Genomic DNA, 59,785 nt, shown 5'->3' on the forward strand with positions numbered 1-59,785 from the left:
GTAAGGTAAGTTGTAAAAGTAAGTTAGCCAGCTTACATAACCGTTCACAGTTACCGTAATTGTGTATTTAGTAAGCTTGTTTAGGCTAATAATATCCACACACAAAAAAAGCTAAGGAATCGTATGACCAGAATTGTTAAAATAAACAAAGATCTTTTCAGAGCAAACATTGATAAATTATGTCCCAGCCATATTTGTCACTTTACGGTTCCCTTAAATATTTCTGATGTGGTCTGTGTTTTTGCAGCACATTTCTTTATTTGTTTGTATTGTGAGTATTTGCAGCAAGTGTTGTCAAACTGATGAAGATGTTTTCTTAATTTGCAGGTATTTTTGTCATTTGCAGCACGTTTAGCTCTTTCGGCCACCGGAGCAGGTCCTGTTGGGGTATGGGTGTGTTTGTTTTGGTGCTAAAGATTCGGGTCAGGGCAGACGCAGACTGAAGCACACTAATAATCTAACCATTACTCTGTACCCAACTTCTCACTACACGCTGTTCTCTTGTCAAACACACGACGATGGTGCTGCCACTGACATTTATGTTCTCTGTGTGTGTATGTGCTATGACTCTTGACCCCTGGGTCCTACGAGGAGCTGGTAGCTGCCTCAATTGTGCCTGTAGCAGTAACCATAGTGATCGTATACAGTTGCATCTCAAAAAATTTGAATGTCATGGAAAAGTTCTTTATTTTTTGTAATTTAATTTAAAAAAAGCTAACTTTCTTATATTCTAGATTCATTGCACACAGACTGAAATATTTCAAGAGTTTTTTGTTTTAATTCTGATGGTGACTTATAGCTTAGAAAAATCAAAAGTAGGAAACTTTTAAAGAAAAATATAAATCCAAAGTAGGTTTAATTATGCACTCAATACTTGGTTGAGCTTCAGTGTGGCGTGGCATGAAGGTGATCAGCCTGTGGCACTGCTGAGGGGTTTTGAAGCCCAGGTTGCTTTGATAGCGCCCTTCAGCTCCTCTGTATTGTTTGTCAGATGTTAATTATCTTCCTCTTCACAATACCCCATAGATTCTCTGTGAGGTTCAGGTCAGGTGAGTTGGCTGGCCAATTAAGCACAGTAATATCATGGTCAGCAAACCACTTGGAAGTGGTTTTGGCACTGTGGGCAGGGGCTAAAGTCCTGCTGGAAGAGCAGATGGAAGATGAAAGTGCTCCCAAAAATCTCCTGGTAGATGGCTGCATTGACCTTGAACTTGATAAAACATAATGGAGCAACACCAGCAGACATCATGGCTCCCCAAATCACCTCTGACTTTAGAAACTTCACATTGGGCTTTGGATTCTGTGCCACTCCAGTCTTCCTCCAGACTCCAGACATTGATTTCCAAATGAAATGCTAAATTTACTTTCATCTGAAAAGAGGACTGTGGACCACTGAGCAACAGTCCAGTTCATTTTCTCCTTACCCCAGGTGAAATGCTTCTGATGTTTTTTCTGGTTCAAGAGTTGCATGGTTCTAGGAATGTGACAGCTGTAGCTCTTTTCCTGAAGACGTTTGAGTGTAGTGACTCTTGATGCGCTGACCCTAGCTTCAGTCCACTCCTTGTGACACTCTTCCAAGTTCTTGAATCGGCTTTTCCTGATAATCTTCTCAAGGCTGTGATCATCCCTGTTGCTTGTGCACTTTTCCTACCACACCTTTTCCTTTTAATCCACTGTCTATGAATATATTTTGATACAGCACTCTGTGAACAGCAAGTCCTTTCAGCAATAACCTTCTGTGGCTTAACCTCCTTGTGGAGGGTGTTGATGATTGTCTTCTGGACAACTGTCAAGTCAATAGTCTTTCACATAAGTGTAGTTGCATGTTCTGAACTAGTCCAGGAGGTACCCTGTATTTATACTCAAAATTAATCAAACCATTCAAGCTCAAAATAGAATATTAAAATTTTTGAGATACAGAATTTTTCTTAAGCTGTAAGTCGTAACCATCAGAATTTAAACAAAAAAATATTGAAATATTTCAGTTTGTGTGCAATGAATCTAGAATATAAGAAAGTTTGCTTTTTTGAATTAAGTTACAAGACCTTTTCTATGATACTCAAATTTTTTGAGATGCAATTGTACGGTTGTTTATGACTGAGCTGGTGATTTTTCTGGACTGAATTTTTTTTTTACTGCTGAGCAGCTTGGTCCCCCCCAGTTAAAAAATCCCATCTGCGCCCCTGAACAGAGACGTATAGATTTATGTTTGATGAAAAGAGAAATGCTAAAATATGTAAAAAATTTGAAATATAGTTTTGTTGGTTTAAGTGATCATGCTGTGATGACAGTTAAGATGTGTGTTACAGGGGAGAAGAGGGGAGGGGGAGTGTGGTGTTTAAATTCAAATCTGTTAAATGAAAGCATTGTAAAATGTATAAAGTATTAAATGCAGAACCCGGTATATGAGGAAAATATATGTGAGTGGTGGGAGGAAATGAAAAGGAAAATAAAAAAAGAAGTATTAGATACTCAAAACAGAGGGATTTTATGAAGCGGAGTAAAGTAGAAGTATTGGAAAATGCATTAAAAGAAGAAGCTAAAAAAATAGAAAATAATCCTGAGTATGGTGAAGAGGGCTTTTTGAGGCTAAAAACAGAATTAGAGTATGAAAAGGAAAAAAGTCATGGAATAATAATAAGAAGCAGAGCTCAGTATGCTTTGGAGGGAGAGAGAAGTACAAAGTTTTTCCTCAATTTAGAAAATAAAAAGCAGAGGAGAAATCAGATCTTAGAGCTGGAAAATAAAAAAGGTGACAAAATAAATGATTTTGTGGGGATAACAGAAGAAGTGGAGAATTTTTATAGGGAGTTATTTAAGAGGGAGGGTGTAAAACAAGAGTGTGTGAATCAAGTCTTGAGTACCGTTAATGTGAAGCTAGATGAGCATGAGAAGAATATGTGCGAAAGAGATATAAGTATTGAAAAAATAAAGGATGCAATAAACCAGACAAAAAAGAATAAAAGCCCTGGCTCGGATGGCTTAACCCATGAGTTTTATAAGACGTTTATAGTGACCTTAGCGCCAATACTGTTAAAAGTGTATAAAGATATTGAGGAGAGAAAGGAAATGCCGACATCTATGGGCTTAGGAATAATAACCATATTATATAAAAATAAAAGGAATCCATTGAAGTTGGAAAATTATAGGCCTTTGAGTCTGCTAAATTCAGATTATAAAATTTTTACAAAAATTATAGCTAATAGAATTAAACAGGTAGTAGGGAGTATTGTCGCCAAGCCAGAGGGAGAGATATCGCGGATAACATCTGTACAATAAGGGACGTTGTTGAAAATGTGGGAAAAGACGGGAAAGGGGGATTGGTTTTATCTGTGGATTTGAATAAAGCCTTTGATAGGGTGGAACACAGTTTTATTGAGCAGACAATGGCAAGATATGGATTTGGAGATAGAATAAGAAAATGGATCAAATTAATATATGACAATGCTAGAAGCTGTGTTAAAATCAATGGGGTATTAACTGATCCCTTTCCATTAGAAAGGTCGTTCAGACAAGGGTGCCCACTATCTGCATTGTTATATTCAATAACAGCGAAACCGCTAGCATCTCTGATAAAAAATGATAACGAAATAAGAGGTATTCCAATTCCGTATGGGGGAGTAAGTGTAATCCACCAGTACGCAGACGACACAACTTTTAGTATCAGGGATATAGAGAGTGTCAAGAGAATAAGAATGCAGATGGGAATATACGGAAAAGCTTCGGGTGCAAAAATAAATGCTGATAAATTGGAAATAATGAGTGTAGGAGGAGTAGAGATAGAAGGGTTAGATGTGCCCTTTAAAATAGTGAAAGATCATTTAAAAATATTAGGAGTGAGTATAGGAGTAAATGTGAAGGAGGCTAGAGATGCCACATGGACTGGAGTTTTAAACAAAATCAAACAAGTATTAAATTTCTGGAGGCAAAGAGAATTAAGATTAAGAGGAAAGGTAGTTGTGGTTAATTCATTAATACTTACTAAATGCAACTATGTGATGGGAGCAATTAGCATAACAGACTGGGTATTGAACGAAATAAAAGAGATACTTTTGTGTGGGGAGGTAAAGGAATGAAAATTTCAACAAAAACATTGATAGCAGATTATGAGGAAGGGGGTCTGAGGTTGGTAGATTTAGAGGTTAAGAGCAAGGCAATAAGAGTTAAAACAATAAAAAAGTATTTATGTGACAAAGCAGAGTATGGGTGGAAGGGATATATGAAATCTTATTTAAATGAAAGGGGAGGATGTGGTGAGGAAGGATTGTTTATGGCTTTTAAAAAACCTATGACTGAAAAAAGTTTTATCGGGAAGTGTTTAGTGCTTGGGTTGAGTTTTTAGTTAATTTGAACTATGATTGTGATAACATTAATCAAGTGCTTAATCAACCATTATTTCTGAACCCAAAAATAAAGAGGAGAGAGAAAACTCTTTATAATAAATTGTTTATGAGAGCGGGAGTTAGAAAAGTGAAAGATATGGCATATGAGTATGTTGAAGGTTTTTTGCCAAATAGGGCTATATATGATTGTGTGGTGGGATGGGATGATAAAATTGAAATATCTAAAGTGGACTGTGAATGTGAAAATATCAAAACAAGCCTACCAGAAGGGTGGGCACAAAGGATTGAGAGAGAGACTGTGAAAGTAGGAGATTGGGGATTTCCTGAAATGTATGTTTTGGATAAAAAAGGAAAAAAGTTTTTTTTTGCATCAATTGAATGTTAAAACAATTTACTAGATTATGGTCAAAAAGGAAATCAAAACGCCTGCGTCTGTGGAGGTATGGCCAAGAGTATTCCCTGGAATAAAATGTAAAGATGATTTGGAATAACTTAAATGTGAAATACAATAGACTGGACTGTGAAAACCTGGATTTTAAATTAAGGCATAACAGAATATATACAAAGGTGGTGATTCATCAAATGAACAGAAATGTAAATCGAGAGTGTGATGTTTGTGAGACAGAGCCAGAAACAATGATGCACATTTTTTTTAATGTAAAGGGCTTAAAGCATTTCATGCTGCAGTAAAAGTGTTAGTGAAATAGGAATGGGGATAGATGTGGCAGGGGAGGAATGGAAAAAGTTGTTTTTGTTCGGGATAAATATGAATAAAAAGGATAGTAAAGTGAATTTATGGAACATGGTTTTAAGTAATGCAAGATATGCAATATGGGTGAGGAGGAACATGGCATATTATGATAGGAAAAAAGTGGATGTAATGGCAATGTTCAAAATGATCTTTAGGAAAAATGTGTATTTGATGTGGAAATATTTGCCTAATGAGGAATTCGAAAGAGCGTTTGTGGAAGGGAGTAAGTTGATTAGAATAGAAGGGAAAAAAGGGTTGTGAATAAAATTGAGGAAAAAAAAAAAGGTAATTACTTTGGGTAAATTTTGTTATTTTGTCCTGGCTCTGTGGGTAATCTTTGTTTTGTTTTATGTTTAATTTGAAGGATGCATATGTGGACCAATTATATAGCTTAAAGTGTAACTAAACCCCTGCTTAGAGCCTGACTCCACCCACTGACAATATTTGAAAAATGCTGAAAAGTGGGCAGATCACAGCGGAGATAGAGGGGACGAACCTAGGGCGGGGCTGAGCGAGTGCGGCGTGATCCTGAGACCCGCAGTGACGGATTGATTGACAGCTGCTGTCAGAGACGCTAAAATGGAGAGTGACTGTAATGACGCAAGTAGCTTTGCAACAGAGCGATCATTTGAAGTAGAGGACTTTTCTCCCCCACTTTCACCTGAAGTGGAGGTTGTCGAGGTGTCTGTTCATATCAATTCCAGCCGCTGGCTCAAACTGCGGTCTTAACTCCCTCACCGCGTTGCTTTTCAGCGCGAGCTGTGTGGAGAAGCCCATTTCCACCTCCATTGCGTTGGAGAAGCAATCCCGTGTAAAATGCAGTTTGCACACTCGAGCTCTAGGCGGGAACTTGCGGTCTTCAAGGCCAAGTGCATGCAACCACTGGCGCTTAATTTTAAAGTCTGCTGGTAAACTATGCAGTCCAGCAGTGCTGTCGCAACTAGCAACACACCTCCGTACCATCCTGACCACTGTACTAAATACAGATAAATCTACGCTAACTTGAAGATCTAAATAACTATATAATTGCTATGCTAAATAGATGCTATAATAGTCTATCCTGGTCGTTACCAATACTCGTAATTCCAGCTCCTGACTCACTACAGTGATTTTGATGGTTTTATAATGCCAAGGGCGTGGTAGCTCGTACCAAGGGGCGTGGTGAGCTGGAAACTGCTTACATCACCTGCCACCGCTTACGTCACTTGCCACCGCAACATCCAATAGGAAAAATCAACTGCAGTAGCCACTGTTCAACCTGAAGAGGGCAGCACTCACACGTTTTTACACCATATATTGTAGAATTAAAACACTTTATACTGAAATGTCAAAAAGGTTACTCGAATCAATGAACAGCACTAATAAAGCCCCATTCTTATAGATCATTAACTAAAAAAAGTTGGTTTAGGGTTTAGTTACTCTTTAAGTGCTAGATGCCTTGGTTGAAACATGATTCACGTTTGAAGATGTAAGGATGTGAAACTGAATTATTTATTTTATGTAAATATTAATTTTGTTCTTTTTGATAAAAAAAAAAGCACACCCGATCTCGCCTGGTTAGTACTTGGATGGGAGACCGCCTGGGAATACCAGGTGCTGTAAGGTGCTTTCTGCTTGCGGTGTGACAAAGGACAGCTAAGCCTCGTCATTCTTCCTTTCTCCTGCAGGAGGCGATAGACAGGCCTTTTCTCTGTCTCTACTACAAACTATTGAGCGTCGCGAGCTCTTTTGGAAATGACACTCCTCTCTTCAGCTTGAGACGGAGCTTTCCAAATTTGATTGTCATCCGAACCCCTTAGTGGTAAACTACACAGGAGATGTACCCTCTTAGATTTAAAGTTAATTTTTCAATAAATTAACAAAAAACACATTCTCATGTTCATTTTTCACTGATGTTGTTGTTCACCAAATTCACCCCAAATTACATTCAATTTAAAGTGCCTAACCGCAATATTTGTTCACTTTTATTTTTTATTTGGTTTGGTTTGGTTTTATTTGAGCCAGATGACATTCCTGATGATAAAGTTAAAAATACAAAAAAATAAATAAATCATTAAAGTCATCAGCAAATATTTATTCATTGTAGGAAAATATAGGCATGCCCTTTCTGTTTTAAAATCACTAAATTCACCCCAAATTATCTGCACTCAAAGTGCATCACCACAATATTTTAATTGGTTTGGTTTTATTTTAACCAGATGACATTTCTGATTTTAAATTTCAAAAATAGGCCCCCATTTACTTCCACTCAAAGTGCCTAAACGCAATATTGATTTTATTTATTGATATTAATTTTATTAATTCATTTAAACATTTTGTTTTAATTAAATTTAACCAGGTTTGAAATTTCTGTTTTTAAATCACCAAATTCACCCCAAATTACATTCAATTTAAAGTAACCGCAATATTTGTTTACTTATTTAATTTAATTTTAACCAGAAGACATTTCTGATTTTAAACTTGAGAAACAGGCCCCCATTACTTCCACACAAAGTGCGTCACCGCGACATTGATTTTTGTGAATGTATTTATTAAAATGCATATTTTTTTATTGTTACTTATTTCTTTCCCTTAATTAAGTTCATATTTAAAAAAGAGAGAATACTTTTAAAAGACTTGAAAACACTTTGAGTGGAAAAGGGTCTGTTTCTCTTTCGCCTGCCTGTGTGTCTTCTTTAAATAGCTCGCTCTTGACGGTTGTACTCGCTTATGGCCATACCACCCTGAGCACGCCCAAGAGGAAGCAGGAAGTGAGGTGGCAGCAGAAGGGAGAGAAAGGCTCTTCCAAACTTTTCTTTCATTTAAGTTTTGGTTGATAGATTAGCAAAGTTTGAGATTAAAAGTTTCTTGTTTTCGACGGTGCTGCCCTGAGCAGAAGTAGCTGCTCAGGGGAAGGCAAAATGAGCAACCTGCTCACAATGGACGGATATACCAATGTTGACAAGGACATGGCTAAAGACAAGGAACAAAGTCAAGGAATTGAGAAGGAGCAGCGGAGAGTGCAAAGAGGAGGATCAGGGAGAAGGGAGGAGAAGAATATGCAAGAGCGGGAAAAAGAGTATGCAAAGGAGGCAACAATGATTCTAAACGTGGCAGAGGTGGATGGGGGGAAAGCAGAAGATGTGATAGTCGCTTTGATTGCAAAGGTGTGAGTGACAAAAGTATTGGCTGTGAGGCCAAGATTGAATAAGTAATTTGAAATAACGTTGGAAAATTAGAGTTGCTGTGAAAGCCTAAAGGATGGTTTAATAATCAAAGGAACCCGGTGTGAGGTGAGAAGCTTAAGCACAAGAGAATGTGTCGTCTCCTTTATGCATCTACCATGTTACATAACGGATGAAGAGATCAAAAGTAAGCTGAATACGTGGGGCATCTCTGCGACATCGGAGATCAAAAGAAGTTTATATCCAGGTATGAGCATCACAGACGGGACTCGCTACGTCAGGGTTAAATTCCCTAGGGACGTCACCTCTCTCCCATATAGCACACGTTTTGAAACTGCGGAAGGGGCACAGTATTTCAGAGTGATACATGACAGACAGGTTAACATCTGTCGTCTATGTATGGGTCCGGGGCATGTAATGAAAGACTGTCCCGAGTTCAGGTGCCGTGACTGTGGCGAGCTAGGACACTTCGCCAGAGAGTGAGATGCCCCGACTGTAAGAAGGTGCTGGTGAAATGTGAGTGCTAGATGGGGGCTGAGGAGGACGAGGAAAACAACATGGAAACAGAGGAAACACAAAGTGAAGAGGAGGAAGAGGAGGAGCAAATGGAAAAAAGGGAGCAAGATGAAGGGGAACAAGCTGGAGGGACAGTGGGGAATGAAGGCAGAAAAGAACAAGAGGGTGAGAATCTGGCGGCTAAAGAAGAAGAACAGGATGCTGGAGAGCCAGGAGGAACAGGACGAAGAACAAAGCGGGGTCAATAAGCAAGTCGGAGAAAAGGGGACAACAAGAAGATGCCTGTTAAAGGTAGAACAAAACCATGAACAAGCCAAAAAAAGACATGTGATGGAAGAAAAATGGAAGAGGTTTGTAATAATTGGAGATTTTAATACGGCTTTTAGCAAGATGGATTTAGCAGAGGGAATGGTCTTTAAATCAGATGGAGGGAGGAAAGAGATGAAGAGTATATTGGAAGAAAATGATTTAGTGGATATATGGAGAGAAAGAAATGAAGGTATCAGAGAATTGTCAAGAGAACAAGTGTTTAAAATATGTATGTGTGCAATTAGAATATATTTTGCAATATGTAAAAATGATTTTATTAATGTGGTGGATAATATTTATTACAAAAAACGAAAGTGATCATAAAGTTGTATGGGTGCAGATTGATTTGAGTGGAATGAAGAGAGGGCCATGGTTATGGATTCTAAATACGGAATTTCTAAAGGAAATTAGTTTTAAAAAAAGGTGTAGAAGAAGTAATAAAGGAAGAACTGAAAGATCAATTGTACAAAGAAGATAAACTATTATGGTGGGATAATGTTAAATATAGAATTGGGAATTATGCAAAAAACTTTGGTAAAATGATGAAGAGGGCAAGGAATTTTGAAGAAAATAAAATAAGAAAGGAGTTGAAAGATATTCTGTATGAGGGAGGGGAAAATGGGGAAAGAATGTTAGTATTAGAAAAAAAGCTTAAGCAAATAGAAGACAGACATTTTAGAGGGGAGGTGATAAGAAGCAGGGCAAAATATGAAGTAGAAGGGGAAGTTTTTCTTTAATCTTGAAAAAAGTAGACAGAGAAAAGGAATCATTAAGGAGATCAAAAGAGAAAGTGGTTAGATGATAAAAGAAACAGAAGAGGTTTTAAAAGAAATAACAGAATTTTATAAGAAGCTGTTTAGCAAAGGAAAAATTGAAAAAACAGAAAAAGAATTTTTGATTGGAAAAATAAAGAAAAATAATTTTTGATTGGAAAAATAAAGAAAAAAATTAGATATAGATAATAAAAAAAATTAGTGATGAGGGGATAAAAAAGAAGAAATTGAATGCGCCATAACGCAATTGAATAATGGGAAAAGTCCTGGAAGAGATGGGCTGTCAGGGGAGTTCTACAAACATTTTAAGGAAGTGTTGACACCAATTTTAAAGGAAGTGTATGATGAGATATTTGAAAAGGAAGAAACAAGTCATTTGATGGGGATTGGGGTAATTAAATTATTTTTTAAGAAGAGGGGAGATAAGAATGATTTGAAAAACTATAGGCCAATAACCATGCTAAATACAGACTATAAATGTTTAGCAAAGTTATTAGCAAACCGTTTGAAGAAAATTTTACCAAACATTATTGAAACAAACCAGGCATATGCTATCAAAGGAATGGATATTATAGACACAGTGTGTAGTATAAGAGATGTAGTGAGCTATATGGTGGAGGGAAGGGAAAGGGATATGTTATAAGTCTAGATTTAGAAAAAGCCTTTGACAGAGTCGAGCATGAATTCATGTTTGCAATTCTTAAAAAAGTTTGATTTTGGGCAGAATTTCATAAAATGGTTGAAGATTTTATACAAGGGGACGAAAAGCCAAATAAAATGTAATGGGTTTTTAACTGGAGCATTCAGTGTTTTAAGGTCTATAAGACAGGGCTGTCCTTTGTCAGCCCAATTATATAGTTTAGTGGCAGAATCCCTGGGGCTAGCAATAATGGGGGAAAAGGAAATCAAAGGAGTGGTTTTAAGAGATAATGAAGAATTACAAAGAGTATATCAATACGCAGATGACACAACACTAATATTAAAGGATGTCAAAAGTGTTAAAAAAAAAGCAATGGAAATATTAGAAAGGTACTGAAAAGGATCTGGGGCCAAAATGAATATACAGAAAACAGTTTATATGAACATAGGAGATGGGGAGAACATTCAAAGCGTATTTCTTTTTAAAGAAGAAGGCGGCTTAAAGGTGTTAGGAGTCAGGATAGGAAAAAATGAAAGAGAAATGAGAGACATGATGTGGGACGATGTGATTGGAAGGATGGAAAGAGTTTTAAATTTCTGGAAAATGAGGGAAATGGAAGCGTAAGCGTAAATTCTACTAGGAAGACTAAATGGCACGTCACATTCCAATTAAGGTCTAAACCAATCGGATCTCAACACGAGGTATATAAAAACGCACTACTTGCATCTCATTGTGTCTGCAGATACTGCCGCTGTCGTTCCCCTCCATCCTCCCCACCACCACCAGGTCGGCCCTGTCCATGCGGGGGGTAGGCTCCGCCCTGCCTTCGTCTTTGGCAGGATTAGCTGGTATCTACAATCTTCAGTTCCACGCTACGGATGGGGCCTAGGCCAAATTAATTCTGTTTTTTGTATGTTTTGTAAATAAATACTTCAGTCTCGTCTACACCTCCTGAGTCTTTCTGGTAGAACTAACATTGAGGGGGAAGGTGTTAGTACTGAATGCCTTAATGTTATCGAAAATGTGGTATGTGTTGAGTGTTACACCGATGCCAAGATGGATAAGTAAAAGAATAAAAGCGGTTGTTTTGAAATTTCTATGGGATTCAAAACCATCAAAGATTGTGTATGAGACAATAATAGGAGATGTGAAAGACGGAGGGTTGGGTTTGCAGGATCCAGAATTAAAGAAAAATAGTTTTAGAGTTAAAATAGTGAGAACATTTTTGAGTGAAGAAAATCAGGCACAATGGCCAGAGTTAATGAAGTTGTTTTTAAACAAATGTGGAAATATGAATATGGGAGCAGATATTTTATGGATGAAACTGAAGCAAAATATGATGTTCGGAATCCCAGAATTTTATATAGAAGTATTGGAAGCATGGGGAGAATTCAAAATAAATGTGGGCATAAAGCCTAGAAGAAGAAAAGAAATGCTAAATCAACCATTGTTCTTAAATGATAATGTTTTATATAAAGGAAAAGAACTGTATTTTAAACAGTGGATTAAGGCTGGGTTTAAGAGAGTGAAAGGTGTTCTATATGAAGTAAAAGAAAGATTCTTTCCATTCCAAGCAATTGTGGATGAGGTGAAAGAGGTTGAGGATGATGTAAATGTGAAAATTTTGGAAAAACAATATGAACAAGTAAGGAAGCAATTCCTGGACAGTGGATGAGGAGGATTGAGGGAGAAAATGGAAATGAAGGGGATAAGATGAAGGTATTTATAAAAGAGAAGGGAGAAGAAATTTCTCTTAATCAAAGTTCAGTGAAAGAATTTTATGTGTTTTTTAGGAATTTAGTGTTTAAAGAGCCGGCGGCTGTTAAATTTTGGGAAAAAGTGTTTAACGAATTTGATAAGAGGATGTTATGGAAAAATCTGGGGAAATGGTACATGGATGTGAGAATGGAAAATTTAGAGTTTTGTATAAGACATAACATAATATTTTCAGAGTTAAAGCTGTACAAAATGGGATTAACCGAAAATGCCATGTGTAAAGTGTGTATGATAAAAGAGGAAGGAATTTTGCGTATATTTCTGTCATGTATGGAGTTACAAGCTTTTAAACTGAAAATGAAAAATGTGGTAAAATTGTGGGGGATAAAGGGGATGAAATTGAGAATGAACAGATTTGGAGTTGTATGTTCTTATTTGGAGTTAACATAGATTGTGAAAAACGGAATGTGATAAATATGTTCTTGACTGTTGGGAGGTTTATAATATGGCAGAGAAGGAATTTTGTAAGAAAGGAAAAAAAGAAGTTGGATTTGTGGACTAGTTTTAAAAGGAAATCGGAAGACTATATAAAGACATTAGAGGAGTACTTTAAGTGAGGGGAAGATGCAGATACTTAAATTGATAGGGAAAAATAATCCATTTATTAAAAATACATTGAATGGATTAGAATTGAATTTAGGAAAGAGGGGTGAGGTCTGATAAATATATGAAGGTTGACAAAAGGATATAATTGAATGCATGTCTGTATATGAATGGAAATATAATAAATAAAAAATTTTAAAAAAAGCACGCCCGATCTCGGAAGCTAAGCAGGGTTGGGCCTGGGTAGTACTTGGATGGGAGACCGCCTGGGAATACCAGGTGCTGTAAGCTTTTGCTTTTCCTTCAGCTAACACGCTTGTCCAAGGCTCAGCTTTCATTCTAGTTCCTTTACACTTTTAAACGGATTTGCTGCTGCTTCTTTTTTCTGTGTTTTCTCTTTCTCTGTGCCATCTTTCTGCTTGCGGTGTGACAAAGGACAGCTCAGCCTCGTCATTCTTCATTTCTCCTGCAGGAGGCGATAGACAGGCCTTTTCTCTGTCTCTACTACAAACTCTTGAGCGCTGCATGCTCTTTTGGAAATGACACTCCTCTCTTCAGCTTGAGACGGAGCTTCCCAAATTTGATTGTCATCCGAGCCCCTTAGTGGTAAACTACACAGGAGATGTACCCTCTTAGATTTAAAGTTAATTTTTCAATAAATTAACAAAAAACACATTCTCATGTTCATTTTTCACTGATGTTGGTGTGTGATCAAATGATTTGCAAGTAAACAAATTAGATATTTCACCTTTTTTGGTACTTTTTCAGTACTTGGAACAGGACAAGAGTTTTTCATCATCTAAAAAAAAAAAAAAATCATTAAACTCATCAGCAAATATTGTTTCATTGTAGGAAAATATAGGCATGCCCTTTCTGTTTTAAAATCACTAAATTCACCCCAAATTACCTGCACTCAAAGTGAATCACCACAATATTTTATTTTAATTGGTTTGGTTTTATTTTAACCAGATGACATTTCTGATTTTAAATTAAAAAAATAGGCCCCCATTTACTTCCATTCAAAGTGCCTCAACGCAATATTGATTGTATTTATTGATATTAATTTTATTAATTCATTTAAACATTATGTTTTAGTTTAAGTTAACCAGGTTTGAAATTTCTGTTTTTAAACCACCAAATTCACCCCAAATTACATTCAATTTAAAGTAACCGCAATATTTGTTTACTTTTATTTTTTATTGGGTTTGGTTTGGTTTTATTTGAACCAGATGACATTTCTGATGATAGTTAAAATTACAAAATAAAAAATAAAAAATCATTAAACTCGTCAGCAAATATTTATTCATTGTAGGAAAATTAAGCATGCCCTTTCTGTTTTAAAATCACTAAACATTTAATTTTTACATTTTACATTTTACATGTATACACTCAAAGTGCATCACCACAATGTTTTATTTTATTTTATTTTAATTGGTTTGGTTTTGGATTGAAATCAAGGTTATTATCACTTTTTTTCTGGGATGTAACTCGCATGTTGATTTGAAACCAACAGGCTACGCTTTTTTTGTCTTCTGCCAGTTTTCTACACAGGGTGACCAGTGGCTGCGAAATTCTGAATGACAAATCATGTTCTGCTATAAATGTGCACAAACGTATTTTTTAATCGCAGGCACGTCAGTCATAGACAACGGTGTGTCAGCTAATAGTTGCTCCCGGCTAGAGACCTGCACCCAGTGCCACCGAGTGCAGTGCGGTACAATATTTGATGGCTGAATGCGGATGCGGGCGGCAAGATATTATTGTGTGCGGGTTGCAGGAAAATAAAATTATTTGCTGGTCTCCCGCAAAGTGGAAATATCTAACTAAATAAAATAACTACACTCACAAAATTAAATGTAGCTGGTGTTGGTCCAAAGAATATAACTATGTATAAATTAAATAATACAGTTAAGTTTGTGTGTCAAAATTTAAAAAGTTGTGTTGATTAAATTAGAAAAAGTAATTTTTCCAATTTACACAGCTTACTTAAGTGAAACGAATGAAGCGGAGTTGTGTTACTTCTGCAGTGCCGCTCTTTGGTCAGTAGGTGGAGCATTATCTGCACATGCGCAGATGGGAAGCACATTCAATGATCACGCTCCAGCTCTCTTTTAGATCAGCGCCATTTTTAGAAGCAAAACAGAAGAATTTCACGGTGGGAGGAATGCACAATAAGCTTTTCTTTATGTGGACACTCAGGTGAGAGATTTTAGTTTTTATGTATGTTGAGACTGTCAGGTTAATCGCATATGATCTTATATTTTGTATGTTTGTTTTTTTTTTATGAAGGTGCCGTATTCCTCTTGATTTTCACAAGCTTGTTAGTTACATTCTGTGTTTTCGCTCTTATGTAATGTTTTATACTTGTTGAACTTTGATAATATTTAAATTCCCTAACACAAAGTATGAAAATGACTTAAATTGCTGTATAGGAAGAGTGCAATCTTGTTTGTTATCCAACACATTTTTACTAGTTGGCAGTGTTTTATATATATAATTTTTTTTTTTTTTTTCATTATTATTATTTATTGGTGACTCACTTCCTTTTCCCCCCTCACAGAGTTTTGGAGTTCTGCTTTTAGAGACCCATATGTGGCTGTGCAGAGATTGTGGATCTTATCACACATCCAGATCAAAGCTTTTAGAACACTTCAGGTTGGTACATGGACACTATTGCCACGAACACGCATATCCATTTTCAACAGCTAACCTGATTTGTACTTTTAATATTTTATTAGATATCTGCAGAATTACAACAATCCCTTTGGTGTCCAATGGGCCAGCTTCATAATTTCTCAACCCAGCTTCTCAAAATTGTCAAAAAAAAAGGAACAGCGTCACAGAAGATCACAAACATCCTGTCAGTTATGGATCAGGTAAATTCTCTAAATTCATCGTCATTTTAAATCAGGGATAGTTCACCCAAAAATGAAAATTCTGTCATTAATTACTGACCCTCATGTTGTTCTAAACCCGTAAAAGCTTCGGTTCATCTTCAGAACACAAATTAAGTTATTTTTTTATTAATTCCGAGAGCTTTCTAGACAGTAATGCAACTTACGTATTGAAGTCCAAGAAAGGTAGTAAGGATAGCGATAAAATAGTCCTTGTGACATAATTGTTTGTGCAAAGAAAACATTTATTTAACAATTCTTCTCCCTGAGTCACCCTCTGTTTCCATTAAAGAGAATAACACGACGCATGCACGTTCTACATCAGCAACAATGCACAAATATGTCGTGGTACTCTCATGACTGGAGGAGGATGGTGATGTTGAATAAAGTCAATATTTTTGCACACACAAATATTTTTGTAGCTTCGTAAAATTATGGTTTAACCACTAATGTCACATGGACGGTTTTATCGATTGATAAGATTGACAAACTTAACTTTTGTTGATACAACACAGTGAGATAATTGGTATAATGCTAATGAAAATGTTAGATGTACACATCTAAAAAGTGCTAACTAATGCTCATTTCACATTCAGCATTTCACTATTTGGGAAAAGGCCTGGCTGATCTTAATGAAGATCCCTCAAACTTTGTGAAGGAAGGAGTATATGGTAATGTAAATACTTTTTTTTTTTTTTTATCTATTGGTCCTTTCACTTTTGATCTGTTAGTTATTGTTTCTTTTTATACTTGACATTCTTAGGATGTTGAACATGAAGTTGCCCTATCCTCAATACACAACCCCACCCTTGGAATCCATGTAATCGTACATGAAGGGGCAGATGCTACAGACCCTTATGACGACATTGGGATCATAATTGAAGGCATCCGAATATCTGACAAATATGCAGTACATTTGTTTCAGTATTGCCCATGTTATATTCCTTTTGAATTGGTCTTTGAATAACAGATGCATTTTTCAGTTTCAAGGAGGCAAATATTACAAATGAAGACTGACATTTTTTACTTGCATTGGAGTATTTTGTAAATCCTCTTGAAGGCAGCATACTTTTTATTTTTACTTCTTTTCTTGAATTAAGTGAAAAACTTGTGAAGCATTTGTACAAATTCTTGTTGGAGAAACTTGTGAAATTTGTAATGTTTTGAATGGACATTGAATAAACTCAATAAAACTTGATTGTTTTTATTGAAGGTGACAATATTAATTTTAGAATAATGGAGCTTAATTAACTTTATAGATTAAAATAAAATAAGGAATGTTAAATTCATTCAACTAAACAGCATTGCATTAACCTTATGTAATTAACTTAAGTTTACTGAAATAAAAATTGTTACTTAAATGCAACCTAACTCAGTTGCGTGGAACCTGTTGACAAAGTTAAGTAATTCCAACATATATTTTTTTTTTGAGTGTAGAAACAAATAGACCTTTATTTATAATAAAATAAAATAGACTTTGCGAAATGGGAGGATGCGGATGATAGCGACGTGTAATTCGATTCCGAAAAAGCGATATATTAAAATGTCAAGGTGGATGGATTAGAAGCACACAGACTGGATGATGTCCTCCAGTGGTGGAAAAGACGAATTTCCGAGATTAAGCAAAGTAACATGCCATGTACTTTGTATTCCAGCTAGCGCACCATTGTAGAGGGCTTTCAGTATTTGCGGTCGCATACTGGTGCAGAGACGGATTAAACTGAAGCTCTCAACAGTGAACAACATGATATTCCTGCATGGGCAAATTAAGTAGTCGTACAGTTTTTTTTAAGTCAATTCAGTTTTTTTATTATTTTTTTATTTAGCTAAATATTTAAAATTGGTCTTTTTTTATTGAGGAATAAGGTTTTTTTTTGTTAAATGTTTGAAGGAATTGCTAAGGCCCCATAAGCTACTTTTCCTTTGAACATGAAATAAATCCAGGTTTACTATTATTATATAAATTATTATAGGTATATATTTTTTATTTACATTTCTTACTTTTTTACTATATTTCTATGTTCTAAGTTCCTTGTTCATGTTCATACTTTTAATTTAACGCAAATAAAACGAAACATTTGTTTATTTTCCATTTATTTTTTCCATTTATATTCAACAGGGGAGCAAGTGAAAAAATAAAAGAGTAGCAGGCAGAATATGCAATGTATTAAAAGAAAGAAAAACTACTATACGTTTACCCGCGGGATTTTGCGGGCAGGAGCAGGACGAAACTTGATTGTTTGCGGGCGGGAGTGGGAACAACATTTATTGCGGGAGCGGGACGGAAAAATCCCTCCCGCGTATGGAATTACATTTAGTTAAATAATAATGAACGACACTTTATAAATCTGAACGTAACTTTTACAGAAAGAGTGGCGCGCATATTGGAAAGCTCTCGCGGTGATTTGTATTACTAAATATGTAAATAATATTTATTTACCCCCTGAACTGGGGATCTTCTTTCAATTCCTTCTTAAACTTGCACTGCCTCCCTGACATTTGTCTTGCTTATTTCCAGTGTTGGGAAAGTTCACTTTCTACATGAACTAGTTCAAAGTTCAGTTCACAAATTTTAAAATGAACAAGTTCAGATTATAGTTCAAACTTAAAAATTTTGAACTAAGTTCACAGTTCCAAAAATGAACTAGTTCATAGTTCTTTTTTTCCATATGTTGCTGCGAGCTATTATTTTTCAAAATTATTGCCACAGCCCATATAGAACCACAGACAGCAATTATTTTATCAGTTTTAACACTGAAGCTATGCGTATGATTTCATGACACCTTTTTGGATGGCTGCAACCCCTTAAGTTTATGAAAGCTGGGCTTTTCACTTTACTCAAAGGCTGCAGGTCTCCGACAATATACTGCACCACCAGGTTGTCAAGCTGCGGCTGGGAGATGACAGCGGAGCCGCTACAGTACGCAGTTAATGGGGTTTGGATCGAGGATCTGTCCTGACTGTCTTTTGATTTTTTATTTGCTTTAACATACCTTGAAAGGCTAGCCGGGTGCTTCAGTTCAATGTGCCGTTTCAGGTTTGCTGTGGATGTAACTAAAGTGCGGATTTTCTTTTTGAAAGACGGCGGGCAAACCCTTACGAAAAATAACCATGGTTTTATTATAGTAAAACTGTAGTAACCCATGGTTTTTTGCCGTGTTGACTAACATTTGTATAACCACAGATTTACTACAAATACCATGGTTAAACCATGGTTAATATAGCAAAACCATGGTTAATTTGTGGTTACCATGGTTTAACTATAATAACCATGGTTTTTGGGTTTTATTTGTAGTAAAACCATGGTTAATTTTCGTAAGGGAAGTTTGCACAGAAAAGTGAGATTTCTCCCATCCTCACCGACCTTGTCATAAACATCATAAAAAATTGTTAAATGATCATACGCCTTCTTGCTACATGCTGCTGTAGCCTCCATGCTTTTTTTTTTTTTTGACGAAGCGTCACGCATGCGGCGGACCGCGGTGCGACACTGTGGCTGGTGGGGAGGCCAAGATGGCGGCGTGATAGGTGGACACGTTTCGGAGGTGTGATCAGGAAATTTGAAATAGGAAGATTATATAACCGTGATAATCGGGCTTGTTTTTTTTTTTTGATAAATGTGTAAGTGATTTTTCTACTCGCATTACTCACCTTGCGCTGATTTATCTATGGGCAGAAAGAAAATTAGACAGATTTCCAACGAGACAACACGAGCGTCAACTATGGAGCCTGTTAAAAGTGCTGACGTGAATGTTAGCGTCATCTCCTCTGTGGATTTGAGTTCATCAGGAAACGCTGAGGATCTTAACAACTGGTTTGACTCACACCCAGATATGAATGATCTCCTTGCGATCCCCCTACCTGAAACTCCCTTAAAACCTGCACCAAAGAAAACGAAAAGAGATCCTCGGGATAGTAGCGACACCTCAATGGAAATTCTGACAGCTATTCGTGAGCTCTCTGGAAAGTACGATCAAATGTTCCAGAAAATTTCAGCAATTGAAATAACAACTGGGTCAACGGCTAAGCAGATTGAAACTCTGTCCTCTACCATTACTCAGCTTGTTACTGAGGTAGCAATGCATAAGGAGTCTCTGAAAGTTGTGGCTACGGAGATTCAGGAGCTCCAAAATGCGAATAAAACCATGAAGGCCGAAATTGGAGAAGGCAAGCGCTATAGCTGGAAATGGACATTAAAATTACACGGCGTGAAAGAGAGAGATAGAGAGGATGCTCGGAAAGTTGTTATAGACGTCCTTAGCAACGTAGTGCCTGGCATCAGCGATGATCTTGAGGGTGCATTTGACATTGCACATCGTCTTGGCCCGAAGAGAGCGCATGGTTCCCACGGGTTCATCATCATTTTGTTTGCTCTCCGTTGTTTTCGCGACACCGTTTGGCAAGCTGCCAGAGGCTGTAAATTCCTTTTCGAGAAGAAGTTGCGACTCACCGAAGCCCTTTCACCAGAAGATAGGATCGCGAGAGAATAGGATAGGAGAATAAGATAGGAGAGAAACTTTGGCCTCTTGTTAAAAAAGCCAGAGATGAGGGTAAAAAAGCCTCCTTTCGCTGCTCTTTCGCATTAATCGATGGAAAAAGATTCAATTACGTTGATGTGAGATAGTCTTATCTCATTGTTAATGTTAATGGTTCTTAACCACATTATTGCTAGGGACCTAGTCATCATTTGAAACTTGACTTGATGATTGACCTACTTTTGAGGGCGGTCTAATTGACTAAATATTGTTAATACCCTCAAATATTATGAATTGTTTTTGGTTCCTCCTGTTAAACTTACAAAGTTATATGCTGGAGTGTGGTCTATTTATTTTTGTTAATTACGTTTATTATTCAAGCTGACATTCAGTTCTTTTTCCGTACTTGCTATAGAGAAACATGCAAGGTTGTGAAATATATATTATTTAATTTTGTACTCGATGATTATTTCGGTTATATATTGTTCCTATCTCAAATTGAGAATTTTGTTTACTCAAATTTAAGAAGTGTAAGATTTTTTGGGGGGGAGGTTTAATGGAGTTTAAATTTAACTCTTTTTCTGTTGTATCTTTAAATGTAAGGGGTTTACGTGATGCTGTAAAGAGGAAAGCTGTTTTTTTTGTTCTGTAAAAGCAGTGAGTCTGATATAATCCTTCTTCAGGAAACACACTCATGTGAAATGGATGTAAAATTTTGGAAAAATCAGTGGGGTAATACTATATATTGTAGCCACGGCTCTATTCACTCAGCTGGAGTTTTAATTCTTTTACACAAATTTAAAGGGCAAATACTTGGGGTAAGGTCGTCTGATGAAGGGAGATGGATTATTTTGTCGCTTAAACAGGATAACTCAGACTTTGTTATTTGCAATATTTATGGTTGTAATTCTTGATCAGATAATAGGTCTCTCTTTGCTCAGATAACCTCTGAATTAAAAGAAACACTTGTTAAATACCCTGACTCTTTTGTGATTCTAGGCGGTGATTTTAATGAGTGTGTTGACGGCACTTTGGACAGATTTCCTCCTAGAGGTAACGATGGTCTTCATCTTAATAGCAACATTTTATCATTATGTGCAGAATTTTCTCTTACTGATACATGTCGTTTTTTTCACCCTGATTTACATGAATTCACTTGGTCTAATAGAAATAGATCTTCCCAATCAAGAATTGATCTCTTTTTGCTCTCTTGCTCAGCTCTTCAGTTTGTTAAAGATATTTCTCATTCATTTGCGCCCCTGTCAGATCATAAACAAATAAGCTTAAAATTGTGTAGCAATGCTGATAAAATTCATAGGTTACGTGGTTATTGGAAGTTTAATAATTCACTTTTAAAAGATGCTTCCTTCAATGATAGTATTAAAAACTTACTTTCAGATGTATTTTCAAAAAAAAAAAGAGGACAGCTATAAAGTGAAATGGGAATTTTTTAAATATAAGGCTAGGCAGATTGCTATAAGATGAAGTAAAGACTTAAAAGCCTCTAAAAATAAAAATATAAATGAACTATTAAATAAAATAAATATTTTATTGCAAAAAAAACTAACTCCGGAAGAAGAATTACATTTAAGGGAGTTAAATCTTCAAATTAATCAAGCTTATTTGGACTTGGCTAGAGGGGTTTTTATTAGATCTAGAGCAAAATGGCTCGAGGAAGGAGAGACCAATTCCAGTTATTTTTTTGCATTAGAGAAGAGGAATTGCAGGAAAAATTCATTAACCGCTCTTAATATTAATGGTGTCAGATGCACAGATCCAAAATTAATTTCTACTTTTGTTACTACCTTTTATAATGACCTTTACACCTCTGAATTTAATATGGATAATTGTGAGAATTTTTTGGAAACAATTAGAAATCATATTCCTGTCATTGATAATGATTTTAAAGATATTTGTGAGGCCACTTTGACAATAGAGGAAATTAAATTGGCTTTATTTTCTATGAAAAAAAGAAATCCCCTTGTGTTGATGGTTTTTCCGTAGAATTTTATATTCATTTCTGGGATTTAATACACTCCCCGCTGCTTCTTATGTATAGTGAATGCATTGCTCAGAGAGAAATGACTTCATCAATGAAACAGGGTATTATTTCCCTTATCCCAAAGCCTGAAAAAGATTCTCTCTTAATTGATAATTGGAGACCAATTACACTTCTTACAGTTGATTATAAGATTTTGGCCTTGGTATATGCAAATAGATTAAAATTTAAACTTAATCATATTATTTCAGAAACACAGTCAGGTTTTGTTAAAGGCAGGCACATTAGTAATAACTTAAGACTTGTTTTAGATTTATTGGATTATGCTGACTTTGTGAAATCTGATGCTATTATACTTTTCTTAGACTTTTATAAGGCCTTTGACACCATTGAGCATGAATTTCTTCTGCAATCTCTTAAATTGTTTGGTTTCGGGTCTTCATTTGTTAATATAATTGAAATGTTTTATAAAGGAATTACAAGCTCTGTCATAGTTATTAATATGTTCACCTCACAAAGATTTTCTATAAGACGTGGTGTCAGACAGGGTTGCCCGATTTCCCCTTTTTTATTTATTTTGGTTACTGAATTATTATCATTAAGTATTATACATAATCAGAATTTTAAAGGTATCTCCATCTTTGATAGGGAAGTTAAAATCTCTCAGCTAGCTGATGACACCACTCTTTTTTTAAAAGATAAAAGTCAACTTTCTATAGCCATTCAGATAATTAAACAGTTCTCGTGTGCTTCTGGGTTAAGGCTAAATTTGTACAAATGTGAGATAATGTCACTGCATAAATGTGATGACACATTAATTCAGGGTATTCCAGTTAAAGACACAATAAAGTATTTGGGTATTTATGTATCAAAAAATGTTATAGCCAAACAACAACTTAATTTTTCTAGTAGATTAAAGAAGACTCAAAATATTTTAAATCTTTGGCTACAAAGAGACCTCTCTCTTTATGGTAGGGTTCTCCTCTCTAAAGCAGAAGGTCTTTCTTGCTTCGTCTATCCTTCACTTTCTTTATATGTCAATGATTGTACTCTTAAAGGTGTTAATAAACTTCTCTTCGACTTTATATGGAAAAACAGGTCTCATAACATAAAAAAGCAGTGATATCTAGTTGTAGAAGTGATGGGGGACTTGAAGATATAAACTATCAGAATACCATTTACACGTTTAAAATAAACTGGCTAAGAAGATGTTTAATAAATCCAAATTCTATATGGTTCTTTATTCCTAATTATATATTCAATAAAATTGGAGGCCTCCCCTTTATCTTAAAATGTAATTATATGCATAATAAACTCCCGGTTAAATTAGCTAATTTTCATCAACAGGCTCTTCTTGCGTGGAAGTTGTGTTACATTCACAACTTCTAACCACATAAAACTCTCTTGTGGAATAATATGGATTTAACTGTAAGGAACAAGTCTCTTTTTTAGACTAATTGGTTTAACAGAGGTTTAATTTATATTTTTTCTTTATTTGACAATTTTGGCAATGTCTTGTCGTATGAACGCTTCATGACTGTCCATAACTTTCCTATTCCTTTCAAAGAATATAATAATGTTCTTAGAGCTATTCCCTCAGGTTTAATGCATCTGGTTAAAGGCCATATATTATACACAAAAAGAGATATGAAGGAATCAGCTTTGTTACTGGGCGGCATTGGCATTTATGACAAGAAATGTAATAATAAACATGTTCGCCAGATATTTCAAAAGAGAGACCGCATTGTTCCTCGAGGTAGATCCCATTGGGCTGCTTTAATTAATAACATAGATTGGAGAAGAGCGTGGTTGTTGCCTCATAAATATTTTCTTCCTAATAAGACCAAAGAAATTCACTTACTGCATAAAATATATCCTGTTAACGCATTTGTTTCCAAATATGTTGATATTCCTAGTACCTGCATATTTTGTGGCAATGAAGAGGAAACCCTAATACATTTATTCTATTCTTGTGAGTTTGTTCAGAAATATTGGCTTGATTTGTATTCCCATTTAAACAAACCCCCTGTCTTTGCACAATCTTTTAGTTTAAAAGATATTATCTGTTATTACTCTGAATCTGCCAACAAATCTAAAGAGTATATATTCAACTTTATTTTGTTTGGCAAATTTTTCATCCATAAGCAAAAATGTATGGGCTCAATTCCTACTTTTTCACATGTCCTGATTGAGGTTGACTCGCTGCTCAAATCTTTTTGTTTAACTAACAATAAAAAATGTGTCAGGTTTTTGGATTTATATGAAAAGTTTATTTCTATTGACTGATTAAGCTAAGATAGCTTTCCTTCATTGGTTTAAAATGTATTTGTGTTTTTATTTATTTTATTATTATTATATAGATTTTTTTTTCTCTCTCTTCCTCTCTCTTTCTCTCTCTCTCTCTTGATTGTAAGCTACATACCCCTTTATTGTGTTGTATATCTCCTCTTCTCCTCTATCTTCTTTATTTGTGAATGTTCTCCTGAAGGTGATTGTATATTTGCATCCAATTTCTTGAAAAAAAAAAAAAAAAAAAGACACTGTGGCTGGTGTTGCCAGATTGGGTGTTTTCAGCTACATATTAAGACCCGTTTACGGTGTGTTTTAGCCAGTTTTTCGCCTGGAAGGCTCTATAGAAATCTGGCACCCTATTGAACGAAGTTAACCTGAGAGAGCGTGCCGCTCACAGACACCAGAATGAACGAGTTCACAGTAACGCTCATCAGGCAGTAATACAGCACGTTCAGTTCACGTTCGCCCAAAATATGAACTATCGTTCAATGAACGCGTTTAGGCACAACACTGCTTATTTCTGTAATTTAAGATCAGAAGTGTTACAGATGCAATGACGGGTATAAAGCACCTTTACATCCCTTACGAAAATTAACCATGGTTTTACTACAAATAAAACCAAAAAACCATGGTTACTATAGTTAAACCATGGTAACCACAAATTAACCATGGTTTTGCTATATTAACCATGGTTTAACCATGGTATTTGTAGTAAATCTGTGGTTATACAAATGGTAGTCAACACGCCAAAAAACCATGGGTTACTACAGTTTTACTATAATAAAACCATGGTTATTTTTCGTAAGGGATGTTCTATAGCTTTATTTTTATTACCATCTCTTTTTGCGTCCTATCCTAGTTTTAATTTTGTATCCGGTCATTGTACTTCATTGTCTTTTCTTTTTTGGAAAGCACACATTCTATATTTATTTTAAGTTATGTTATATATTCATATTGTAATAACCAACTATTTAATAAAAAAATCACTAGTAATAATCTAGTGTTTTAATAAAATATCAACAAAGTATATCACAATTGTATAAATAACGCAACAAATTTAATGTTGTAAAATAAATACAATTTAGAATAGAAAGAGGAAAGGTAAGATGCTTTAAAAATTTAACTATTACCACCAGCAGATGGCAGAAAGTAACAGTCTTAATGAGTGCATCATTGGAGTCACTCTATCAAACATTCATTCAAAACGCTTATTAAACGAAGAAAATGACGGTCTTCATGAATGGGTCATTCAAAAACGAAGATATGAATCAAAAACGCAGATTAAGTCGGCAAAGAAACGTCACTGTACTGTATGTTGCTAAGAGAAACGTCTGTTTGGAACTACTAGGTTGGTGAAACAGAGCAAACAGACAATAGTTTGTCTAAAAAGGAAGTCACTTATATTGACCTCTTGTTTGGTGAACTGTTGCAGAAAATCAGTATCACGTTTGCAAACGTGCCTTTATTACGTTTATATAAGTACTATTATATACTACCGGCCTCCGCATCATGTTCACAAAGTGTGTGCTGCACTATGAACATGCAATTATCGCTGTGCATCGCGTCAGCATTTCATTTTCACTTCCTATATCGTTAATAAAACAGGTTTGGGAAGTTTGGGTCTGATTTGTCAAGGGGATGCAAGACGTTTCAACGATTAGTAGACTTAACAAATCGATAAGCTTTTCTCAGGCAAATGCCGTCACACATGATGTAATTCGCCGTGCAGACCCCTTGCACATGCGTATCAAAATAATTACTTTACTATAATATTAACAAGTAATTAAATATTACCTGCAGACCAGTGAACATTTGCTGCAAAGATTCGAGCACTTAATTTCTAGCACCTGAAAACCGCCAACACGAGACAGCGTCATACGTCACAGGGAGCTTAAAAAGCGTGAGCTCACGTGTCAAAACTCAGCATCCATGAACAGAGCGCTTTCTGTTACGTTGTTTCAACCAGTTGTCTGCCAATTCTTTAATGATCAAGAACATTTAAAAATAATAATTTTCCAGGACAACAAGATTTTTTCCAGGACAATCTATGTTTTCTCTCATTTTCCATGTGTTTTCCAGGACTGGACAATTGGTCATTAATATTCCAGGATTTCCAGGTTTTCCAGGACGCGTGGGAACCCTGAAAGTGTAATTTGCTCATATCTGAACAAATTATTTACTCTATAATCCCTATTCGCCCTGTAGGGAGCATGTAAAATGTACACATAAAAGGGCCTAAATGGAATTTTAGAAAAATACTTTATATTTACCTTACTGGTAATAATTCAGCCTCTATTTTACTCAATACAGTTTCATGTGGAAGTCTTTACATGAAGTGGACAAATCAAGTGGACAAATGGGAAAACAGCAGTGAGAGGAATAATATATTTGGAAACATTATTTTTTTATTATTTGTTCAACAATATATATCTACATATCAGAAATAAATACACAACACAATAATAATAACACAGGTAACAAGGTAAACAGAATAGAATTAACATTAATTATTAAGTAATTTAGCAGAAAATATAGCAAAATAGTTACTAATAAGTTATTATTTACAGGATTCTTATTACAAGATTTATACATGTACACACTGAGCAATTTACAATATATACAAAGGGATGAGATAATGCAGTACAATAGTTTGCGATGTTAAGCAGATATTTACATTCACTAAAAACACATCTTTTTTCTATGAGAAAATAGGTATGTGTTTTATAGATGGTGTATAATGAATCGGTGAATTGGTATAAGAGCTAGATATAGTAGCAAATATGACTTACTATATTTTAGCCTTATAATGAGAATATAAATAACATGGCAAATTAAACATTGTACATTGTAACCCACAAAGTGTAAATAATGTTGAGGACATGTAAATGTCTGTAACCCACACCATGTCTTAACCAGGACCAAATTAGGGCAAAATCTAAACTAGGTCTAATCCAGGTCTGAACCAAGTCCAAACCATACCCCAGAAATCTGCTATTGTGATTTGGGATATGTAGTTGCAGATGTACGTAGTTGTAATTTTTTTATTTTTTAGTTCCTCATCTACTACACTTTTGAAGTGTTCAAAACTGTTGAACACAACACCTTCAAAACCTGAAGTGGTGGACTTCCTAGTTGCTGGGCAATAGGTAAATATTTTTTGGCTACTTTCAGCAGCCTTGTCTTTGGAGGGCGTGTACCTCTTACGCTGCCCACCACACTGGGGTACTTGGCAGGCCCCACAAGGCTTCATGGATTTATGAGGCTTGATTAATCTGGATGTCAGCGCAGGAGGTGGTGCGAAAGGTATGAACCCTTGACTGCTGGATGCCCCACAGAGCATCATGGATGGTCCCTGTGGCTGTGCAGGAACCACTACCAGGACAGGTGCTGCTGACGCTCTGGGTGGGATGTACGTGGCCACAGGGGTTTTAGGTCGAATGGGCCGGTTCACAAGCATTTCCACATCTAACCTGCAAAAATAAATCATACATGCGATGATGAGTATAATTCATGAGAAATAATGTGTATGACTATCAAGTCACATGGTTTGTTGTGTTTAAGTTTAAACCATTCAGCTGATAAATTCAGATATGTTCACATATTGTAATAAAGTAGTAAAGTCACATACTTGTGAAATGAAAAACTGAACAACTTCCCCTTCTGACCATGCCTTTTCCCATCTACATGACGTAGGCTCTGGTACTGAACCTGAGGTCGATCTGGAGTTGGAAGGGATTCTGGCAGAGTAGGAGCTGCTGGCATTGGTTCTTCTGACAGCACTCTTTGGTGAGGTTTCACCTTTGGCATTACTGTTGCCCTGTAGTTAGCCTTCTTCTCTTCCCGTGCCATGAATGTAGAGATGGACTTGGCATTCAGATTAGGCAGAGGAATGGAGAGACCATTGAGGATGGGATCGTCTCTGACTCGGTCTACAATCCTTTTATACTGGCTCTTGATTGCATTGGTGATTTTAGTGGGTGAGGTGATACGACTGTCTGGTGGCCGGTTTTTCAGCATCGTAATAATGAGGTACAACAGACGACTATCCTCAGTCACCTGGGCTGCCTGAGGGTACCTCATCCAGGAAAACTGTCTTCTGTGCTGCTCTAGTCTCAGGTGTGTCAGCTCCCAAGCATCTGCCAAACAGGGTGTAACCCCACCTTGACTTATATTTTTTTACAAAGTTGGCTGCAGACCTGTCATGCTCATGCAGAGCACCAACTGCAGTGCCAATCTTCAGCCTTAGGTCAGCTGGCACTAGGTGACGGTCACTGTTGTCTGCCAGTTCTAAAATGAGCAGGGCCAAGGCTTCCACTTCCTCCAGCCCAGGAAGATGGAGATGGCTCTGGGTCATCAGCACATCCTGCAGAGCAGGACTGTCCTCCTCCTCCACCTGTTCTGACTGAGTGAGGATGACATGTTTGTCAGTGACAGTGTCCATAGGATCCTCTTCTGACTCTGCACCCAAGTCCACACCCTCATCTGCCAGCTTGTCCTCACTTTGTTCAGCCGTCTCCTCTTCTTCACAGGACTGCTCTTCCTCAACTGCAAATATGTAATGTACTAATCACCAGTGTGTCTAGGCAGTTACAACAACTAACAGTTGACTAATTAATAAAGCATGGCAATGCTGCAGTTAATTTGTTTCATATTATGTAAAATAAAAATGAACTATATCATACATACTTGTCATGGATAGAATATGCATGATATTTATAGATATTTGACTGCTTAGTTTGTATGTATATTGTTATAATGCAAGATTGTGTACCTTGCTGGGCATAGTAATCCTTTGCAGTGAAGATGGTTGACTGGCACGTGGCATACTCTACTCCAAGGAGCTCCTCCTCGTCTGGGTCCTTGTATACAGCAGGGTAGGGCATTGGAGTGGCAAAGTTGGGCTCGAGGACATGCTCTTTACCGAAGAGCACCCCAGCTTGCTGATTCAGGCGCTGAATCTGCCGTGGGTCCATACACCACGTCTGCCTGCCATGACCACCAGCAACTCGAAGTGATTCCATGCGGCTGTTCCACTGCACAGCAAATGCAATCAGATACACCTGAAAGACATGACCATTCATGCATTATGGTACATCAGAAACTAATTTTGATTACAAAGTGGACATAATAGAGATAAAATATGCCTATGAACAATAATGTCTAATCAATATTTTTTTATATATTAAAGCTGTTTATACTTACTTGGAATGGCATAACTCCACATCTCTGTGAGGGAATGGCATTGTACAGGTGTGAGTGCAAGCCCTCCAAGGTGTTACTGCCTCGCTGACACCTGTACTTGTTCAGGCGGACATCATTCAGCACCACCACCTTCACTGACACATACAGCTGTATGTGTGACGATCACATTAGTATTGTAATTGTACTTAAGGTATATTCAAAATTATTGGTTTCGTTTTGAATATGTTATTGTGTTATTTTGGAAAAAGAAACATTCGGAAGGGTTTTATTTTAATGTGATTCCTTTTAAAAAATAAAAAAAAGAGAGAATTGTGCAATGCTACTCCTGACCGTTAGGGGCAGAGTCGAGCGATGGGTGTTAAGCTGTGCGAGTCGTGAGTTTTTCATTACTCCAGAGCATAGGCGTCGATTTATGTTTTTCTCCGTGGGTGCTCAAGGGCGCACGGCATTTAAAAAATAAAAAAAATAGACTAGGCTATTCAAATAATATTGCATTTCAGAACCTTAGGCTAATGGAAAGAGGCCGATACAAACAAACACAACAGCGTCACTTCTCAAAAATACAAACAGGATTGGAGATGAAAAGTTTAACTGACACGTAACCGCTAATGTGTTCAGCTTCTTGGGAAATTAATGTTTTGTAAATATTGATTAAAAAACTATTGCGAAAGGACAGCGTTTCCATTAACCGATTGTTGCGACTAAAATAATGAGTTTCTGGGAATGTCTACCTCATTTATGTTTCGAGGTTTCTTTTGATAGTGGCATGGCTTTTCTTTGAGGTTTCGAATCCATTGTTCATATAGGCTAAAAAAATATTTTTTTATTTTATGTATTTAACAAAGAACTCGTATTCTGTCCAAAAGTAGGCTACTTTTGTGTCCATTAGTTTTTCCTCTTTTAAACCGTATATAGGCCTATACTTGAGCAGAAAAATGTTCCCATTTAAACCCTGTTACGAACTAAGGAGTCTAGGGAATGTACCGTAACATTTACATATTAACGTACTGCTGGGTATGAAATGAGGTGGAAGAACATGACAGACAAAACTTTGAAAGAGAAAAAATACGGGACGCTGTTCCCAGCGTCGCTGTTCTTAGCCTCGCTGCTCCTAGCATCGCTGTTATTATCTGAGAGGGCACTTGTGGTGGATGTCGATATATCAATATTAATAGGTTTGGCTTTTTTTATAACAAATCTGTCCATTTTAGTCTGATTAATGATTAGTGATTACGGAAAGCAGTAAATGATTACATACTCGCACGGCACTGTATAGTGGGGGATGGGACGTTTTCAGAAACGCTGTGATTGGTGGATAGGATATGGAACATGCATGCGACTGGTTATGTCACTGTCACTGACAACAACATAACCAATCACAGTGTGGCAGACACTTCATAGCGCCAACTGCAATGCCTCAGGTGTGCAATGCCCAGGAGGTGCAATGCCCAGGAGCACCCACGGTATCGGCGCCTATGCTCCAGAGAGCTTGAACGTGACACTTGTCTCCTCGTTTCTCTCCTGTGTGTTACAGGTGGGTAAATGTATAAAAACACTTTAAAGTTGAATTTAACCATGCTGAAATGTGGTTATAATATAAGTGAATTGTTTTAGAGAAGTGATGTTCGTCAGAGGGTGCTTTTGAGTTTGATTTAAGCAAGAGAGAAAAGCTCGACCGATTAGCGGCCTACTGAAAACGCACATGTAACGTTGGTGATCGCGTCAGTTAAAAATATATTTTTCCCTATACAAATGCACATGAAGGTATTCTATAAGCTTTAAAGGTTAATAAGTATGGTTTAATGTACTATATATGTGTGTTGAATGTCAAGTGATAATAGTTAATGTGTTAAATAAGGTTTAAAGTATATTTGAAGTATATTAATAATTCTGAGAGTGATTTGCAGCATCGTATTAATGTGATACTGGTAAAATATTGTGAATAGAAATGTATTAATCATTTAAGAAAAGTAATTGAGGTATATTACTATGGTTTTTGTATTTCTTTTTTGATGAATAGTGTGAAATATAAAAATACAGAGTCAGTAAACATGAATGTGAAATTGAGAAGTTTATTTTATTGCAGATTGTGAATTGACATAAACACTGAAAGTCATTATAATGTTAAGAAGACATTGAAAATGTGATATGTGAAGCATAATGTGACTCTAAGAAACAGAGATTTGTTTAATGCACATATTGTGAATAAATTACTCCAGAGAGCTTGAACGTGACACTTGTCTCCTCGTTTCTCTCCTGTGTGTTACAGGAGAATAATCTGTCCCTTTCGGGTGCCGACGCCACGGTACCCGTTACAGATTTTTGGTGGCCCGTACGGGGAATGACAGTAGATGCACAGTCTACAAGCACAACCAGAATCAGCAGTTGACATGTTCCAGTAGCTGACGTCTCTTCAGGCTTGAAGTGAGAGGAAGATTGGGTGATGCATGGATCCTGCTTTCACCAGAACGAGTACCGGTGAGGTGACGATTGTTCTGCACACGTGGAACCAGACGAGCAGAGGCGAGTGAAAGCGTGACCAAGGCGAGCAACCGACGGTGGGGAAGAGAGAAAAGCAGTCATGGCGGATGGTGAGAGAAAAGGCTTGGTGTGGAGCATCAAGAAAAGTCTACTCATGCTGACGGCCGATGAACTTTTCCAACTAGCCCAGAGAGTTGGTCCGGTGCCAGGGAAGGACTCATCCAAACTTCAGGTTGGCGAAGAAGAGAGTTGCTTTGAGTACATTCTAACTTTTATGAACAGTGACATGTTGGTGGAATCTGAGGATTCAGATATGGCAGTGCTGTTAGAGCTTAATGATACTGTGAATAATGTCATTCAGATTCGTTATGCTCAACCTAAATTAGGTGTTGGGGAGAATGTGAATGAGATAATGTCAATTCCAGTACTGAGTGAGAACAGGACAGTAGGTCAACTAGCGACAGATACTGATAACTTGATAAAACCGTTAACGTGACAGCCAGTGGTTCGAATATTACTCACACAGCAGCAAGTAGCATGAACAACCCCCCACTCACACCTACTGAAGTCAAAAGCACACAGAACGCTGACACAGAGTTACAGAGAGTGCTTTCTAGTTACACTGAGCTTAGCAATAAAGTCATGCAATACATAAACAGCCCCACATCCTCACTCACACCCACACCTCCGCTATTACAACCTACGCAACAATATGACAACACTCCCACACCGGAACAGCAGCCACATGGAAGACACGACCGAATAATTCCCCTTCGAGACCTCTCATTGCTTCGTCGCGAGTTCAAGATCCAAGGTGGACAGATCGGCGAACATGGCTCAGATTTAAGCTACAATAGCATATGCAGACAAATCGACAAGGGTGTTAAAGAGCGATTCAGCGAGACTGAAATATTGAGAGGCGTTCTCAGAGCCATTAAACCGGGAAACTTTAAAGACATGCTAATACACAAAGACGATTTGACGATAGACGAGCTGAAAGGCTTTCTGCAATCCCATTTAGGTGGGCGAAGCAACACAGAACTCTTCCAAGAGCTCATGTGCACAAAACAATATGACGGCGAGACTCCACAACAATTCTTGTATCGAGTGATAGGCCTCAAACAAAAGATCCTGTTCGCTTCAAAATACGCTGACACAGAAGTGAAGTATAATGCAAACACAGTTCATGACGTTTTCCTTCACGCCGTGTATCAGGGTCTCAGCCAGAAGCATAACGACATACGTCGAGAACTGAAACCATTTCTCTCAGATAGCAGCATGTCTGACGAGACGATCTTAAAGCAAATGATGAAGATAACAAACATTGAAAATGAGAGACAGAGACGTCTGGGGTCGGTTGTGAAGCAGAAACAAATAAGTGTGAATAGCACAGAGCTTAAAGCGGCAGCAGTACAAGGCAGTACAAAGAAAGATGTTCCAGACAAACAGTCAAAGACTGATGTACTCCAGCAGTTAACTGAAAAAGTAGAGGAGTTAATGAATAAAGTTGAACTACTGCAAAGACCCCAGCAGATTCAAAACCCAGAATGTTGCCATCATTGTCAAGTTAAAGTGGATCAAAGGAAAACCAGACCAAATAGCTGTGCTAATTGCCTCGAACAGAACCGCCCAGGTTGCACTCATTGTTTCTACTGTGGTGAGGACGGTCACAGAGCAGTAGGCTGTTTGAAAAAACCCAAGCGTCCGGAAAACTGGAGCCGGTTTCTGCCACGGGACAAGCAGTGACCGGGCTTCACGTTCAGTCCCACAGTGCTGAGGGTAGCGTACGGAGCTCTGAGAGTCGGACAGAGACAAGTTCAGTTAATCAGAGACCAAAAGAAAACAATGAACAAGTCAATAACCAACTTTCTCTCTCTTTACCCACTCAAACCAGTAGACGTCTGGCCAAATTCATAGGAGCCAAAGCCCTTGCACGGTGTGACCTCAATGGGTTGACGGTCAATGCTTTACTGGACACTGGAGCCCAGGTGAGCATGATAGATAAAAGCTGGAAAGAGAAGTATCTACCAAACACACCCATTAGGCCGCTTAGTGAAATCTTTGATGAGAGAGAAGAGCTGGAAGTGCACGCGGTGAATGGAGAAATCCTCCCTTTTGATGGCTGGGTCCTTATTGCAGTCAGTTTCAGTGGAAATGGTGCTCTTAGCCAGTCGATCATGGTGCCTTTTTTCATCTGCAGCATTCCTGCTTGCACAGCCACTACTTGGATTTAATGTCCTAGAGGAAGTGATTCAGAATCGAACAAAAGAACTTGTTCCAGCACTTACCACGCTTCTATCTGACGCAATATCGGTTCCTGCTGAGAAAGTTGAGCTGCTGATGAACTTCATTCAGACTGACAAACCCTTCATGTATCACAGATCGATAAGAACTGGTAATTATGAGAATACAGTCCCAGCCGGACAAGTAGCCTGGGTGAAGTGTCAGGTCCCATCCGCTGTAGACCAGTCAGACCCCCTTCTCTTGTTTGAACCCAACGAGAACAGTGGCCATCTCACCGAGCTTGAGATTGAGGAGGGCTTACTAGAACTACAGACCACAAAGAGACCTTATGTCATAATACCAGTGAGAAATAACACGAAGCATCCTGTTACAGTACCAAGGAAGACAGCCCTTGGGAGCGTCCAAACGGTGGCTAGAGTGATTGAGAACAATCCATCAGAGAGCCCAAGGCCCAGAGTAACAGTCGTTAAAGCAGCAACAGCCCCAGTTAAACAGAGTGTTCCAGAATTATATCAGCCCCGTGTGGACCTCAGCCACCTTAGTGATGAGGAACAAGAGAAAGTCGAGAAAATGCTGTAGGAAGAATCGGCTGCTTTTGCACAAGACGGTCATGATATTGGATGTATTCCTAGTCTACAGATGTCTATCTCACTCAAAGACGAGATTCCAGTGCAGAGAGCTTACTCTTCGGTGCCCAAACCACTGTTCAAAGAGGTGAAGGAGTATGTACAAGATCTGCTCATGAAAGGTTGGATTGTGAAGTCAAAGTCCTCTTATGCTGCTCCAGTGGTCTGCGTCCGAAAGAAAGATGGTACACTCCGCCTCTGTATCGATTATCGTCTCTTGAATCAGAAGACCATCCCTGATAGACATCCCCTACCTAGGATACAAGACCTTACTGATAGCCTCGGTGGTTATTCCTGGTTCAGCATCCTCGACCAAGGAAAGGCTTATCGTCAGGGCTTTATCGCCAAGGACTCCCAGCACCTCACTGCTTTCATTACCCCCTGGGGGCTTAATGAATGGGTGCGTATCCCTTTTGGCCTCTCCAACGCCCCAGCAGCTTTCCAGAGGAGTATGGAAGAGATGTTGAGTTCCTTGAGAGATGATTGCTGTCTTCCGTACCTTGATGAAGTGCTCTGCTACGCAAAAACCTTTGATGAGCACGTGGAAGGGGTCCGTAAAGTACTCCAAGCGCTTCAGCGACATGGAGTGAAATTGAGACCCGAAAAATGTGAGTTATTCCGACGAGAAGTAAGATATGTGGGTCGTCTTGTGTCAGCTCAGGGAGTGAGAATTGATCCCAAAGACCTGGATGCAGTGCGGTCATTAGCCAGCAGGACACCACAGACAGTGGGGGATGTAAGGAAGCTCACCGGGTTCCTTGGCTATTACCGTTCCTACATTCAGGACTTCTCAAGGATAGCAAAGCCCATCTATGGGCTACTACAAGTCAAGCCAGGACAAGCAGCTGTAGCACGTGGAAAAAGTAAAGGTCCACAACTACCATCCAGAACACCTGTGGAGTGGGCCACCGAGCATCAGGAAGCCCTCGACCGACTTGTATCTCTCCTTGTAAGCCCTCCTGTGCTAGCATACCCCAACTTCGACTCACCCTTTGTATTACATACCGATGCTTCAGACCAGGGGCTTGGCGCGATTCTTTATCAATATCAGAATGGCAAGTTAAGAGTCATTGGGTATGGGTCTAGGACTTTGACTGCAGCTGAGCGAAACTACCACCTGCATAGTGGAAAGTTAGAGTTCCTAGTCTTGAAATGGGCCGTGTGTGAAAAGTTTAGGGGTTACTTATTCTACGCACCCCATTTCACAATATTCACCGACAACAATCCCCTTACCTACGTTATGTCTACAGCCAAGCTAAATGCAGTAGGCCATCGGTGGGTAGGAGAACTCTCTGATTTCAGATTTGACATAAAGTACAGACCAGGAAAGGCTAACATCGATGCCGATACGCTGTCGCGTCTTCCTTTAAACATTGAGGCCTATGCTGAGTCCTGTACCAAAGAGTGTACCGAAGACGTGGTTCGTGCAATATGGGATGGAAGTAAAGTAGCCAAACTGAAAGATGTACCGTGGGTGGCAGCTCTCAATATCTCTTCCCAAGCCGACTCATCCCCCTCATTTGATCACTTGACTGCAATCAGCCACGATGAGCTTGTGGAGGCACAACATGCAGATGAAGCCATCGGTGAAATGATCAAGTTAAAAGAGGCGGGTACACCTTTAACTGATGAGATACGGAAAGCGGCTAGTGGAGCCACTAGAAGACTATTTCATGAATGGGGAAAGTTAGTTTTGGAGAATGGTCTCTTGTACAGGCGTGCTAATGAAAGAAGGCAGTTGGTGCTCCCTGCTAAGTACAAAGACATTGTCTTGAAGAAACTCCATAATGAAATGGCCCATGTCGGCACGGAAAGAGTCCTCAATCTTGCCAGAGAGAGATTTTATTGGCCCTTCATGGCTAGATAGATCGAAGAACATATCACGAGGAGATGTCCATGCATAAAATCGAAGAAGCCAGTTACTCATGTTTGCGCGCCAATGGGTAGTATCACATCAAGCTCGCCACTGGAGTTGGTGTGTATCGACTATCTACACCTAGAGACCAGCCGTGGGGGTTACGAATATATCCTTGTGGTCGTCGATCATTTTACAAGATTCGCCCAAGCGTATCCGACAAAGAACAAGAGTGGGAAAACGGCAGCTGAGCGCATCTTTAATGATTTCGTCCTCCGCTTCGGATATCCATCAAAGTTACACCACGACCAAGGAATTTGAGAACGAGCTCTTTCGTACGTTGCAACAGTTGTCAGGTATTCGTCATTCGAGAACATCACCATACCATCCCCAGGGGAACCCAGCGGAAAGGTTTAATCGGACGAAACTCCAGTAGTAGTGAACAGGCCAGTGCTAAGGGCAAAGTGCTTTACGATAAGAAATCAAGGGGAGCGGTACTACAGTCTGGTGATAGAGTCTTGGTCAGGAACCTCAGTGAGCGTGGTGGACCATGAAAACTACGGTCATATTGGGAGAAATCGATCTACGTTGTGAAAGAGCAGTTCGCGGATAACCCGGTATACGTAGTCTACCCTGAGTTTGGAGACAAGAGAAAGACAAGGACATTACACCGTAATCTGTTGTTATTAGCAAATGACCTTCCGGTTGAAGCTCTTCCATGCCAAGATGCTCCTGAAAAGAGAGCACAGAAAAGGAAACACCAGACTCGACGGCCCAATGTCTCAGAACGTGCAAGTCTACAGGAAGTATCAGGTTCAGACTCAGATTCTGGAGATGACTCAGATGGTCCTCGTTATTGGTTGAGGGTATCAGTAGAAAAGAAAAAGGAGAGACCCGGTACCAGCAACACCATATATATTGGCAGTTCCGGTTGCTTGTTAAAAGAGGTTTTGAGTTAGATAAGTAGAGAAGAAAATGGTGGGACCCATTTCTTTCTGCTGGGAAGTGTGTGACGATCACATTAGTATTGTAATTGTACTTAAGGTATATTCAAAATTATTGGTTTCGTTTTGAATATGTTATTGTGTTATTTTGGAAAAAGAAACATTCTGAAGGGTTTTATTTTAATGTGATTCCTTGTAAAAAAAAAAAAAAGAGAGAAGTGTGCAATGCTACTCCTGACCGTTAGGGGCAGAGTCGAGCGATGGGTGTTAAGCTGTGCGAGTCGTGAGTTTTTCATTACTCCAGAGAGCTTGAACGTGACACTTGTCTCCTCGTTTCTCTCCTGTGTGTTACAGGTGGGTAAATGTATAAAAACACTTTAAAGTTGAATTTAACCATGCTGAAATGTGGTTATAATATCAGTGAATTGTTTTAGAGAAGTGATGTTCGTCAGAGGGTGCTTTTGAGTTTGATTTAAGCGAGAGAGAAAAGCTCGACCGATTAGCGGCCTACTGAAAACGCACATGTAACGTTGGTGACCGCGTCAGTTAAAAATATATTTTTCCCTATACAAATGCACATGAAGGTATTCTATAAGCTTTAAAGGTTAATAAGTATGGTTTAATGTACTATATATGTGTGTTGAATGTCAAGTGATAATAGTTAATGTGTTAAATAAGGTTTAAAGTATATTTGAAGTATATTAATAATTCTGAGAGTGATTTGCAGCATCGTATTAATGTGATACTGGTAAAATATTGTGAATAGAAATGTATTAATCATTTAAGAGAAGTAATTGAGGTATATTACTATGGTTTTTGTATTTCTTTTTTGATGAATAGTGTGAAATATAAAAATACAGAGTCAGTGAACATGAATGTGAAATTGAGAAGTTTATTTTATTGCAGATTGTGAATTGACGTAAACACTGAAAGTCATTATAATGTTAAGAAGACATTGAAAATGTGATATGTGAAGCATAATGTGACTCTAAGAAACAGAGATTTGTTTAATGCACATACTCCAGAGAGCTTGATCGTGACACTTGTCTCCTCGTTTCTCTCCTGTGTGTTACAGGAGAATAATCTGTCCCTTTCGGGTGCCGTCGCATTTTACATATGCAAGGGGGTCCTATAAAACATACATTGCTTATTTATTATGGTGTCTGTGAGTTTGAATTTGTATGATTTTACAATGATTAGTTCAAAAATGTTCACCCACCTGCATACAACTAAGATGCTTGCTTGCAGTTGCCCAGTGAGAATCCACTGCCTGTGCTGATTTGAACAGTTGGATTCCATCAATGTCAAGGCCTGCAGGTGCATTGAACTCCGTAATGATGGACTCAATTGCTGAAGCTGTCTCCTGTAACAATCATTCACATTTATTTTATACAGTTATATCGCTTAAAATGTGAAATTATTTCAATAATTGGAAGTATTTCCAAAATGAAATATAGTAGTGTGACAACTTAGTTAATTTTAGTGAAGTATGTTTTGAGCTTCTTATACATAAAGATTATACATGGATTAATATTACACTTAATTTTACACTCCAGTCTGACCACAGTGCCCTTCTGCACCCAGTCCCTGAACAGATTCTCCAGGAAGGACGAACCACTGTCACTGAAACAATATAAATTAAGCATATGTTCTTTGTTTTTTTTTAACATTAAATGAATGACAAATTTTATCAGGGTATATGGATGTGTTATTACCTACCGACAACAGTTGTTATCTGCATATATGACAGTTGGTCCAGGAGCCCAAGCTCGTTCTAAGCGGGCCATCAGACCTTTGGCCATACATCTGTAGCACCCCTCAGACTCAGCTGCCACCACCACTGTGGTCAAAAACTGGCCCCACTCATTCAGCACACTGGTGACATACTGCATGGTGCCCTGGCCATCACCATATATCTTCTTAAGGACCTGGAAAACACAAAGCAGAACATTCTTGATAGTTTCTATCAATAACCTGTCTGTCCAATATCATTTATATGAATTACAGTGCATGTACATTTTGTATCCATCACATTTGAACGCTGAACAGTGAGGCCAAAGTCCCTTATTCAAAACAATAAGCTGGCTCAAGTCACTTTAAAGTGGCTAAATAAATATTAAGTCTGCTTAACTTCATAAACTGATTCAATACACATACCTTTTTTGTACCATCAATGCAGAGGATGTCTCCAGTCACACTGAGGATTGAGGCTATGTACACATGCATCTTCTCCATCTCCATGATCATGTGTTCACGCCTCAACACACGGGCACAAGGAAGGGGAGACCGGGGCAGAGGAGGGGTGTAAGTACCAGCAGCTTTGACGAAGGACAGGATGCTCTTCTGATATGATGCAGATCAAGCTGTGTGGGCTTTGTACAGGAGAGCCTGGTACAGGTCACGGCGCTCCACATACCACTCATCATGTCCCTGCTGCAGCAGTCTCTGGACTTTGTTCATGGACACACTGTTGACCCTGTCATTCAGAAGAGTAACCACGCCTTTGTCAATGGCACGCTTCCCACATAGTATGGCAGGAAACATGCTTCTGATGGCCAGGGCCTAGTTCATCAGAATCTTGGGACTGTGTGCCAGCCAAATGTACTGATGAACATGATGACTGTCCTCATCTTCACTGTCTGCGTCACTATGTGTCTTACTCACTGCCCGCCTCATCTTTTCACAATGTGAACAATTCAGCTTCTCCATCAACAGGGTGTAATTGTACTTCATCCCACACACTTGCCTGGCATAACTAACAAAGCCTTTCTTCTCAAGTGTATTCACCTGGTGGTGCAGGGCAGTTGGAGCTAGGGCAGCGGATCTTGGCTTGCATCACACCAACTGGGCGCCAGAAGAAGACAGGGGTTGTGAAAAAGGCCATCATGTTGGGCAGTCCTCCCTTGACAGAAGTAGGAATTGGGGGTGGGTGGAACTCCATCTTCTCCTTTAAAAGCTTTCTCTCCACAATCTCTTCTTTGGCATTCTTTTACTTGAAAGGCCTCTCAAACAGACACTTAATGTTAGGAGGAGCTATACCATTGGCTTGTGTAGATGGAGGTGGATGCTCCCCGTATTTCTGCCAGCCCTCCAGCAAGATGTTACCGGTTTCTGAGGCAGAGGTGTCTACAGGGGAAGAAGGTCTTCCCTAAGATGTGCTGAGGCTCAGGGAAGAGTCCTGACTCACAGCCGGTGTGAGCTCTCCCCAGGTGGTCAGCTGTGTGGAGACCGCTACCTCAGACTCTTCAAGGACAGTCTCTGTAGAAAAAAAATCAGACAAAATGTATTGAGCACATTGCTTAAGATGTGAATATAATGACAAACATAAGCATAATCAAAATAAACAAAGTTTGTTTCTATTTTCCATGTTATCAGGGGGGTATTCCAGAAAGCAGGTTATGTGACATACCCGGGTAAGTTTAAGGGTAAGTTAGTGGATAACCTCAACTTTCGGTTCCAAAAATGGAGGTAACTTTCTGGGTATGTATGTAACCATAGGGACTTACTCTCTGAAGATAACCTGCTCGGTAGCAGGTTATGTTCCAGGGTTAGTTTGTTTCAGAAGGTTACTGAGTATGGCGTGCCCTTTTGATGACGATCCTGTGGACGTGGAGGCACAAATTATACGAGGTTTTTTTCGCCGGGAGAGAGTTATAAGACCGCGAATTGATGTATTTTCATTTCCTAATGATTATTTGAAAGAGCGTTATCGATTTTCAAAAGATTCGTTAATTTATTTAACACATCTCTTGAGACCACATATTGCAAATGTCACAAACCGCGGGTCTGCGCTTAGAACAGAGAACATTCTGTGCATATCACTTCGGTTTTTCGCGTCAGGGCATTTTTTGTACAATGTGGGCGATGCAGAGCATGTGGGAAAGGCAACTGTGTGTAGAGCCATTCGCACAGTATGTCAGGCACTTAAACGATTCTTACACACATTTGTACAGTTCCCTGGCCATAAACCTCTGCGTGTTATTAAAGAGGAATTCCACAGAGTGGCAGGTTTGTCCTTTGTAGTAAAATCTATGACGCATATTAAATATGTAGTCATACTATTTATATCTATACATGTATTCATCCTGCACACACACACACACACACTTTAAACTTCCATATATGACTTTCTATTTCAGGATTTCCAAATGTAATTGGGTGCATTGATGGCACACACATTCCTATTAAAGCTCCTTCAGTAAATGAGGGAGACTATGTTAATAGGAAATCCATTCATAGTATCAATGTGCAGGTAACAATTTCATTTTGTGTTCCTAATTTTTTGTCTTGTTAAAATCATTAAACTCATTACTTTTTCCCACTAACTATAGGTAATATGTGAGGCAACCCACATCATTACTAATGTGGAGGCAAAATGGCCAGGATCTGTGCATGATGCCAGAATTTTACGCGAGTCATCATTATGTCAGGCATTTCAGGAGGGTATGTTTTGCTGTATAATTTTTTTTTTTACTATATTTGTATTGTACACTTGAATCATTACAGGACAGTACAATGGTTACTTGCTGGGGGACAGAGGATACCCTTGTCTGCCCTATTTAATGACACCCTACCCTGAACCTGATCCCGGACCACAGACCCGCTTTAACCTGGCTCACAGCCGAACACGGGCCAAGGTGGAGATGACCATAGGGATCCTGAAGTCTAGGTTTCAGTGTCTGCGTGGGCTCCGGGTCAGTCCAGAGAGGGCATGCGACATCATAGTGGCTTGTGTTGTGCTTCACAACATTGCCACTATAAGAGGAGAGAGCCACCCTCCTTGGATTGAGGAAGATGGCCCAGAGGAACCCCAACAGGGTTTTGCACACAACAGAGATGGAAGACTATTGAGAGACAGGATTTGTCAAAATTACTTTTATTAAAATGTTTGCACTGGTCTGCTCTGCAGTTCATTTCTTGATTTCCTGCAAAACAATGAAAGTAAAAATGAAATAAAATGAAGCAAAACAAGCTTGAAATAAAATTTGTTGTTTTTTTATTACAATGCTTTATATACACAACACTTTTAACATGCAACAGATTAATCAGAAGTTCTCACCTTAAGGCGATGCTCCAGTAATTCAATTTCAAGTTTTGCTTTTTTAATTTGAAGCTGTATAAGGTCCATCTCCATGTCACTTTTTCTTATTTGTTTTTGAAGATGGACCTTATACAGCTCCTTTGCTGGCAACTAGGAAGGCAAAAAAAGTTTAATGAATGAGATTCTGTCAGACAATAAAAGTAAAATATGGACAACTGCACTCAAATTCTTACTCTGGTTAGATTGTGCATTGAGGTTGAAGGACCTTCATCTGTGGGCAAATCCCCAGGTATGTACTGTGAAAGGACAATGACAGTTTGTTACTCTAATGTAAAAAGGGGGCATACATTATAATGGTGTGCATCATACCTCAGTGGATCTACCAGCATTGTCCACTTCTGTCACAGCAGATGTGGTCTCTTCATCGTCATCTTCATCCTTAAGTGGAAATATGCAAGTATACATTATCTGGCAAAAATAAACATAAAAAATATCTAAAAGCAACTAAAGGTACCTGACAACAAAACACTTACAGCTGTGACAGACTGTGTTCTTTCTGTAGGGTCCAATAATACAATCCCTCTGTCAGTATCTATAAGAAAATACAACCCATACAATTCTCAATATTATCAAAGAGAAACCAATAATGCAGGAAAAAATATCAAAGCAATATAACTAAGACCACAGTAGCCTATACATCATATGTAGTTAAATAATGTAAGCCTGCATAAAAACGTTAAGCATGTTCAAAAAGCCTTTATAAGTGACAGAGAGTAATTTATTAAGTCATAATGAGAACAAATCACAGTGGCAAACTTACATGTCACCATGTTACTTGTGGTGCATGGTGTGTGTGATGAAGTGCCCCCTGGAATGCCAGCAACCACTGGTCGCCCTTTATTAAGGGACAGAGCCAGCTCCTCAGATGGGGTTAGGGGAGGTGGTGGTGGGCCCCCGCCAGTTAGACGGGCTTCAGCCTTCTTTCTATTAGCTACATGACAGAAAGAATATACTAAATCGTGTTTAATAAATAGTTCAGTAATTGTGTAATCAAATATTACCTTTTTGCAGAATGTTTTTGTGTTTCATTTTGACTTGGCTCAAAGTTCTTCTGGCTCCAGAAGGATTACACCTTATTAAATAAGAAACCATATATTCCTAGTCAATATACACTATTTTAATCTGAAGAAATGAATGGCAGGAAAAGCAAATGCTTTCGTAGTGATTTAACAGTCAAAAGGATGCGGAAGGGGTGTTTAATTATTGTGCACTATAATAAAAGGGGAGGCAATATAAAATTTGCAATTTAATACACTCACGCATTTACTCTGTCCGTTATTTTTTGCCAAGCCAACTCTCTTTCTTTAGCCCATGCAGCCGTATTGCTTTTTTTCATTATTATTGGCTTGAATTCTTCGTATGCGTGCATTAAAACCTCCAACTCCGCCTCAGTAAAGTATGCCGCTCTTTTTTTTTCGTTGTCATTTTCCATTTTGACTCGTGAAATCGGCGATCCATTGAAAATGCCTTTATGCACGCGCATTAACTCTGGGTAACCAGTAGGAGGTTGATTAAACTAACTCTTCTCAGGTGTTTTGGAACCGACATACTCATGGTATGCGGGTTTGGGGTAAATCAACCCAGAGGTTATGATTTACCAAATGGTAAGTTAACCTTGCTTTCTGGAATACCCCCCAGATCTTATTTTAGAGAACACAAAAGATATTTGATACAAACATTTTAGTATAGAGCTGCTACAAAAAAATATAGGCAATAGTTGAATAATAATAAAAATTTTGTAATATAATAAAAAATCCAACATATCACATCTACAAATTAAATAGATTTTTTTATGTGTTATCTAAATGCCAACAAGCAGCTAGCTTGATAATATCCCTCACCCTGCTGAAAATTAAAGTGAAATACTAATCATTATCAGTGCCATAAAATGTGTGATATTTCGGCAGTGTATTTTTAGTTAGATGTTTGAAATACATCAGTAAGAAAATGTTATATGAACTTTAAAATAGAGTTATGGCGTGTTAAATGTTACCAGCAGCTGCCAACAATTCACCATCACTGGCATAGTCAGGATCCTGCTGGAACTTAGAAAGGGTAGATTCAGTCTTTTTTCCTTTGTCTTTCCTTGACTCCTGTTCATGCAGAAATTGTAGAAAAACACATACAAAGTTGTACTGTACCATATAAACACAAGTACTTACACTGTTACCACTTCCTATGTCTAAAGCACAAGCTTTTGTGCAGAGTAAACATTGATGATTTTACTTTTGTAGGTGCATTACATGTGCCTAACTGATTTACACATGCACTATATTTTTTTATAAACAAAACAGTAAATATAATTTAATTTCAGTTAAAGGGTCAAAGTTACCTCCAAGCGTTTGTCAAGATGAAAGGTGACAGGTGGGAATTCTCTTGCATACCGCAGCAATTCCTTTTGCCACTTTAGGAGATTGTTTTTCTCACCCTGCTGGCAATATTCAGACAGCAGCCATATGACCCAGCCCACATAATTTTCAAGCAGCCACCTGAAAAACTGTCCTGCATATTTGCAGAATGCGACAACTAGCTGGCCTTTCCACATTTCCCTTCCAGTTTCCTTTGCAGCAGCCTCCGCCTTTTCAGAATCCAGACAGCTGGGGTCTAGTGCTTTGCTGGGGGCCATTGCCACACTCTTAGCTGCATCCGTACACTGCAGCTTAGCCTCTCCCTGCCTGTACAGACGGATGCATGGGTACAGGTGCTGTTTTTGGTGGATGCTCAGCTGCTGTTTCAGTGAGAAGCTTTTCCCACACACTTCACACACATGTTCCTGTGGACCATGAAGCTGCATGTGCCGAGTCAGGTTGGACTTCACAGATAAACTACTCCCACATACACTGCACTTGTGTCCCGCCAAATCCATGCTTTTTATCTGTTGTAATGATACAGAAACAGATTTAGATTAGTTCCTTCTTTTAAAACTGTACAGGGGACTAAACACTGGAAGACCAGGAAATGCAAAACATGTACAGTACACAAGTAACAGTACTGCTATTACTATTACTTAATGTAAATAATAAATAAAAAATACACAAGTACTGAGTTATCTTTATGGATGTTATCTGATTTACCTTTTAATGTGATATTTCATATGATTAGCTGAAAGTTCAAAAGGTAATGCTTTTATAATTTTAGACTATATTTTTGCTTGCCTTGTGTTTTCAGTGTTTTAACATGTTATTTAATGTTAATGGCTTATCAGTTACAATGAGACAAAATAGTTTAGATTAGTGGAGATAGCCGGACAAAACAGGCCTAAACTGTTTAAATGTACAGTATGTAGTCAGTCAATTCCAACAGGACAAACTGGCAAGTGACAGTTGTGTTACTAGCAATAAGTAAAATCGACCTGTATTTGGATAGTAGGTTAGTCCTAATGTCATGTCAAGTCAAGTCACCTTTATTTATATAGCTATTCATATGCAGAATTACACACATTTAAAGATTAACACACGATAAAATTGTGGATACTCCAATTTTTGATTATGGAAAACGTCTAATGCACCAAAAAGCAATACTTAATACATTTAGAATACATTGAGAAAAGGTAATAGTTTAGGATACATTGAGAGAAGATGCCAGTGAGCTGGCTTTTTCCTGTCCTGTTTCCCAGTGGGATCATAAAGTTTTATGAGCTGCTAAGGGGGTCGGGTTACAACTCCTGGCTCTATTTGAGAACATTAAAATTAGGAGAAACATTTCCAATTTATAAGTTAGCAACTTATACTCCTCACATAACAAGGATTAACCATTTTATGCAACGCACAAACATATTCAAAATACATATTATTGAGGACTTACATAGAGAGCTTAAAGAAGAGTTTTTGTGTGTGTGTTTAGGAATGTGGGTGTTTCGTTTCTCCTTTGAGGCTGCTCACGTGACTCTGGAATTTCTTGTCGTAAATAATTTAAATCCAGCCAGGCTGGCGCCAGGCCAGGCATTTAGTTTACAAAGGTTTCATGTTATATGCCTGAATTCAAAATCTACAAGTGTTAGGTTTGCATTGTTTTAGATTCAACGAACCGTGATTCATTAGTTCAGAACCCATAAATCGATGACCTGCATATCCGTTACATCCCCCCTTTCCGTCGGATGAAGTCCCTGTGTGGACATCATCGAACGGCAATCATCAGGATGGGCAGATGACAGGTGAATCATGATGGTCATGTAGCAGGTGGATCATGATGGCAGGTGGTTCCTGGAGCTGAGGATTCAGCTTGATGAGGTTCGGTGTTGTCTTTGACTTAGCACCCCCTTTCCGGGGATTCCATCGGCGACCTCCAGCCACGGCTGTCGTGAGTTCGGCTGTAGAAGTTTGCATCTCGTTGAGTCTCCTGTATAGGATGAAGGTCACGCCAAGGGTCAGGGCGGGACCAATGACAGTGGAGATACACCGGCAGCAGTCCAGGCTCGGACCACAGATGACGGGTTCAGAATCGGGCTGTTGAGACAGTGCTTGGAGGGCTGTGTCGACGGGAGTAATGTCAATGTGTTGGGTGGCACCTTTCAGTACTTGAATCCACATGCTCTGGTCAAGCAGGTTGACACAGGTGGCAGTGTCATGCTGGTCGTAGGACAGTGTAGCTGTGCGCACAGGAGTGTTGACGAGCCATCTGTCACCTGCAATCTCTGCTTGCGTTTCTGTGACTTGTGTATGAGGCTTGGCTTCGGCAGGGCATCGTGTGTCGCTGACCAGGGGTTGCAACCCGCAGATTCCTTCAGCGTTGTGTCTGAGGAAGGGTTTGCTAAGGCAGAGATAATGAATGTCTTCGGTCAAAGTACACATGTGCAGGTTTGGGGCCAGGTACAGCTGTGTGTCGCTGTCGTGGTAGGGCACCACATCTGGAATGTGTGTCTTGGTGTGGGTGTTGGTTTTCCACAACCTGAGACTGACAATGTCTTTAAGTCTGTAGACTTGGCTTGACTCGCTGATGGGTTGGTTCAGGAGCACATTCACTTCCCTCTGGTTGGGGTTGACATGCAGTAGGATGGTGCTATCCAGAGAGTTGGCCAGGTGTATTTGTAGCAGGTCAGCTGGCGTGGTGATGGCGTAAGCCAGCACAGTTAGCACAAGGCTTAAGGGTATCATGTATTGCGGGGTTTTACCCGTGGTTAGGCTGTCACTGGAGGAGCTATCCTCCCACAGCAGGTCTGTTGTTAATGCTGTAACCAGCTGAGTCTTGGCAAAGTCATTATGGAAGACAGTAAACAGCGGTTTCGTGGAGTTTACGGTCTGGTTCGCTGCATTGACACTGGACATACCAGTGTTAAACGTTCTGGCGGCAGCAGCGGCTCTGAGCAAAGCTCCCGGGAACTGTTTGGAGCGGTGGTGTTGTCCACCTAACTCCATTTGTGTAAGAGTCACTTTCTCATGTTGGCTGAACATGTGTTTGACATCGGCTTCAGTGTGAGTGAGGGAGTCCTCTCTCCATCAGACACCTGTCCAGCTGTATTGGGTTACGGTGCTGGGGTAGTGTGCTCTGTCGTCGGTGATCAGGAGTCTCAGTGGTTCTCTCGGTGGCAGCTGTCCTCTCTTTGGCTGACAGCACAGCACGGCAAACCACAGCAGCATCCTGGTACAGATAACAGGGAGAGAGAGAGAGAAAGGGGAGGAAGAAACAAGCGAGGGCTGTCTTTGGTTGGACAGGGCAGTCTCTTTGCTTTGTGGGCGGCGACTGGGTTTAGCTCGCCCTGGCCCATGTTTTGCCACATCTTGCTGCTGGCATGACGCTTGCTTCAGTGTCTTGTCAGTGGCTCTGGTGCTGCGTGGTGCAGCACATGATGCGTCATGGAAATATATTGGCATTTTCCCCCTTTTGCTCCGTGGCATTACAAGCCCTGGCATTGTGATGTCAGATGGTGCACAACCCAAAATGTTTTTCTGTGCACGCAGCATGTCCTTTGTATCATGCAGTGGTCTGGGGCGTTGGTTGTCAGTGACTGTAGACTGGTTGCCAGGGTGGATGGAGGGGTCTGAGAGGTGGTAAAGCAAAGTCATTATGGAGGTTTCAGAAGCCCGCATGTCCGCTGTGTTGGTCTGTGTAGACAACGGAGCCAGCGTAAGCGTTTCTGAGGTAGGCAGTTTAGCTAGTAAAGTTTTTATGCTGTGTGTAATCAGTTCAACCCTTAATGTGGGTGGGTGGGTGGGTTGGGAGTGACCACAGGCTGTTGTTTAGTGTGCCAGTTTTGGCAAGGGTGTCAGTTTGATCTTTTAAGTCCTTGTCTAGACCTGGTAGCTTCGAGTGTCCTTTTACCTTCTTCCAGTACACAGTCACATTGTGTGTTTTTGTGATGTTATCACATTGCTGGAACAGGTGTTGGTGTTTGACTGGCTTTGTTGTTTGCAGTTTTGAAACCATTCTGTTTACAGCATGGAAGATGGCACACGAAACTGAGTCTAGCATAGTTAGAGTCTGTACAGGCTTTGTTCAAACAGATGTTGAATTCAGCTGGTGAGTCGGCATAGTCGAACAGACACCTGTTGAAGGTGAACTGTCGGTTGCCAAGTGTGAATGCCAGTTTGTGTTGGTTTTCCGGGTGCACCGGAATGGTCCAGAATCCAGAGGCCACATCAAGTGTAGGGAGGATTGTGGCTCCTCTGATTCGGGACATTTCTTGTTCCAGCTGTGTCTTGTGCCATCGTGACAGCGGCACCTGTTGATTCAGTTTCCTGTAGTCAATGGTGGGTCGCCCCTCGCAGTTAGTTTTGAGGGCGGGCCAGATGAGGCTTGAGTAGGTGCTGTTGCATGGATAGATGACACCTTTCTCCAGCATAGATTCGATGATCTCCTGCACTGGTTTGTGTGAGGCGATGGGAATCTTGTACTGTTTGACAGAAGTAGGAGGAGCATCAGGGTGCGTAGGTATGCCTACGGTATGATTACAGTCTAAAAAGTCTTTGGCACAGGATTTTTTGAGCTTATAAAGAACTTGTCTGAGTCTTTGGCGATCTGTATCGCTCTGAAGTGCATGAGCATCTTGTAGAATTTGGTGCACTTGAGATTGAAAACCTGTGTAAGGCTCCTCCGTCAGTGTGTCATCAGTCAGTTTGGTATTGAGAGGTGTAGCAGCTTCATCAGTCTCACTAACGTTTTGGTGGGAGACTGTGTATACTGCGAGGTGTTGGTCATCTGTCAGATCCATTCTGCACACCTGGTCTTTGCTCACAGACATGACAGATGTGATGGCGACAAATCTGAAGGGTGCAGTGAACAATGTGCTGTTTGTACTCCCTTCGGGTATCAGTGCAGGTGGAATGGGCTCAATGACAGGTAGTACAAGTTTAAAGTCATTAAAGTCACGGCTCACTAGCCATCCCAGCCGGTAGGCCTTGGGAATGTTAATGTCAGTTGCCATGCAGTTGTTGCACAGGATGTAGACTATACAAGATGACACTTCAGTGAGGGGTGTGGCTTCAAGTGTGAGTCCGAGTTCCACACATTCAGGTGAGGATTGGAAGAAAACCGTTGTGTGGTTTAAGGTTTGACCACATTGCATGTTGAGCCGAACAGCGACCCCTTTGGTGTAAGCTTTTGTCTGTCGTAGGGGCTGTGTACCCATGGCTGGCTGCTAGGGTTCCCGTGACCTCTGTGTCCTGGCAGTCTGGCTCTGTTGGAGTGCCCGTGACCTCTGCGACCTGACAGTCTGGCTCTGGCAACCTGTGTGGCTGGAGGGAAAGAGGTTCTTGCACTTGAGCAAAGTCTTTTAGCTGTTTGAAGTTCAGTAAAGGGTCAAAGTGGTCTAGCAGGTCTTTGCTGATGAGAAATGCATGAGTGTTCATTGGTGAGACATAAATAGGATGTACTAGACTCATTGGACCGGTTGTCAGGTAAATGGAAGCAACCTGTTCAAACCGGATGTCATTCTGGCTGTAAGTTCACAAGTTTGAGGTGTAAGAGTTTGATATTGTCTCTTAGCTTCAAATTGGAGTCTTTTGAAAAGGTGAGATGTCAATGTCAATGTCACCTTTATTTATATAGCGCTTTAAACAAAATACATTGCGTCAAAGCAACTGAACAACATTCATTAGGAAAACAGTGTCAATAATGCAAAAATGATAGTTAAAGGCAGTTCATCATTGGATTCAGTTATGTCATCTCTGTTCAGCTAAATAGTGTCTGTGCATTTATTTGCAATCAAGTCAACGATATCGCTGTAGATGAAGTGTCCCCAACTAAGCAAGCCAGAGGCGACAGCGGCAAGGAACCGAAACTCCATCGGTGACAGAATGGAGAAAAAAACCTTGGGAGAAACCAGGCTCAGTTGGGGGGCCAGTTCTCCTCTGACCAGACGAAACCAGTAGTTCAATTCCAGGCTGCAGCAAAGTCAGATTGTGCAGAAGAATCATCTGTTTCCTGTGGTCTTGTCCTGGTGCTCCTCTGAGACAAGGTCTTTACAGGGGATCTGTATCTGGGGCTCTAGTTGTCCTGGTCTCCACTGTCTTTCAGGGATATAGAGGTCCTTTCTAGGTGCTGATCCAGCATCTGGTCTGGATACGTACTGGATCCGGGTGACTGCAGTGACCCTCTGATCTGGACACAGACTGGATCTGGTGGCCACGTTGACCTCGGAACAAGAGAGAAACAGACAAATATTAGCGCAGATGCCATTCTTCTAATGATGTAGCAAGTACATAGGGTGTTATGGGAAGTGTTTCCGGTTCCGGTTTACCTAATTAATGCAGCCTAAAAATCCTTTAACGGATTTGGATAATAAAAGCATATTAGTATGTTATGTGTATGCCAGGTTAAAGAGATGGGTCTTTAATCTAGATTTAAACTGCAAGAGTGTGTCTGCCTCCCGAACAATGTTAGGTAGGTTATTCCAGAGTTTAGGCGCCAAATAGGAAAAGGATCTGCCGCCTGCAGTTGATTTTGATATTCTAGGTATTATCAAATTGCCTGAGTTTTGAGAACGTAGCGGACGTAGAGGATTATAATGTAAAAGGAGCTCATTCAAATACTGAGGTGCTAAACCATGCAGGGCTTTATAAGTAATAAGCAATATTTTAAAATCTATGCGATGCTTGATAGGGTGCCAGTGCAGTGTTGACAGGACCGGGCTAATATGGTCATACTTCCTGGTTCTAGTAAGAACTCTTGCTGCTGCATTTTGGACTAGCTGTAGTTTGTTTACTAAGCGTGCAGAACAACCACCCAATAAAGCATTACAATAATCTAACCTTGAGGTCATAAATGCATGGATTAACATTTCTGCATTTGACATTGAGAGCATAGGCCGTAATTTAGATATATTTTTGAGATGGAAAAATGCAGTTTTACAAATGCTAGAAACGTGGCGTTCTAAGGAAAGATTGCGATCAAATAGCACACCTAGGTTCCTAACTGATGACGAAGAATTGACAGAGCAACCATCAAGTCTTAGACAGTGTTCTAGGTTATTACAAGCAGAGTTTTTAGGTCCTATAATTAACACCTCTGTTTTTTCAGAATTTAGCAGTAAGATATTACTCGTCATCCAGTTTTTTATATCGACTATGCAATCCATTAGTTTTTCAAATTGGTGTGTTTCACCGGGCTGCGAAGAAATATAAAGCTGAGTATCATCAGCATAACAGTGAAAGCTAACACCATGTTTCCTGATGATATCTCCCAAGGGTAACATATAAAGCGTGAAGAGTAGCGGCCCTAGTACTGAGCCTTGAGGTACTCCATACTGCACTTGTGATCGATAGGATACATCTTCATTCACTGCTACGAACTGATGGCGGTCATATAAGTACGATTTAAACCATGCTAATGCACTTCCACTGATGCCAACAAAGTGTTCAAGTCTATGCAAAAGAATGTTGTGGTCAATTGTGTCAAACGCAGCACTAAGATCCAATAAAACTAATAGAGAGATACACCCACGATCAGATGATAAGAGCAGATCATTTGTAACTCTAAGGAGAGCAGTCTCAGTACTATGATACGGTCTAAATCCTGACTGGAAATCCTCACATATACCATTTTTCTCTAAGAAGGAATATAATTGTGTGGATACCACCTTTTTCTAGTATCTTGGACAGAAAAGGGAGATTCGAGATTGGTCTATAATTTACTAGTTCTTTGGGGTCAAGTTGTGGTTTTTTGATGAGAGGCTTAATAACAGACAGTTTGAAGGTTTTGGGGACATATCCTAATGACAATGAGGAATTAATAATAGTCAGAAGAGGATCTATGACTTCTGGAAGCACCTCTTTTAGGAGTGTGACGAGTGGGGCGGGGCCGAGGGACATGGGAGCGAGGCCGGTGGAGTGATTGGAGATGAGCTACACCTGTTCGACCCACCGGTCTCGAGGCCCACGGAGGAGATGGAAGGATATAAAACTGAAGCGACGACAGTGAAGGACGAGAGAGGACCAGGCCTGGGCTTTTAGTTGTGTTTTGGTTTTTATTTGCGCGCACCAGTCGTCCGTGAGGGGCTGGTGCGCTGTTTTGTGTTTATTTTGCTTTATTAAAATGTTGTTTGATTGTCCGCCGGTTCCCGCCTCCTTCTTCCCGATGACTAGGAAGTCTTTTATCATTACAAGGAGCTTAGATGGTATAGGGTCTAACATACATGTTGTTGGTTTAGATGATTTAACAAGTTTATACAATTCTTCCTCTCCTATGGTAGAGAATGAGTGGAACTGTTCCTCAGGGGGTCTATAGTGCACTGTCTGATGTGATACTGTAGCTGACGGCTGAATGGTTGCAATTTTATCTCGAATAGTATTGATTTTAGAAGTAAAGTAGTTCATAAAGTCATTACTGCTGTGGTGTTGGGAAATGTCAACACTTGTTGAGGCTTTATTTTTCGTTAATTTAGCCACTGTATTGAATAAATACCTGGGGTTATGTTTGTTTTCTTCTAAAAGAGAAGAAAAGTAATCGGATCTAGCAGTTTTTAATGCTTTTCTGTAGGATATGTTACTTTCCCGCCAAGCAATACGAAATACCTCTAGTTTTGTTTTCCTCCAGCTGTGCTCCATTTTTCGGGCTGCTCTCTTTAGGGTGCGAGTATGCTCATTATACCATGGTGTCAAACTGTTTTCCTTAACCTTCCTTAAGCGTAAAGGAGCAACTTTATTTAAAGTGCTAGAAAAGAGAGAGTCCATAGTTTCTGTTACATCATCAAGTTGTTCTGAGGTTTTCGAGATGCTAAGGAATTTGGATACATCAGGAAGATAACTTAAAAAGCAGTCTTTTGTGTTAGAAGTGATGGTTCTTCCATACTTGTAACAAGAAGTAGAATTTACAATTTTGGCTATATGAATTTTGCAAAGAACTAAATAATGATCTGAGATATCATCACTTGGCTGAATAATTTCAACACCATCAACATCAATTCCATGTGACAGTATTAAATCTAGAGTATGATTTCGACAATGAGTAGGTCCTGAAACGTGTTGTCTAACACCAATAGAGTTCAGAATGTCTATAAATGCTGATCCCAATGCAATCGTTTTCATTATCAACATGGATATTAAAATCACCAACTATTAAAACTTTATCTGCAGCCAGAACTAACTCGGATGTAAAATCACCAAACTCTTTAATAAAGTCTGTATGGTGCCCTGGTGGCCTGTATACAGTAGCCAGTACAAACATAACAGGGGATTTATCATTAACATTTCTTTCTTTGGATAATGTTATATGAAGTACCATTACTTCAAACGAGTTATACTTGTAGCCTGCCCTCTGAGAAATCCTGAAAACGTTGTTATAAATTGAAGCAACACCTCCACCTTTGCCTTTTAGACGTGGCTCATGTTTATAACAGTAATCTTGGGGGGTGGACTCATTTAAAATAATGTAATCATCAGGTTTTAGCCAGGTTTCTGTCAAACAGAGTACATCTATATTATGATCAGTGATCATATTATTTACAAAAAGTGTTTTCGTAGAAAGGGATCTGATATTCAATAAGCCAAGCTTTATCATTTGTTTATCCATATTGCTTCTGTTTTTTATTTGTTGAACCTCAATTAAATTGTTAATCTTAACTTGGTTTGGACGTTTTTTGTATTTTCTAGTTCGGGGAACAGACACAGTCTCTATAGTGTGATATCTAGGTGAAAGAGTCTCTATGTGCTGAGAATTAACTGACCTCTGTGACGGGAGGCAGCTAGCAGACGGTCGGTTTAGCCAGTCTGTCTGCTTCCTGACCTGGGCCCCAGTTAATCAAGTATAAACACTAAGACTATTTGCCATATTTCTAGAGAGAAGAGTGGCGCCACCCCAGGAGGGATGAAGACCATCTCTTTTAAACAGGTCAGGTCTGCCCCAAAAGCTCGTCCAATTGTCTATGAAACCTATGTTATTCTGTGGGCACCACTTAGACATCCAGCCATTGAGTGATGACAATCTGCTATGCATCTCATCACCACGGTAAGCAGGGAGGGGACCAGAGCATATTACAGTGTCTGACATCGTGCTTGCAAGTTCACACACCTCTTTAATGTTATTTTTAGTGATCTCCGACTGGCGAAGTCGAACATCATTAGCGCCGGCATGAATAACAATCTTACTGTATTTACGTTTAGCATTAGCCAGCACTTTTAAATTTGCCAAGATGTCAGAGGCTCTGGCTCCCGGTAAACATTTGACTATGGTGGCTGGTGTCTCTATATTCACGTTCCGTACAATAGAATCACCAATAACTAGAGCACTTTCATCAGGTTTCTCAGTGGGTGCATCACTGAGTGGGGAGAACCTGTTTAATGTTTTGATCGGAACAGAAGAGCGGTGTTTTGACCCACGACTACGCTGCCTCACCGTCACCCAGTTGCCCTGCTGCTGGGGCTCTGTTTCCGGAACCGAACCTAATTCTGAAATCTTCTCTGTCAGCCTAACTATTTCCCTGCATTTATCACATGTGAATCCCTCATCAGCGACAGAGATAGATAAACTGTACATGTGGCAAGAGGTGCAAGTAACAATGACGGGAGAAGCCATTACTCACCGTGCTTGATGAAATATTCTTACTGCGGTTGTTTGATGAACTTGTGAAAAACTGGAGCGAGGGAGAGGAGAAAAGAAAACAGCGATAGGTTCGAATGAAAACGCTAACGACAAGCTAACGAGTGCTAACGATTTGCAGGTGTACTGCACTCACGGATATAAAATGAAAGTGAACGATCAAAGTTAATCTGATAAGATTGATCGATAATATCAGAAATATGGTGTGAATTAAGTTATATTTTACCACTTTAAAAAACAGAGAGTGATAGTAAGATAAAGATTCTAGAGAAAAAATTAAATAAAAACAGCTACACGGAGCTACAATTTGCTACAGAAGGCCAACAGGAAGTAGAGAAAACACTGTCCAACAGCGACCAAAACACTGTCCAACAGCGACCACCGTAAGAGTTTAATCCTGTGTCGATCGGGTCTTCCATGCTCATTACTTTTCGGCCCACCCCCTTTTCGACAAGGCTGCCCAGGAATGTTGGCATCAGGGCAGGTGTGACGATCGATGGGTGGTTAGGACCTGTCTTGTGTAGCTCGCTGCGAAGGCAGGTAGTCAAAGCAGCATTTTCTGGTACCTTGTGTTTGTGGTACCTGGTGTGAGGACCTGTGCCGTCTCGTTCAGGGTGTGCAGCTGTCAGCTGTGGAGCTTGGGTGATGCTGTCACCTTGTGATGTGACCGTTAGCTCTGTGGTCTGTGGATGACGAGCAGTGTTCTGGGTGCTTGGCTCATACAGATGGCAGTTAGACAGGGTGTTGGTTTCAGTTCTTATTCTTAGACATAAGCTGTCTGGTTCATCTTCCTTGTCTTCCTTGCAAGTTTTCATGTAAAGAAGCTCTTTCAGCACCCTCAGGATCTCTGCTGTCTCAGACGTGGCTGCCCTGTGTTTTTCTGATGTGGGCTCAGGATTGAGTTTACCAGTGTCATGTCGAGAGTGGTTCCACTGCCGGCTGTCGGGGCTTTGTGTCCTGGACGGTGGGGATCGGCTCTTTTTGGGTTGCCGTTCCCAGAATCTTTCAGAGCGCTCGCTCTGGTGCTTTGGACGAGCACCACCACGATTGTGTTGCCCTCTGCTGGCTTGGAACGTTATTGACTCTCTGTAAAAATGTCTGTGACTGTGGTGTTGTAGGGCGCCCTCTAGGGTTAACTCCAAGCAGTGCTCAGAGACAGAGATTTTGGGGTTTTTCACAGTCTTTTCATAAATAGTCTTTTGCTTGGTGCAAGCTTTGTGGGCTAAGTTCCGTAACTCTTGTGTAGTCATGTTATGCAGACACGCTGGGACTCTGAGATGAAAACTCCAACTGGCATGTAGGTTTCGGAGGAACAGAGTTTTTAAGTCGACATCTTGTTCCATACCTGGTTCGTTGCGTGCTCCGAAGCAGGCTTTTCGTAGCTGACTACAGAAAGTCTGTGGGTTTTCAAGTCTGCCCTGTTTGGGGTCCATAGCAATAAGGAGCCCATGGTCTGAGTCTGGATCAGAGAATTCAAGAATCAAAGTTTGCAGCAGTTGCTGGTAGTCCGCTTTGACAGTCTCTGGTTGACGATCCAGAAAAATATGCATATCACGGATGGACGTGATTTTTAACAGATACAATGTGTTCACATCTGTCACGTTGGTGACAGTTTGCAAGTGAAAGTCAATGTCTTGTAAACAAGCGTGAACGTCATGTCCTCCTGCAGGATCTAGATTGAACGTAGGGATGGTTCTGGCTAGCTTGTCAAGTTCTTGGTAAGCCGTGCAGGGTTTAGTGGCATGCGTTCTCTGGAAGGGTTCTCCCCCCCTCCGTTGTTGACAGGTGTTCTTGTAAGCTGACTGGTGATTTCTTGAGCCGTGAGCTTACACCCCCTTTTTCAGCTCTGGGTTCTTGGCTGAAAGGGTTGGAGTGGCGGGCCATGAGAAACTCTGTCGTGTGCGTTTCTCCGATCCAGCTACTCTGTAATCTGTCAGATTGTTTCAGTTCTGTGTGAACAGTGTCAAGTTCATCTTGGAGCTCGTCTCTCTGCAGAGTAAGCTCGTTGATTTTAGCTCGGGCTGCTTGCAAGTGTGTTTTGCAGGCCCAGGTTTTATAGTCTCTTTCTTTCAGTTCAGTCTCTGCTCTTTTTAAGAGAGCGTCACCTTGCTGGAGTTTTTTGTTGAGTTCTTTTCTGGCTTTTCTCTCCAGTTGTTCTCTTTGATCTGTGTCGAGGCGAAGATCTTGCAGGGCATTGTGAAGTCTTTCTACTTCTTTCTGTAGCTCTGGATCTGTGTCGTCCTCTTTCTCGCGCTGGTTTTGGGTCTCGAGGAGGAGCTGATCAAGGCGACTCTGGTTCGTGCCTGGTCCGTCCAGGCCTCCTCCGCTTGAAACTTAAGCGTTGCTGCTTGCTGTTCAAGGTCGATGTTGCTCCGTTCACTGAGCCGTGCCTGGGCGACGAGAATGTGAACTAGGCTTCCGAGGATCTTGGCGAGTTCTTTGTAGTAGTCGCTTTGGGTTGGATCGTGTGCCATCAGTTCATCTAGTTCGGTGTCTAGTTGCTCTGGGTGCTGCAGGTTACTGGCGTCCTTGGGCAGGAAGGGGATCATCACTGCTTTCAACCATGTCGAGAGGTGGCCCCCGTGGACTGCTGGACTGGATGGCTGGAACATCCTGACTCCCTGTCGGTGAGAGAAGCACAGCACACACACACACAAAAAGACCAATGCAAGTTTGTTCTACGGTTAACGAGCTATATTCATACGGCCTGTGCCGTTTATGAGAATTTTGGGGCTAACTGATGCAAACAGTCAGACAGTTCAGTAGCCAATTTACTTGGGTCAACGAAGGACCTGAAATGGAGATTTGACAGGCAGTAGCCTAGCGGGTCGCGTGATGACACCGGCTGCTGGTTGTCGCTCTACTATTTAGCTTCTTTGGTGGCTCAAACGGGTTACTCTCTCTATGTGAAATGAAAGAAACAAATCACAACAGAACAAAGGATAGAAAAAGATCAAAGTGAAACACAACACTTGAAATTAGATAAAAACAATAGTAACACGATGTGTTAGTGAGGATAAGGAGGCCTAAGCCTACTGCTAGGTTTTAAAATAGGGCCAACAGGTGAGTGGGGCTATCTGGGTAGGAAACCTAGAAAGATGGTGTGGCTTGAAGAAGCAAATGGGTCAAACACTTAAAATATATCCGGGGGAATATCTAATATTCTGTGGCTTATAATAAGTGGATGGGTTTTATCACATTTGGTTCACCTGGGTGAATTGAAGCCATTCAGGTGGAAACCAGTGGCTTGGTCAACCTCTCCGGCGCTCCCCAAACACTCAACCGCAGTGTCCCTGGCCCTCCGTTACTCTGGCCTTGCGCCCTCTCAAACAACTTGTGACTTTTAACACAACCTGGCAACACCAAGATGTCAACCGCCAGACAGCACTACAAAATTGGGCTGTTCCCTAGAACCCTCTCTTTAAAAGAGAGTGGCCCCGCTTTAGGCCCCGGTTTAGGTACTGGTCCCAGAGATTGCGTTGTGTGTGTCGGCTGGACAGATTGACTACCGTTGGAGTGCCAAATTGCTGATATCTCCACTGCGTGCCGCAATGGACAGAGATAAGAGGAACCGAGTTCCACTCACAGCCAGTGTCGGTAACGCTGGTCGGCCAACCTTGCTCACTGGAGACCTGAGATGACTGTCCAATCACCAAGGGAGTTCTACAATCAAATACACAAAGGATGACAAAATAAACTTAAAGTTAATTAAGGTTTGGTTTGTTTAACATCAACTGCGTAAATGTATATGTAGAAATGAGAGGTAACAGCTTTACCTAATAATGATAAAACAAAAAGGGAATAAAAAAAAAAATATTATGATAATGATGGTAATTATCAAAAATAACCTAAGCCAAAAGAGAGAAGAAAAAGAAGAAAAATCAAAAT

At 39.7% G+C, this 59,785-nt stretch overlaps 2 protein-coding genes across 3 annotated transcripts; both read right to left on the reverse strand.

Annotated features, from left to right (window-relative positions):
* Positions 1 to 26,927: 26,927 nt before the first annotated feature.
* Positions 26,928 to 28,437, reverse strand: LOC132098076 (uncharacterized). 2 transcript variants are annotated; one of them, XM_059504206.1, is made up of 2 exons: positions 28,128 to 28,437; positions 26,928 to 27,945 (listed from the first exon to the last, which is right to left on the reverse strand). In XM_059504206.1, exons 1-2 carry the CDS (start codon positions 28,322 to 28,324, stop codon positions 27,411 to 27,413), a joined length of 732 nt encoding a protein of 243 aa, XP_059360189.1. In that variant the 5' UTR covers positions 28,325 to 28,437; the 3' UTR covers positions 26,928 to 27,410. The 2 variants fall into 2 exon arrangements, with proteins under 2 accessions (XP_059360189.1, XP_059360182.1); XM_059504199.1 differs by having other exon boundaries at positions 28,104 to 28,437.
* An 86-nt stretch (positions 28,438 to 28,523) lies between these two features.
* Positions 28,524 to 32,260, reverse strand: LOC132095471 (uncharacterized). The gene is made up of 5 exons (XM_059500514.1): positions 32,179 to 32,260; positions 31,892 to 32,037; positions 29,678 to 29,824; positions 29,247 to 29,535; positions 28,524 to 29,020 (listed from the first exon to the last, which is right to left on the reverse strand). The coding sequence occupies exons 1-5, from the start codon at positions 32,258 to 32,260 to the stop codon at positions 28,524 to 28,526; spliced, it is 1,161 nt and encodes a 386-aa protein (XP_059356497.1).
* Between the last annotated feature and the right edge of the window lie 27,525 nt (positions 32,261 to 59,785).

The sequence above is a fragment of the Carassius carassius genome, chromosome 2 (genome assembly GCF_963082965.1).
Source record: "Carassius carassius chromosome 2, fCarCar2.1, whole genome shotgun sequence".
NCBI classification, from domain to species: Eukaryota; Metazoa; Chordata; class Actinopteri; order Cypriniformes; family Cyprinidae; genus Carassius; species Carassius carassius.

Excerpts from the sequence above, each read along its gene's own strand:
- LOC132098076 (XM_059504199.1), bottom strand. The coding sequence starts at position 28,324 with ATGGCACGGGAAGAGAAGAAGGCTAACTACAGGGCAACAGTAATGCCA. Across the intron at positions 27,946-28,103 it reads TTCAGTTTTTCATTTCACAA|GTTAGATGTGGAAATGCTTG; the intron begins GTATGTGACTTT and ends TTATTTTTGCAG.
- LOC132095471 (XM_059500514.1), bottom strand. The coding sequence starts at position 32,260 with ATGACTGCTTTTCTCTCTTCCCCACCGTCGGTTGCTCGCCTTGGTCAC. Across the intron at positions 32,038-32,178 it reads CTGCTCGTCTGGTTCCACGT|ACTGTGCATCTACTGTCATT; the intron begins GTGCAGAACAAT and ends TTGTGCTTGTAG. Across the intron at positions 29,536-29,677 it reads GTGGAGTTATGCCATTCCAA|GTGTATCTGATTGCATTTGC; the intron begins GTAAGTATAAAC and ends CATGTCTTTCAG.